The 72,089-nt window shown below is 39.8% G+C and overlaps 1 long non-coding RNA gene across 2 annotated transcripts; it reads right to left on the bottom strand.

Moving 5' to 3' along the window:
• Window positions 1-40,355: 40,355 nt before the first annotated feature.
• Window positions 40,356-46,193, bottom strand: LOC122231379. 2 transcript variants are annotated; one of them, XR_006208592.1, is made up of 2 exons: window positions 46,073-46,193; window positions 40,356-40,855 (listed from the first exon to the last, which is right to left on the bottom strand). It is a non-coding gene; the product is annotated as an uncharacterized LOC122231379 (long non-coding RNA). The 2 variants fall into 2 exon arrangements; XR_006208591.1 differs by having other exon boundaries at window positions 46,080-46,193.
• Between the last annotated feature and the right edge of the window lie 25,896 nt (window positions 46,194-72,089).

The following is a 72,089-nucleotide window of genomic DNA, read 5'->3' as shown; positions in this document are numbered from 1 at the left end:
TAAGGGAGGCTAGTTTATTTGTGTGGCTTTTCTGCAGGAGTGATAAAACCTTTCTGAAAAGCTCCACAGCAAACCTCTCCCATTTGTCATTGGACAGAATAGGCTTGCATGCTCACTTTCCCATCTTCGAGAATTTTATTTCATTTATTTATTTTTAATTAATTAATTTTTGAGAGAGAGAGAGAGCACAAGCGAGAGAGGACAGAGAGAGAGAGGGTGGGAGAGAATCCCAAGCAGGCTCCAGACTTTTAGCTCAGAGCCCAACGTGGAGCTCGATACCACAAACTGGGAGATCATGACCTGAGCTGAGATCAAGAGTCAGACACTTAACCGACTGGGCCGCCCAGGAGCCCATTTACATGCCCATTTTTAAACCAATCATGCCAGGGGAATGAGATTATAATGATTAACACAAACTAAACAGATGTCTCTGGGAGCTTGAGCTTCAGATCACTGTGAATAATTTGAGGGAGGAGTGGATACCTGAACAAAACTGGTATTCTGTTAGGAAAGCAGAAGGGGTAGACAGCCAACAGCATTTGCTGCAACTTGCTAACTCCTTGGAGCCTCAAATTTTCTATCTGTATTATGTGCCTATGTCACTTGCCTGGAGAATATTAAATGAAATAATGTATGTAAAGCACTCAGCACAATACCTGTTACAGAATAAACATTAAAGTGGAAACTACACTTGGCAATTGAGATATTCCATTTATTGGCTGCAAGATTGATTCAAAGCTCTTGTTGCATTGTGTGACTCTATATTCCTGAGAAGCGTTCTGGGCTTGTCCTGACTGGATAAGAAAACAGAATAATATTGAGATTCTAATAAAGTATTTTAATAACTCCTCTATGGAGGGTTGAAGCCAGATGGCAATGTCACTGAAGATGGCCTTTGGTCCATTTCTTGTATAGATAGCCCGAGTTTCCATTTATAAGTGCAGTAATGCTAAACACAATCAGCGTGTCATTGTGGTCATGCAGGCCTGTGTGTGTGTGTGTGCGCTCATGCACCTGTGTGTACATTGTACATTGTGCATGAATGTTTTCCACTTTTATTTTGCTTCCAAAGTACTTGGGTGAGTACCTTTAAAGTACTAGTAAAGTATGAGGAATATGGTAAGAAAGCGAGATTGAGCAAGGGGGATGTCGGCAGGGCACAATACTCTATAGGTCTAGGCAGAGCCATTCACAAAAGCTGCAATATAAATGGTGTCCCCAGGGCTGTGCAGCTATGTGGTGGCCCTACCTGTGAGCAACTTGTAGAACAGGATACAAACTTAGCACAGATAGCATGGGAGAGCAGAGTACATGGCTTATATGCATTTGATTACTTCTCTTATAGTTAATTACATCTTCATGAAATATGTGCAGTGTGGATTCTCTGCTGCTTGATAAAAGGCAGGATAATTCACTCTTTACCATTTTATCTGAAGCAATTTTATCAGTACATAATGGGGACTACAGTGCTCTGATATTAACTGTCTCTTGAAGGACTTGGGTATTCTTATAGTTAGAAGTTAATTCTTACTGTTTTATAAAAAATAAATAGGATGAACAGCTCTTTTCAAAACAGCTTTGCAGGTTGGAAGTACAGTGTGATGCCTTAGTCCATCAGTTCTGGCATAAGGTTGCCTCTGTTCAAATACCAGCTCTTTATCGTGCAGCCTTTGTGGCCTATGTATCACTTTGTTGCCTATGTTGCCCTCCACTGTAAAATGGAAATAATCATAGAATTGGTCTCATGGGGTTGTTGGGAAGATTTTATGTAGAGACCTTAGATCAGGGCCTGGAAGAGTTGGTGATCAAGTGTTGGTGAATACCAAGTGTTAGTAGTCTTGTACACTATGGGTGGGAAGGAAAAATGGTGCAGCCATTGTGGAAAGTGGTATGGAGCTTTCTCAAAAGATTAAAAGTAGGTGTACCATTTGATCCACAATCCCATATTTGGTATATATCCGAAAGAATTGAAATCAGGATCTTGACGTGATATTAGCACAGCCTAGAAACACTATTTACAGTAGCTAAGATATGGAAACAACCTAAATGTTCATTAACAGACAAATTGATAAAGAACATGTGGTATATGCATAAAATGGACTACTGTTCAGCCTAAAAAAGAAGGAAATTCTGTATTCAAGAACATGGGTGGACTTTGAGGACATGCTAAGTGACATAAGCCAGACACAGAAAGACAAGCACTATATGATTCTACCTATATGAGGTATATAAAATTATAAATTCATAAAGTCAAAGACTGGAATGGCAATTACCTGGGGCTGAGGGGAGAGGGAGATGGGGAGTTATTATTAATCAACTGGCACAAAGTTTCAGTTAAGTAAGATGAGTAAGCTCTAGAGATTTGCTGTACAACATTGTACCTATAGCCAACAATAATGTATTATTATACTTAAAGTTGTTAAAAGTTCTTAACACACACACATACACACACACAAATAGTAAAAGTTATCCCAAACCCAATATGTCAAATACACCAACAATGAAGCATTCAAGGGAAAGGAGATATATTCATTAAATACACTTATTAAAATTTTTTTTAATGTTTATTTTTGAGAGAGAGAGAGAGATATTGAGCATGAGTTGGGTAGGGGCAGAGAGAGATGGAGACACAGAATCTGAAGCAGGCTCCAGGCTCTGAGCTGTCAGCACAGCTCAGATGTGGGGCTCAAACTCATGAACTGTGAGATTATAACCTGAGACGAAGTTGGATGCTTAACTGACTGAACCACCTAGGCACCCCTAATATTTTTTAAATAAAAGAGTTAGCTGTGATCATCATTGTTACTATATGTCTTTTGTAGATTTTGGCTTTTTCCAGATGTTTGATGCAATTCATTTTTTCATACTGTTGACCTTTTACACTGAACTGCAATGCTTTTTTTTCAGTGGGATTTTCATATCTATTTTATTCTTTGTCCTTGCAGCAATGTGTCAGTAGGTAAACAGAAATAATTATCTTCACCTGTATGATAGTCATTATTTAACTACACAGCACTTTTCTAATGATATGTCTGCCTCCTCTACCAATAGAAAATTCCCATGAATGTATTCTATCAAATAGGAATGCGATTGAGTAACAAATACACAGGTAACAGTAGCTTAAGTCATAATGATGTATATTATTTATTTAATAAAAAGTTGTGAAGGAGTATTTAGTGGCTCGTTAATATTATTAAAGACCCTATATTTTTCCATCATCCTAAGTGATTTGATTCCATCTTCCTTGTGTTTGTATCCTCATGATCACAAGATGGCTGCCACAGTTCCAGGCACTGTATCCCTAACATCCCAAGCAGGTAGGAAGGGAGTATGTGGAAAAGAGGTCTCCTTTCATTAGTGAAGAAAATTCATTCCAGAAGTTCACTCCATGTTCCCTTATGCCTTACTTACCAGAAATGGGCGACATAGCCACTACTGGGCTCAAGAGAGGTTAGAAAAGAGAATATTTGACAAAGGGAATAATTGCCATGATTCATTTAGAAAACTTACAGTTTATCTTTTGGAGCAGGGCACATTGAAGCTTGAACAAAATAGGGTTTTCTTTTTCATTCTTTCTCTTAAATCTGGGAAGATTGTGGGGCAGAAGAGCCAATGGCTATAGGAAAGGAAACTAATAGTTTCAGCCACAGGCAAGGATTGTCCCTGATTTATTTTTTGAAAATGCCTGAGCTGACACAAAAAATCCATAAATATTAGAATAAATGAACCTCTCTGACAGATAAATGGAGGCCCTGAGAATAGGAAGTATATGATTTTCCCAAGACCACACAGCTAATTAGAAGCATAAGTGGAACTGTAACTCACTTGTACTAATTTTTGGCCTGAAGTTCCTTCTATCAGAAAAGCCACTTACTGGTTTTTGTCTTATTATTAATAGAAAAGGTAAGGCAACATGTTCTCTTTCTATTTTTTGGATATTTGATAGAATGCCTTAAGTTACACAACACATATGTTTCTCCTGAAACTTAAGTAAGGGAACGCACAGTTAAATGTCTTTTTCCCCATGAGTCCATCAACCATGTTCCACTTTGACCTACAGTTATGGAAGAAGATTACTGGCATGTAACAAACCGTACTTCATCGCCACAGTGACCTGTATTCTTCTACTTATTCAGGTCGTTAAACATCAAGTAAAAAGACCAGACATAGTGGCCCTTTTGAATATGATTCAGATATTCTATTCGTTTTGCAAGTGAGGAAACGGAGGCTCTGGAAGTTGTGACTTGCTCACGGTCATAAAGCAGCGAGATGGCAGAGTTGGGATTCCAACCTGGTAGTTAGGATCCAACGCTTGTGGGTTTCCCACTGCCTCACACTCTGGCCCCGCGCTCAGACCCTACAATAATCATATTTTAAAGAGCGCCCACTATGTACTAAGAAACCCTTCGTAGTTAGGTACATGTAAGTGTCTTCATAGTTTTTTGGCTCCTAAGTTGTTTGAGAATTAGCATTTTCATATTTTGCGTGTAAAAATGCTTTATGTCTCTTACAGACTGAAAAGTTTTATATAACTATCCGTTATCATTTTTCTTATGTCAAAATTCAGGTTGACTTTCTTGGAATTTCAATGTAGACCTTTAAAAAAACTTTGTACAGTATTTTGAACATTTTTGTATTAACATAAAGAAGTAAAACATACATTATGAGTTGTTTAAAGATCCCAGAAGCTATTATGCATCATAATGTGTACTGAGGTTAATTCTGAAGCATATCTATAGCTCATTTTATTTTATGCCAGGGCACCTTGTTTATGGTACAGCATATTTATGGGTTAGGATACCTGTAAATATTCTGGTCCTATGTAGTTGTTTTTTTATTTCCTGATAAAATTTTAAAGTGACATTTAATGTTTCAAGAAACATTGTATTTGAGGTACAAAGCTGTTTTATTATTCTGTTACAAGTTAGCTTTTTTCATAATCATTAGTATCTTACTGACCTGGCTTGTGTTAAAGGTTTACTTTTTCTGATTTTATGGTTTTCGGCTTGTAGAGGTTTGTGGCTAGAATATGAAAAGTACTGGGGTGCCTGGTGGCTCAGTCAGTCCAACTCTAGATTTTAGCTCAGGTCATAATCTCACAGTTTGTGGGACTGAGCCCTGTATCTGGCTCTCTGCTGACAGTGAGGAGCCTGCTTAGGATTCTCTCTCCCCTCTCTCTCTGCCCCTCACCCACTCACCTGCATCCTCTCTCTCTCTCTCTCTCTAAATAAATAAACGTTAACAAAAAGGAATAAGGAAAGTACTGTGTTAAATTTTTAAAACTTTAGGTGTAGTTCTTTAGCACATGTAATAATTAGTCCTATGATATTGCTGTTACAGTGGAGTACCTCTTGACATGTTTCAAGTGTCCTATTAGGAGACCATTCTCTGTAGGTCACTTGTATTTCTGAAAATTTTATAGCAAAGTCATTGTCTGCCTTCATCCTGGACTATCTTTTTCTGATTTTTTTAATGTTTATTTATTTTTGAGACAGAGAGAGAGAGAGAGAGACAGAATACAAGTGGGGTAGGGGCTGAGAGAGCGGGAGACACAGAATCTGAAGGAGGCTCCAGGCTCTGAGCTCAATGTGAAGCTGGAACCCATGAACCGTGAGATCATGACCTGAGTTGAAGTTGGACAGTTAACCAACTGAGCCACCCAGGAGCCCCTGGACTATCTTTAAAAACATTTTTTAAAAATGGTTATTTATTTTTGAGAGAGAGAGAGACAGAGACAGACAGAGAGAGAAGGAGACACAAAATCCAAAGCAGGCTCCAGGCTCTGAGTTGTCAGCACAGAACCTGATGCAGGGCTCGAACCATGAACCCCAACATCATAACCAGAGCTGATGTCAGGTGCTTAACTGACTGAGCCACCCAGATGCCCCTCTGGACTATCTTTTTAAGGATGCTTATACCTGTAGTCAGACTTGGAAGACAGATAATAAAGTCTCCAGCTGGAGAAGAGGGCAGCTTCCCTCATACCCGTGGAAGATAGAGATAGTGTCTAGAGCATATGCCAGCCAGTCTTATTGCCCATTACCAACAAATTAGGGTTCCCTCAGCACGTTGTCTGAATATAACTCTTTTTGTACTGCCTTCTGGGAGTTGGGATTTGGGGAACTGGCACAAATGCTGGTTTTCTGCCTACTGCTGTTACCATGATAAAGTCTTCTGTTTCTGACGCAAGAGTCTCATGTCTTCTGTTAGCATATATTTTTATATGTGACAAGCTACATTATTAGGTGATTAGTAGGGTAAAATCTCAGACTGTCTATAGCTTTTAACAGTTTCTCAACTAAACCATCTGGTCTCCCCAGCTAGATCAGCAATTAAAAAAAAAACACTCTAAATTTATTGTTTTTAGTTTTTTGGGGTTTTTCTCAGTTTTGAAGAATATTTAAACTTTAGAATATTTCAGACTAACATAAAAAGCCATCAATCAATGTTAAAATGTCATCATAATTACATCAGATTTAAAAAAATAAAATAATTGAAATATTATTTAAAAATGTTGAATTCTGGGGCACCTGGGTGGCTCAGTTGGTTAAACGTCTGACTTCAGCTCAAGGTCATGATGTTGTGGTTCATGGATTTGAGCCCTGCGTTGGGCTCTGTGCTGACAGCTCAGAGCCTGGAGCCTGCTTCAGATTCTGTGTCTCCCTCTCTCTCTGTGTCTTCCCCGCTCATACTCTGTCTCTCTCTTTCTCTCAAAAAATGAATAAATGTGAAAAAAAAAAGTTGAGTTCTACTTTGGGCTTTTCTTAGAACATTGCTTCTCTCTTCCTTCCTGGAGGCAATCACTGTCTTGATTTTGGTATGTGTCCTTACAATTTAATACTTTCACTACATATATATACAAAAAAAATTATGTAGTTCTAGGTTGTGTTTTTTAAAAAATACATAATTTGTTTTATATCGCGTGAGTTTTCAACTATTTTTTCTCACTCAATGTTACTTTTATATCTATTTTTGTTGATAACTAAGGATGTAGTTTATTAATTCTCTTTTGCTTCATAATAAGACTATAACATTTTATTAATCTAAACCCTACTGATTGGACATTTGGGTTGTTTCCAGTGTTTTGATGTTACAAACAATGCTGTGATGAACATCTTTATGTCTTGGCACAATGATGGCAAGTTACTGTAGGATAAGTAACAGAATGTGGCAGAATTGACACTGTGCCAGTCTGGGCTTAAGGCAAGGAGGCAAGCTCTACTTTTGCTCTTTGGAGGAAATCAGCCACTATGTAAGGCATCCAGCTACTCTGAGACTGCCATGCTGTGAGGAAGTCCAAGCTAGCCACGTGGTGAGGTCACGAGGAGAGGGAGGGAGGGAGGGAGAGAAAGAGAGAGAGAGAGAGAGAGAGAGAGAGAGAGAGAGAAAGTCCCTCCAGCCTCCCTGCTGTTCTACTGAAGTGCCAGACATATGAGTGAAGAAGTCACCTTGGAGATTCCAGCCATAGCAAATGTCACATGATACACAGGCAAGCTGTCCCCACTGGGGCCCTGCCAAAGCCGCAGAATCAAAAGCAAAGAAATGGTTATTGTTGTTTTGAGCCATTATGTTTAGATAATCAAAATAACCATGTTTTTCTCACAGGTATTTCTTTTTTTTGTATTAATTAGAAAGTATTCTTTATATGTTATGCTTTATATATTACAATTACTGATACTTTTGTGAGGACTCTCTCCTCATTGAGGTATAAACCCAAATGCTTTTATTTTTTCCGTTAACTGCTACCATTTATCCTATGTTGAAGCCTTCTTTTCCACCAGGAGGATAGCTCAGCATCTTCCTTACTTTTCAGCCACATTCTGTTTTTAGAACAGACTTGTAGCATTGTTTCAGATTTATCCCTGTGTTTTAAAACATAAATCTCTGATTTGATGCAAGAATCCTCTAGATCTCCCTTCTGAATAGGTGAGCCTTGCAGCACTAGGAGTTAGTGTGTGTGGGTGGCTGTGAGACATGTCTCATCTCACACACCATGGGACACCAGGCAGGCAGAAGAGATGAGTGGGAAGGATGCTGCCCTGCTCCACTGCTTCTAAGTGTTGAGGTTTAGTTTTTTTTTTTTCTAAATGGTGGTTGAACTTGATGTCTGTGGGCTCCACAGGGCAAGATCATGGCTCCAACAGATTAAGTAGATGATGGTTTCCCTCTCAAGCAGCTTTGGATCCCACTGGGGGGTTCCTTACACGATTGGCATCTTCCCCTGATCCTCAGTGGGCAGCTTTGCAGAACACATCTTTGAGTTGAGCACCTCTTTGCCTCTTGACATGACCATCACCAGTGAGACTAGAGCCCCAAATCTGAATCCTTTGGAAGCCTGAACTCAGCGTGGGGACTGGGGAGTCCTTGGCCCTCCTTCTTCTTGCCCTGCTGTGGTCCACCTTGCCATTGCTCCCAGTCCTCTCTTCTGCGACTCCATTAGTACAAGACAGATTATCAAGTTCAGTGGCAAAATAAACAGTGTACCAGGAAGCAATATGACCTTCTTGTAGGCATCATCAGACTTTAGTAATCACTGTCTTTGTGTTCCCTTGGTTTGGGGAAGATGAAGCCCCTCCTTCTCTTCCCTCAGAGAGAGGGGAGGGGTGGGGGAATAGCTTCTATTTACACACAGAGACAACTTACAATTTCCTTCCAACTATGTATAAATTAGAGGTTTATAGGTTATGGTAATGTCAGTTATCTTGCATCTGTACCTCTCAGCAAGCTCTGAAGAGAGTGACTAGTCCCAGTGGCTGGAGTTTTCTGATCTTGAATATGCGGTTCTTGGATCACCCAGGCCTTGGTTTCCCTAACTGTATTCTTTCATATAATTAATTCTTTGTTTGTTATATATGTTGCAAAGGTCTATTTCCAAATTGTTCCCTGGCTTTTAATTTTGTTTATTATGTCTTTGGTCTTGCAAAAGTTTTATCTTTGAGGTCAAGTGTATGGGTAAAGTAAAAATTCCTTTCCCAATCCACAGTCATGAAGACATTCTACTATATTTTTTCCCTAATAGTTGTAAAATTTTGTTTTTTACATTTAGGTCTCTCATCCATGTGGAGCTTACAAAATTTGCAGATGATGTGATAAAGGGATATAATTTATTTTATATGGAAATCCCATTGCTACAATGTAATTTATTGAATAGTCTATCCATTCCCCAGGAATCAGAAATACTAATTTTGTCTTCTATCACATTTCCACCTGTGTTTGTGGCATTCTTATTCTGTTTTCTTAGTATATTGGCCCTCTTTGAAGCAGAACTGTGCTGTTTTAAGTACTATAGTTTTATATATGTTAATCTCTAGTAAGACAAGTCTCCCATCCTTTCTCCCAGAATAATTTTGATTACTGTGGCCCTTTACTCATATATATGAATTTTAGAATTGACATATCAGTTCTGTAAAAAAACTTTGTTAGGATTTTGATCAGCAATGCATTGGATTTATAGATTAATTTTGGTATGAGCTAACTCTTTAATGTAAAAAAAGTGAATTAGGTGATTGCCCAGCAGTTTAAATGCAGAAATGTTTCAATTTAGTATATAACTAATATATCTTTCTTAATTTGCAATATTTGTATGTAAAACTTTGTTGTCTTGGTCAAAGCCTAATACAAAGCTTCTCTCAATAAATATTTGTGGAATTAAAGAATGACCATCTGTAGACATTCGTGCTAGACATTTTGTAACTTAGAATGTGTTCTGGAAACTCTATGTCATTAGGTATAAATTCTCCAAATTACAAATATGTTCTTCATGATTTAATGTGGATTCCAGTCACTCAACAAGAATGCATAATTTGTAATTATTAAAACTGCACCAAGTCAACATTTTACATTTTGAATGAGCCCATATTAGTGGTCACAGTATCATTTCTGTGTGTTGAGAATGGTAGAGTGAATTATATCTTTAGATTTAATTTTTTAAAACTACTTTATTGAAGTATGATTGACATACAAAATCTTTACATATTTAATGTATACACCTTGATGAGTTTGAAGATAAGTACACATCCTTGTAACAATCACCACGGTCTATGCCATAAACATGTTCCCCACCTCCAAATTTCCACTTGCCTTCCTTGCTTATAATAATGATTATTATTATGTCATGACAAATGGGGCACCTGGGTGGCTCAGTTAAGTGTCTGACTCTTGGTTTTGGCTCAGGTCATGATCTCATGGTTCATGAGATCAAGCCTCACATCTGGCTCTGTGCTGACAGCCTGGAGCAGGCTTGGGATTCTCTCTCTCTCTCCCTCTCTCTCTGCCCCTCCCCTGCTGGCACTCTGTCTTGCCTTCTCAAAATAAGTAAATAAACATTAAAAAAACAACATAAGGTCCTCCTTCCCAGTAAATTTTTAAGTATACAATATAGCACTGTAAACTGTAGGCACCGTGCTGCAGTGCAGATCCTTGGGACTTACTCATTCTGTATACCTGAAACTCTGTACACTTGGGTAATATCTCCCTTGCACAGCCCTGCATCCGCCCATGGCAGTCACCATTCCACTCTCTGCTTCTAAGGGTTGAACTCTTTTAGATTTCTGATGTTAGTACTATGATGTAATGTTTATTTGTCCTTCTATGTCTGGCTTACTTCACTTGGCATAATGTCCTCCAGGTTCATCCATGTTGTTGCAAATGGCAGAATTTTCTTTTTCTTTCTTTCTTTTTTTTTTGAAGCTCAATAATGTCCTATTGCATGTACATATGATATTATCTTTACTCCTTCAATGCCATCCAATGATGGGCATTTAGATTGTTTCCACTCTTGTTTATTGTGAATACTGCTGAACATGGGAGTGCAGATATCTCTGAGATCTTGCTTTCATTTCTTTTGGATATGTACCTAGAAGTGATATTGCTGGATCATATGCTATTTCTATTTTTAAGTTTTTGAAGAACTCCATACTCTTTTCTATAGTGGCTGCACCAATTGACATGCCCACCAACAGTGTGAAAATCCTCACTAACATTTGTTCTCTTGCACCACCTTGGTTAAATTTACTCCTAAGTATTTTATTCTATTGGTGGCATTGTTAAATGGGATTGTTTTCTTAATTTCTCCTTCTGATAGTTCATTGTTAGTGTATAGAAACACAACTGATTTTTGTATACTGATTTCTATCCTGCAATTTTGCAGAATGCAGGGCTGCTATAACAAAGTACCAAAAACTGAGTGGCTTAGAATGATAGACATTTATTGTCTATAAGAAACCTTCTATTTTTTTTGACAGGTAGTTGAGATGACTTTAATTCAGTCTGATGGGACCATGTGATAGAGAAATAAAACAAGGCATTGCTTTGTTGATCATGTTATTTGTGGATCTGACAAGGAGATCAGTCTTTAAAAATTCCTTAAGACATTTTCATTTAATTTAGGGATCAAATTAGAAATTGAAGAGGGTGTATTTAACCTCAATAGGTTCTGTATTCTGTTACCTGCTTTCATATGAATTTAGTAGTGATTAGACACAGGAGGTCATCAGATGCATGATTAGACACTCTGATTGTGTGACTTCTTGTTGAAGTCTGATGCTTGAAAATCCGGTCACTGTAAGCTTTGGATATGAGATTGTAGTACATATTTATCCTTTATGGTTCCCCATTACCTGAACCCCTTCTTCCCAAGTTTGGGGAATATCCTCTGTCCCCATTCTGAATCTTGGTAGGAGGCTGAGCTGCATCCTCCTACAGAAGCTGAAAGTGCCGGTTCTTACTTCCTTCTCTAGCCTTCACTGCAGCGTGGGACTCTTGAGGAACTCTGAGTGCTGCAGGAAGACTAGAAGCTGCACTGATCATGGTGGCAGCCAGTGTTTGGTGAGAGCTTATGATACAATGTGTTTGTTGGTGGAGCCGATGGTGTCTTCCCCAGACCAATGGTGAGGCATATTTTGTATGTTGCTCCTGGCTGCGTAGCTTCTACAGGGCTCCCATGTTGCAATGCACAATGTGCATAGTTGGCCTTGAACCTAGTTCTTCAGTCATTGTGGTGAGTCTGAGGTAAACACTATCCTTTAAATAAATTTGTTTCCCTGCTTAAATCAGGCAACAATGACTGTTTCAGTTTTCAGCTAAGAAGCTTGACATACACAGGGATGTTCAGCCTTTAACTGATCCACCTATAATGGAATTTTAGATGTATGGACGAAAATAAATTGCTCAGAGCTATGTATGTCGTGAAAACTAGTCCTGTACTTCAGTTTCTAAGCTGGCTTTGATTTATACTCTTTTTGTCATTTTCTAAGTCTCTTTTATTCATTCAATACATATTTCTTGAATGCCTGTGTATTAGTCTCCTATGGCTGCTGTAACAAATTACCACAAACTTGGTGGCTTAAAGCAACACAGGTTTATTCTCTACTTCTGAAAGCCACAAATTTAAAATCTGCTTCACTGGGCTAAAGTCAGGGTGTTGGCTGATTTCTTCCTTGTCTTTTCTAGCTTCTGAAAGCTGTATCTATCATTCCAACCTTTTGCTTTTGATGCCATATTACCTTCTCCTCTTCTGTAGTCAGATCTCTCTTTGCCTTCCCTCTTATATGGAAATTGTGATTATGTTTAGGGCCCACCCAGATAATCCAGGATAATCTTCCCAAGATTATAAGGATCCCAAGATCCTTAACCTAATCACATCTTCAAAGTGGCTTTTGCCAGTAAGGTAACATTTACAGGTCCCGGAGTTTAGGACCTAGATATCTTTTGGGGCTATTACTGAGCCTACTATACTCTGCTATGTACTATGCTTTGGGAATACAAGGGAAAAAAGATAAAGATTTGATTTTCACTTAGAGTGTAGATGGGATACACACATTTAAATACAAATTACAGAAATAATTCTGCAAGTTTATTTGGCAAGTGCTCAAAGGGGAAATGTAAGGGGGGATGGGGGAGTATAGCGGACTGATCTGGCAAAGTCTAGGGAGGTCATGGAAATTCTTGCTAAAAACTAGTAATAGCTAACACTATGTGCAGGCACTATATTCAGTGGGTCACATATATTCATTAATTTAATCCTCACCACTAACCTATGAGATAGGTATTTTACTATCTCTACATGAATAAACTGAGACACAGATACTGTTAGTAACCTGCTCAGGGGTCTGTGGCTACTAACTGGCAGAGTGAGAAGTATTTAAAGTGGTCCCTAAATGGAGTGGATTCTGGTTGTTTTGCCTGCCTACCATTATTGTGTAGGCTGTGTCCTGATTTTCTTTTTTTTTAAAAAAATTTTTTTTTAATGTTTATTTATTTTTGAGAGAGAGAGAGAGTGGGACAGAGGTGTGAGTGGGGGAGAGTCAGAAAGAGGGAGACACAGAATCAGAAGTAGGCTCCACGCTCTGAGCTATCCGCACAGAACCCGACATGGGGCTCGAATTCACGGACCGCGAGATCATGACCTGAGCTGAAGCCGGATGCCCAACCGACTGAGCCACCCAGGTGCCCCATGTGTCCTGATTTTCTTTGGAGGAATTTCTGCTCATTGTACTCTGTCCTCCTCTAGTTAGCGTTGGGCACATGCTTCAGATAAAACAAAACAAATAGCTGAGGACGATCCACTTTCCATAACAGTCTGCCCATCCCTTCCTGCCATCTTAACCTCTTAGGCTTCTTTGGTTTCTGTTCTTTTCTAACTGTGTGCACTACATCCTTTCTTCCCAATAAATTCACTTCCTGCCTTGGTTTCTGCTGGTTTCTGTTGCTTACAACCAAAGTGTTCTTAGAACAGAAGGAATCAGCCAGGTGAGGACAAGAGGAGGCAAGCAATTGCAAGGCAGAGAGAGGAGTGTCCCTGAGATGATAAGCTGCTTATAAAATTTCTGAGGAGCTGTGAGAAAGCCATGTGGCTGGAGGTAATGAGTGAGGTAGAGAGTGGTCAGAAATGAAGTTCAAAAGCTTGGCAGGAGCCAAATATATAAGCACATGCCATTTGAGGCTGTGGGGCTTTATCTGAAGAGTAGTACTTTATTGTTTTGTTTTCTTTCTGTGTGTGTGGGTTTTTTGTTTTTTGTTTTTTTTTAAAGCGAGACACTGATAGCTCACGTGCTTTGCCAGCTGGACTCAGTGGGGTACAAGTAGAAAGCAACTGTATTCTTTCTTACATTTCCTGTTAAACTTGCTCCGCTGAGTCATTTCCTCCTAGATTCTGGATAAGCTATGGCTAAGGAGCCACTCCTTTTCTGGTCCTGTCGTGAAATATCTAGTACAGTCTAATATCAGAACTCCACATTTTCATCCAATTATAAAGTTCCTCTTTCTCTTTGCCAAGGCCGAAGGCAGACTTTGAAGCTGCTTTTGGGGAAAGGTGTGGTTATGTGCTTCCCCACATTACTTTTCTCTACCTTCTTGCCACTGATTGTGCTACCTCTGGCTCCTCCTGTGTTGGAGGTAGAGGAGGGACAAGGCTGTCCTTTTCCTGAGAGATTTCTTTAATGCGGCTGTAGTTTCCTGTTGTCAACAGTGCTTCTCTTTCTGGGCCCTCACACCTACTTCTTTTTTTCTTTTTTACATTTTTTATGTTTATTTTTTGAGAGAGAGAGAGAGAGCGCAAGTGAGAGCTAGAGCACATGAGCAAGGGAGGGCAGAGAGAGAGAGGGAACATAGAATCAGAAGCAGGCTCCAAGCTGTCAGTCAGCACAGAGCCTGACGCAGGGCTCGAACTCACGGATCGCCAGATCATGACCTGAGCTGAAGTTGGACGCCTAACTGACTGAGCCACCCAGGTGCCCATCCCTCATCCCTACTTCTAAACCCTAACTTCTGCCAGTTCATATTCAGCCTCTTTCTGCTGGGCTCACCCTCTACCCCAAGTGGTCATTTTGGGTGAAACCCTTTTCATGGTGACTCGGGGCTGAGCAGCCTGCAGGAGGCAGGCTCACTGTGAGACTAAACAAGAGTGCAACTGTTTGCCAACAGCCTTACTTCATTCACTCACTCTGCCTTTAGGCTGGCCAGATTCTTGTTTTCAGACCTTTTCAGGCATGCGTTCACTGCCTTTGTGTTCTCCCAGATTCCAGGGGCCAGTGCCAAGCTCTTTAGATGTTTCTTCTGAAGCTACCCACACATGGAAATACCCCAGGATCCATCAGGCTTTCCTTATTAATCCTCGATTGGCTGAACAAGTGGGCTGAGATATGCAAGCCTCGCCCTAGACAATCTTCTTTGCAAACCCAAGCCTTTCTCTATAATGTGGGTGTAATTGGCAACTATTGTTCTGAACCCTGGGGCTTCAGTCCAACCTGAGACAATAGAAAACTGCCATTTTAATATTTTCTTGCAACGTGATATGATCAGATGCCCATTATTGGCATAATTTTAATGAATACGGTCTCCAGTCACATTACTTCCCCAGGGCCCATATAAAACACTGACCATTCTTATGTAAAAAATCAGAATATTTTGTAAATCTGACCAGATTTGGGTTCCTTTGCCCTAAACAGTATTAAATTAGTCAAACAATTTTGTACTCAGTATTCTACAGGAAGTGTGGGACCCTTTATCTTCTTTTGGTTTAAAAAAACCCCACTCAACCAGCTGTCAAACACTTGAGTGTGGACCAAAAACTTAAATATTCAGTAGAAATTTGGAGGTATTCTATAAAACGCTCAGCAAAGTGGAAAGCCCTCTGACCACTTTCAAAATAATCCAAGCAAACAGCAATTAGGGATATATTCTACTTTTTTCCATTCGTTCATAGCTCACCAGGACATAACGTGAGCTCCCATGCATATTGGGAAGGAAATGGACAGCACTTTGATTGTTCCTTACTTTGATATGTGACTGTCAGTGTTGCAAATAATGTGTCTGCAAAAGGGAATTGCCTCCTGGTGCACTTGAAGATAGAATTTTAAAAAATGTTTCTTCCTCCTTCCTTTTCTCTTTCCATTTACTCAGCATTACGTGACTCTGTTGTTAAGCACCTGAGGAGAAAAAGGAATTGTTTATGGTGACCCCAATGGGATAAGTCTGGCCAAGAGAAGGTAGACAACATAGCAAAGAAGTGTTTCCAACATTTATTTAGTGTATATTTGTTAAGCACCTATTGGGCACAGAGAAAATAAAACATGGTAACTGCCTGCTAGAAGCTTTTAATCTGGTTTGAGGATGTACATGCACCATAAGTGAAATTCAAGGTTTGTAATATCGAAGGCAGAGTCATCCCATACTGTGAGCCTGTAACAGGCAAAGCTACAGCCAAGAAAGGGGTAGAAGCTACAGAAAGAGAGGTCTGGGTTAAATGTAAGTTTCTAACAGAGTTGACCAAAGATGGGTTGAACCACCTTATGTGAAGGCAAGTTTCTTGTCATCCAAGGTATTGCAGCCGATCTGGATGAGCAAATTGATTTGTAGAGGCAGCATTTGTAGAGGGCATTATTGTGTCTGAGGAGTGGTTATTCTAGATGACCTTTAAAATACTCACAGGACTTTCTGGTGCCTTGATTCTGTGAGTCCCGAAGATAGCATGTATAGGCTCCTTAATGCTTAGGAAATAATTAATTGAGGGTGAGGCATGAAATAAGGAACAGATACGGGACAGAAGAAAGAAGGGAGGAGGGAGATCCAGTCAGAAGAAATACTGTGAGATCAATGTAAGATCTAGGGGCTTTTTCTTGTCCATATTTTGGAAGAGAAAACTACATTATCCTTAACCACATTAAAGCAAGGTTCCTCAGGAGTTTAAGAAAAAATATCTTAATGAATGTTTCTTTGCTGGTGGAAAATTTGGAAGAGTTGACCCATAAAGTCAAGCTTGAGGGATGAGGTAGGGAGTTTGCTTCACTTAAACAAAATTTTGCTGAGTGTGTACTGTGTTGCAGGTATCAGGCCTTGGGAGTGCAGAGATGAAAAGAGACACAGTTTCTTCTCTTGAATTGCTTATTGTTGAACAGAAGCTTTTAAAAAGCCCATCCTAAAGTGTTTCCTGATGAAGACCTATGTTTAATTTCCCCAAAGTTTTATGATTACTTTAATAATAGCTATATTTATTGAATACCTTCTAAGCTTATTTATTTAATTTTTGAGCGAGACAGAGCAAGCAGGGGAGGGACAGAGAGAAGCAGGAAGAGAGAGAATCACAAGCGGGCTCTGCCCTGTCAGCACAGAGCCTGGTGCGGGGCTTGAACTCACAAACCGTGAGATAATGACCTGAAATGAAACCAAGAGTCAGATGCTTAATCCACTGAGCCACCCAGGCACCCCTATTGAGTACCTTCTAAATGCTAGATGTGATGTTCGTCCCTTTCTAGTTCTAGACATTTTACCATCTCCTGTTTTCCAAACAGAAAATTGAAGCTCAGAGAGACCAAGTATATTGTCCAACTATTCGTAAATGGCTAATTGAAAATTCAGTCACTAAATGGAGTGTGTATCGTGTTCTAAGTTTTGTACTAGATGCGGGATGCACAGCATCTTATGAATCTGCACACCATTGGAGAAGATAGGTATTACTGCCACCCCAATTTTATGGTCAGGAAAACAAAGACTGGTAAAATGAAACAAATTGCAGAGTCCCATCGTTAGTGTTATGGATGGAAGGTTTGTATCCCTTTCAAATTTATATGTTGAAATCCTACCCCCTCATGTGCTGGTATTAATAATAGGTGGGGTCTTTGGGAGGTGATTAAAGGTGCCACCCTTGTGAATGGGATTAGTGACTTTATAAAAGATACCCCAGAGAGGTCCCTTGCCTTTCCTGCCATGTGAGGAGGCAGCGTGAAGACAGACCCCTCATGACCAGGACCTCAGCAGACATGGACTCTGCTGGTGCCTCCATCACAGACTTCCCAGCCCCCCAGAACCGTGAGAAATATATTTCAGGTGATTCTAAGGCACCGGGTCTATGGTATTGTTACAGCAGCCTGAAAGGACTGAAGTAGTGTGTCAGTACAGAGCAGAGCCTTGCTTGGTCCAGCCTGCTTGGTTCCAAAGCCAATAGTCTTTAACCACTATACTACCCCTTTTCTCCTCCCTGTGCTTTAGTGTTGACAGCTTCCCCCTGGCTCTGCATTCCTCCTCCTTTTACCAAAAAGCAGAGTGAATGTCAAAACCATTTTGAGCACTTTCTCAAAAGGCCAGGAGTGAACTTGACTGGAGGAGAAATTCCCATTAGAATTCTGAGGCTCAGCATACAGCAGTGGCACCAGGGAGGTAAAAATGCCATGCTAATTAGGCAATTACTGAAACTCATGATTAAAACATGAGGTTGCCTTTCTAAGAGAATCCCTGGAATAAGTGGTATTCTTCACTTTGCCTTGGAGCCTGGTCTAAGAAATTCGCCTTCTGCTGCTGGAGAAAAGATAGGGAAGCAAGGACTGTCTTATCCATTGTCTCTTGGGATCCTTACAACAACCCTTTGGAGATACCTGGGGGAGAATTTGGTTTGGGAGTTTAATGGCCAGTTAATCAGATTCCTCGTTCTTTTGAATACTGTATTGTGTGCAAAATATATATGATAGTCAGGGATTCCAATTTCAGGTGGATAGCTTGGATTGGATCTCCGGTCTTGGATCTATGCCCAAATGCCTTTCCTCATACTCCCCCGACTCCAGCTACAACTGGACCTTGGGGTATGCATTTAGGAAGGGTTGGGCTTACAACCAGCAGAGCAGAGAAGCATAATTGCTTCACTGCAGATGAATGCAGGGAACCTAAGAATTACGCCAGGAGGTGTTTGGTTGGCTGATACAATCACAGGGAGAGAGAGCATTATGGCTTCACCATAGTACCTCATCTTGTTCTTTTAATCCATTGCCCTCTCCTGATTTGACAGAGAATTTGAGCCCGGAGTAGTCAAAGTTTTCAAAGTCACCGTTTAATGACACACTGGGGGCTAGACTCTTGAGATCCTGTCTCCTAACGTGCCAGTGGAAGGGAGCTTAGAGCTCAGAGCGTCAGACCCTTCCTGGTACAAATGTGTCTAGCACCTCACCAGGGAGGCGTTGTGACTTGTCCGAGATCAAACCGCCAGAACTAGAAACTCAGGTCTTCTGTCTCCTTCTGGTGCATCACAGAATTCTCCTTCCCAACCCTGTGATGTTTGTGCTGTTGGCTTGTGAGCATGATCTTCTGGATTCGAGTCCTGCCCTTGAGCTTCTTTCCTTAACTAGGAGAGGAGGATCGCAGAGGTAATATCTGCCCCTCAATGTTCTTGTGAAAACCAAATGCCCGAGGGTCTGGGCAAACGCTTTGTGACTGTAACACACTTTACAGATATTGGAATATTCTTTCTGAGATTGTCACTCTCACTTCTGCCCTCTCAGATGGGCCCCTTTGGAGCCAGGTGGGACACAGTTGTCTCAAAAGGTAGCTTGGCTGCTGGAAAAACAATCCTGTAGTGTAGGGGTTCTCAATGCTGGCTGTGCATTAAAATCACCTGGAGAGTTTAAAAAAAAATACTGATGGCTACACACTATCCCCAGGCCAATTAAATTATAATCTTTGGAGGAGAGGCTACTCATCAATATATTTGTAAAGCTCCCCGGCTGTCCTGATATGTAGAATGGTTGACAGCCATAGCCTTAGTGACCTCACACTTTGGTTTTATAGCACGGACACTCTTGGAACTTAGATGGGCATTGCATTTCCAGGTGGATTGTATCTTTTAATATTAGAAACCTAAATCCAAGCCTCAGTGGGGCCTTGTGTGAGCCTCTTCACATTACTGATGACAACTCTTTACCTGTGCAAACGGGCTGCCCTCTTTTGATGCCTTTTCATTCTTACTACAGCCCTGTGAGGTCAATAATTATTGGCCTCATTTTGCAAAATGGAAAAACCTCATTCCCAGTCAACCCTGCATGGAAGCATATAGCTGTCTCTGCTGCTCTTTAAATTTTTTTTAATGTTTATTTATTTTTGAGAGAGAGACAGAGCCTGAGTGGGGGAGGAGCAGACAGAGAGGGAGACACAGAATCTGAAGCAGGCTCCAGGCTCGGAGCCGTCAGCACAGAACCCGACACGGGGCTCGAACTCACGAACCGTGAGATCCTGACCTGAGCCGAAGTCGGACGCTAAACTGACGGAGCCACCCAGGCGCCACTCTGCTGCTCTTTAGAAGAGAGGCTCACGCCAAGTGGGTCAGAAGCTGATCCTCATTCCCCATTCTGACAATGGCATCGTCCCATTTGAGAATTCCTGGAAAATATCCATTTTGATCAAGGAGGCTTGTTAACACCCAGCCCGACCTGTGGTCAACAGTTGTGTCTGTTGTGCACTATTCAACCCTAAAAAGTGCCAACTGCATTACAGTCTTGTGAACGGTGCTCCCGGCTCAAGGGCAATACCTTGACTGGGTGGCTGCTGGCACTGAATGTGCTGTCTCGATGGAAGGCTATCTCTCTGATAAGATCTACAAAATGCCCGGTTGACACTGCTCTTCCATTCTAGGTCAAATGCTACCACAACGTAAAATCGGCATGTGATCTATTTCTTTAACTTAACATTATCTTCCCCAGGCCTTTTCATTTAAAATGCACATACCCTTAGGAACAAAAAACTATTTTAGGCTCTTAAATGGAGCTTCTCTTTTGTTTAAGAATGGGTAATTCACATAGAATAGGGGTTTACAATTTCAAACAGTCTTCACATTGCCTTCTGTGATGTAGGTATTCTTTTTTTTTTTTTTTTTTAAGTGTTTTTATTCATTTTTGAGAGACTGAGAGGGACAGAGTGCTAGTGGGGGAGGGGCAGAGAAAGAGGGAGACACAGAATCTGAAGCAGGCTCCAGGCTCAAACCCAGGAACTGGGAGATCGTGACCTGAGCTGAAGTTGGCTCAGCTGCCTGAGCCATCCAGGTGCCCCTGTGATGTAGGTATTCTCATTCTCAATTTATGGAGGAGCAGACCAAGGTTCAAACGGTCACTGTCTTGACCCAAATTGAACTCATTTTTTTGTTTGTTCTTTGTTTCCAGAGCTAAGACTTTTCCCACTATCCCCTACTTGATGAGAATAAGGTTTGATTTTATTATCCTTGACTACATGCTTTTCAGAAATGTGTGCATCAAAACAAACATTTGTTAGAGACAATTCTGTCAGCATTCAGTAGTACCCTTTGGGGTAATTTTTCCAGTTCAGATGTGACTTCACTTGAGTAATTTATGCTCTATTTTCTAAATAAGAAACTTTACATGATAGACATGTTTGTTTGTTTTTTTTTAATTAGTATGGATGCTGAGGTAACGGTATATATTAAAATAGCTTAGGTGTCATTGAAAAACTCATACAGAGGAATATGGCTAGACTGTTTATTCAGTTACCTCCTCTTTGAAAATACAATCTCTGCTCAAAGAAAACAAATATTTTTATTCATTGAATATAGGCAGTAAAGTAAAGAGTACGGACTTTGGAGTCATAGAGGCCTGAATTCAGATAGGCTTTTTCTTACTGGTGTCTTTGTGATTTGAAGTAAGTTGTGGGGCATCTCTTAGCCTCAGTTTCCTCATCTATAAATGGGGTAATTAGATTTATCTCACATGATAATAAATCTAAAGCATATAGCATATAGAAATTCCTCAAAAATGCAGATGACTGAGTAGCTCAGTTGGTTCAATGTCTGACTTTGGCTCAAGTCAGTGAGTTCAAGCCCTGCATCTGGCTTGCTGCCATCAGCCTGTCAGCACAGAGCCAGCTTTGGATCCACTGTCTCCCTCTCTCTCTCTCTCTCTCTCTCAAAAAAAAAAAAAAATATATATATATATATGTGTGTGTGTGTGTGTATATATATATATGTGTGTGTGTGTGTGTATGTATGTGTATATATATATATATATATATAAAAATAAAAAACAGTTCCTCAAAAAATGTTAATTTACTTACATCTTTCTTGTATTAAGAATTAGCCATTAGGTAATATAGGCTCATTAGTGTGAGAGTTAGTTTCATTATTATAATTATATTGCAGAAAAGAGAAGCCTGGGTAGTTGGGCTTTAGCAATGTTCATTCATTTATTCATTCACTAATTCAGTTACACTGAGTGCTCTTTATAAAACCCACAATTTCTTACTGGCTTGTCTACCTGAAGCTTGTCAAAGGCTTCCCATGACCTACTAAATAAAGCCCAAATCCCTTAGGCTGGTGTTCCAGACCTTGCAACTCCCTGGTGTTATCTCCTCTTCCCTCTCCCCCGCTCTGTGCTTCCCTGAATGCGTCCTTCCTCGGATTCAGTGTGCTATTTCATGCTTCTGTGCTCCCTTTGTCAAGCTCCTTCCCATGACTTTTCATTGCCAGACTGTAAAATTCTCTCTGTCCTCCAGGCTCTCCTCTTCAGAGAAGCTTCTTCTGGTCTGTCTCCTTTCCCAAACAAGATTCATCACTGCCTCCTTTGTCGTGCCACAGTACTTAGCACATCCGTTGGCTGTAGCAAGTTCTACAACCTCTTCTAGACTGTAAGCTCCTAGAGGTTGGGGCCAGTGTCTTCGTCTTTGGTGTTTGGGGCCTGGCACAGTACCTGGCATAGAGCAGCTGTGCAAAGACTTGGACTGACAGTAACAAAGCAGTGTGCTTAGTGTTTTGCTAGAGGTGTGCATGAAGGACTCCTGGGAGTTCAGTGGAGAAAAGCTCCCAGCTCCTGAGCATACCAGCTCTGTGAGCTGGGGAAGTTCTTTAACTTCTAGGAGCCTCAGTTTCCTTATCTACATAGATGATAACATACTAAGTAGCACCTACTTAATAGAACTGTTGTGCAGATGAAATGTAAATCTTAAATGTTTTTGAGGCACTTAGAACAGGATCTGACATGAAGTAAGTATCCAGATAACTGTTGGCTGGTATACCTATTAGTTTTTATTGAAAAATAAAAATTATTATAAGAACTTAAAAATTTTTTTTTTTAGCGTACTGCAGCAAAAGCATTTTCATACGCATTAGCCTCTTTTGCACTACACAATAACCCTATGTTATTCATCTTCTTCCTATTTTACAAATGAGGCCATGGAGGTTAAGAGAAGTGAGGTGACTTAAACAGGGTCACTAGGTAGGTCATCAGATGTCGAGTTGGGTGCTCTTTCCATCCTACCATTCTTCCTTCTTGATTCATGTCTCTCTCAATGACCTACCACTGGATCCCTAACATTTCCATCCCCTGGGGAAAAGATTTCTTTCCTAAAGGCTCCTGCCAGTGTGTCCTCCAAGAGGAGATACGTGCCATGCATCATCACCTGTTAATACATCCCCGCTATGTTGTTGGATTAGCTGGCTGGTCCCTCACAGAGCAGAAGCTAGCTAGTAAAGTCCATCCTGGTTGTAATTGAGGAGATAAAAAGAGTAGGTCCAGGCACTTGGGGATCCCACCCAACAAAGGCAGGCTTGGGTGTAGTCTGCAGTGGGCGGGAGGAGAGAGGCTTCCCAGTCCTACTTGTAAAATTGGGAGAAGAATGGCTGCTTTACAGGGCTGTTGTAAGGATAGCATGAAGAAACAATAACAGGTATCATTTCTGAAGCGAATACCATCTACAGGTGTTACCTCAGTCCTCCCAACAACAACATGAGCTAGTTGCCAGTATTATCCCCATTTTACATAGCAGAAAACTGAGGTGCAGGGAAGTTGTTTTTCTGCCAGTTGCTAGGTGGCAGAATCAGAATTCGAGCTCTATCTCTGTGCACTAAGATAGCATATGGAAAATGCCTGGCCAGAGAAGGATTTACCACAACTTTTCCCTTTCAAGGCATGGAATCTACTTTGTTTTCATAATTTTATAACTCTTTGCCAAAAAAGGGCATCTGAAATCATATAAACTTTCAACCTGCCTCTGCCTGTGAGCCTAACTGTAGTGGGTGCTCAAAAGAAAAGAGCTGCCTTCTCTCCTAGACAGTGGGGTCTAGGGACTGGAAGGAGAAAGAAGAGGAAATAGGCAAAGTGAGACACGGACCTCAGGGGATGGGTGGTTGGCAGGGAGGGGGCCATGTTAACCCTGTTCCTGGCCGACCCCCTCCTTAACACAGGCTGTGACTCCCTCCAAGGGGCTCAGCTACAGCACGGATTGAGCTCCTCTTCTTTAAGCCTTGTGGCTGCTGGAAATCCTCGCAGAGTTTTGCTCACTTCCTGAAGCTTAATTTATAGCCAGCCAGTGAGTGGAGCTAAAGCTTCATGAGACCGGGGCTTGTCCAGTAGACCTGCTCAGAATTCCTGCCTGAGCCTTTCCTCGCGTGTGTCCAGCAAACAGTCCACTGAGGAGCTTATCTCAGCCTGGCGGAGCAGAGGGTCACGATGCCCACTCCTCCCTCACCCCGTTCTCCTTTCTTAGCCATGGCCTTTCGCATTCTCGGGGCTAAATCCGCGCAGCTTCTGCTGGGTGTATATTAAATTCCCTAGACTGGAGAGAAATGGAACTGAAGAGATCCTTTCTCTTATTCTTGGTGCAAAGAATGAGCACACTCTGGCACTTTAACTCCTTAAGCCAGGCAGACTGTTTAAACCAGGGGTTGCAAACTCAAATGCTGCCTGCAAGGGCCAGGCTGGAACGTTACTGAGAGAGGCGAGTTAGGTGAAGACAATGGGGGGCTGGTGGGGACTATGGCAAACTGCTTTCTTGTAGTTTCTCAGAAGGGGGCATCTTCTTTCCAGCTCCAGTCATTGCAGCCTGTTGGGAATGCAGGTGGAGGGTTGCCTGATCCTCTGATAACTCTGGAGAAAGTATAGAGCTGGATTTTGTGTGAACCTTTCTAATTTTTAGGACATTTTCTGGGACAAACAAAATATCTCTGTGGGCTTGTTTGGTGTATGGGATGCCATTTTTAGCACACTGATTTAAGCTGTGAGGAGAAGTCCCAGCTCTGGCTACTTTTTCTTCATGTCTCCCTGCCACTTGGCTCTATTTGGTTTCAGTGGAAGTGGCTGTTCACCAGGAGACTTTGTTGTTGGTTTAGAGAAGAGCCTCTTTGGGAAAATCTGAGCACAGCATTTGCTTGTTCTTTCATTTCATTTAGTGATTCACTTATTCAACAAATAGGGGGGCTATTTCAGACCCATACCATACTCTTGGGGTACAGGAGTGAACATGGTATAATCTCTCAAGGAACTCAGTCTCAGAGGAGAGGTGAGCAAGATTGGTGCTCTTAATGATTCAGCGGTCAGGGCTTCAATGGCTGCCTGAAAGACACATAGGCACATGGACAACAGAATTCTTAGCTCTGCCAGAGGGAATCAGGAAAGGATTTTCAGAAGATAAGGGAGGTGTGAAGGTGAGAACAGAAGGGGAGGCAGGCAGTGGACGCTGAATGAATGGGTAAAATAGGTAACGTGTTGATAGGGGGAAACAGGCTGAGCTTGGGCTTAGTGGTGTGGTAGCATATGGTGTGTTTGGGAAATGTCGGCTAATCTGTGTGGGGTGCTGGTCTGGAGTGGCTGTGGAAGATGCTGGGGGGTTGGTCTGAGGCCAGGTTAGGAATGGCCCTGTGAGCCATCCTTACTCTATCTGATAAACTATATGGAACTACTGAAGTTGTATAAACCAGGGGGTCTCATGGTCACATCTGTTTTAGAAAGATCATTGTGGGGGCCACCTGGGTGGCCTAGCTGGTTAAGCGTCTGACTCTTGGCTCCAGCTCAGGTCGTCATCTCATGGTTTGTGGGATAGAGCCCCATGTTGGGCTTTGTGCTGACAGTGAGGAGCCTGCTTGGGATTCTCTCTCCTTCTCTCTTTGCCCCTCCTCCCCCTAAAAATAAAAAAATAAACTTTGAAAAACAATTAAAGAAAAATCGTTGTGGTTCCAGTGAAGCAGGATTTGGAAAGGCAGGCTAGGAGGGTCATAGGGGATTGTGGAATAGGGTGGAGAATGGACAAGGAAGAAGGTCAACATGTTAGGATAGTAGTTCTCAACCCAGGCTATACCACCTATGGCTAAACCTATCCCAGGTTAGGTAAATCAGCATTTCTGGGTTTGTGGTCCCAGCCTTAGAATTAAAAGCTCTCTGAGTGGTTGGGCATTACTGAATGAGGAGACCATTGCCTGATGGGGGAAATGTCTCAGAGGGCTGAAGTTGCTGGGGAATCCTTGTGTCTTGGGGCTGGGGAGACTGTGGCCCTTATCCCATGCAACAGCTCTGTGTCACAGATGAGCACCTGAGGCCCCAGAGGAGTATTTGCTGCTATATCAGATAAGGAGACTCTAAAACAAAACAAAACAAAACAAAACAAAACAAAACAAAACAAGAAAAACAGACTATTACCTTGTGTTGGAAGGAGTCTGGGGTTTGGAGTTAAACGGCTTTGGTTTAAATCCAGCCTGAGTTACTCATTGGCTAGGATATGTTGGACAAGTCATTTGACCTCTCTCAATTGCATTTCCTCATCTTTAAAATGGAATTAATAAGGCCTGTCTTTGAAAGTTGTAGTAAGGAATAGTATTTGTAAAACACTTAGCGCCGTGCCTGGCACACAGTGGTAAATGATGAATAAATGCTACTATTGCTCTGACGATTATGGTTATAAGGGGCCAACTCCATGGTCAACTGTGGTTTCTGACTTGTTCTGCTAAGAAGACTCAAGGAATAGGATAGTCAGCTGCAAGGAGATGGTGAGGTTTTCAGAAAGGATTCTTATGAGGGCTTTATGATGAGCAGAGAGGAAATGGAAAGAACAGGTTAGATTTAACATCCCTTCCCTAATGATACCCTACACTTAATTTTTTTAAAAGCATGTGCTACTAGCTACTGACTTTTCATGCACAATTATTTCTGTTTTTCAAAAAATAATTTTTATTCTGAAATAGTTTGAGACCCACAAGAAGGTATAAAAATGGTACAGAGATTTTCTGTGTAATTGTCATCAAGCTTCACCCAGTGATGATAATATCTTATGTAACTATAGTTCTGCTATTTTTTTTTATAGAGCTAAACTCTTACTGCTGTTGTTTCTTTCTCCTCTCACTTAACATAATAGTCTGTACACTTTCCTTTAACATAAAATCATGGTAAGTATATATTCAGTGTTTTGATATTCCATATTCTAAACAATTTCCTTACTGTTGGACATCTGTTAGTATTCCAACCAATCGCATAGGTTGATTTGACTGTTTTGTTATTATAGTCTTGCTGGCGAGCATCTTTGTATGTAAGGCTATTTCCATATTCATGATTATTTCATTAGGACAGATTAGAGAAGGTGGAATTGCCGGGTTAGAGAATCTGCATGGGTGAAAGATTTTTGACACCTATTTTTGGCAGCTGCTGAAAGAGAGCTGCTTGAAATGAACTGGAGAGGGGGTGCTCCAGAAGTGGAGAGTAGGACTCCAGAAGTGACCTTGAACTGAAAAGGCTCTGAGAGCTCTGGCAAGTGACGGCAGCTGAAGTTTAGCAGGAGCCAGAGCAGCAGAACCCTACTGAGACTCAATCACACGGCACCCTGTCGACTCCTGGCTGAGAAGCCCTGGGCCTGGTGGAGGTGGGGAGGTGAGTGAGGGCTTTGCAGTTCCTGATATGGGTGCCATGCTCAGTGCCACTGCTAAGACTTGTCTCTAATCTACTGTGCCCAAGCTCTGGGCTCTTTTTTCCTTCCCCGTTTCAGGCCATTTCACTGAAATCTGAGTAAATGATTGATCACTTTAAAACAAGGAACAAATGGACTTGCTGGGCAATCAGACCTCCTTCTAGCCAGCGCGCATTTGTGCACCCAGTGGTGGGTGCAATGTCATCAGCATATGATGGTTGGAATTTTCTGTGCTGTGACAGGCAGAACAATCCCAGTGGTTTGTCCAGGCTGCAGTGAAAGGCTGAACAGGAGCACCCTGAGTAGGGATTGGATGTTTGGTCTCTTATCAAGGGCTAAGAGTTCCCATGCAGGTCACGGGGCCACAGGGAGCAAAGTGCTGAGGTAGAGGAGGGAGAGTATGAACTGAATTGGTAGCTAATTCCTCAGCATGGGCTAGAAACCAGTGCTTACTTGTTTTCCACACTGAAAATAATGACATTATTTTACTCATGAATAGAAATTAATTGCAAATTATTACTAGCACCACCACATTTGTTCAACACCTACTGTGTGCCAGGCATTGTGATAGGTGTTTTGCACACATGAACTCATTTAATTCTACATCAGAGTTCATCTCTGTTTTGGGGAAGAGACCCTGAGGGTCAGAGAGGATTACAGCTAGGAGGTGCCCAGGTTCGAATTCAGGTCTATCTGTGTTCTTGCCCTTGTTGCCCTAAGTCTGCTATTGCCTATGATAGGCTGATCATTACATGAGTGCTCTTAAAAAAAATCCAGTGTGTTTTCCATTAACAACTGCTTCTTAATGAAAATCTGTGTCCCTCTTCTTCTTGGGCACATTGCTAGACTACGTTTCCCAGCCTTCCTTGCAGGTAGGTGTGGCCATGTGATTGAGTTCTATTCAATGGAAGGCTAGCAGAAGTGATATGCCTCACTTCCAGACATTCTTCTCCTTGTAGCTAGTTGTAATAGAGATTTTCCTTGGGGTGATAGAACCCACATGCATGTAGTTTCTGTTAGAGTGGTTTCTGAATGACTGTGTTGAGCTGGACCTTGGTCCCCATTCCCTACTCATAACCCATTCACTTGCCCATACTGTTATATAAACAGCATATAAACTTCTTTTGTGTTTAGCCACCAGACATTTTTTGGATCTATTTTTAGAGATAGTAGGCCACCCAAATTACACAAAACACCATTAAAAATTTTTTTTTTTTAATTCTAGAGAACCCAGCATGGCTGTTCCAAGTAAGCATTGGGACTAGGTCAAAGGGATTTAGAGATGAAGCCTGTAAGCCTTGCATACATGGCAAGGGGTAGGTATCCTTTGGGTTTGCTTAATGAAAGTTCCAGGGCACTGCAAGCCTAATGAACTCAGAGTTACAGAGAAAGCAGATGAAAGTCCTGTATCTTTGTTCAGAGATCAGCCTAATTTTTTTTATCACATAAGAAAGTGTTCCTAGGGGTGCCTGGGTAGCTCAGTCAGTTAGGCGTCTGTCTCTTGGTTTTGGCTCGGATCATGATCTCTTGGTTTGTGAGTTTGAGCCCCGCGTTCGGCTCTGTGCTGATGGTGTGGAGCCTGTGTGGGATTCTCTCTCTCTCTCTCTCTCTCTCTCTCTCTCTCTGTCCCTCTCCCTCTCTCTTTCTCTCAAAATAAATAAACTTTAAAAAAACTGTAAAAAAATAAAAAAAAGAGAAAGCGTTCTTAGGAATAGTAACAGATTTCTATTCCCCCTTAGTGAATCATCAACTTTATTTGGTGTTAGTTGGCACTAAGATTATGTTAGTGATCCTGATAATCACAGGATTCTACTTAATTTAGGGCTGAAGATCTCAGAACTATCTTTGACCCATTGTCTCTTGAGATCTTTCTAGGGTATCGAAGTGGAGTCAGGAGAAAATTTGGTATCTCTGTGAATTCTACCGTTGCTCTAGAATCTGGTGGATTAGGAGGTTTACCTAGATATGGGAATGGTTTTAATGAACTGATGAGTTGGAGGCATAGGGTTGGGTTTGATGGAGACTTTCCTGGGAGGCAACTCAGGCTTCATCCAGGTGCCTGGCTGGAGTTATTTCTGTATGCCTTAGCAGAAAGGCTCACAGTTAGGGACTGCACTCAACATACACTAGGTAGAAGGAAGTGGCAGAAGGACTATTTCTTCTTCCCTTTGTTTTTACTTGTCCTTTGGTGTTCAAGACAGTGTTGATGGGTGTGGTGATGATGATGCAATGGATGATGGAATAAAGAGAGGACCAGAGGCCATGCAATGATAATTAGATGGGAAAACATTTGAAGTAGTTTGTTGAGGGTATAATGATAATTAAATAAGTAATTTTAATTTTTAATTCCATTATAATAACATATCTGGTTTTTCCAGGAATTTGTTCAAATGTCATTATCACTACTAATTCTAAGTTTTATTTCCTGATAGTGTCCCTCTTCCACATCCCCCACAAATAGGTGGTTATGTCCTCATGTATGTAAATAAATACATCTATTATAACACATATGAAATTAATTGATTATTCAGTTGATTTATTGACTCATGAAAAGTTTATTGAACACCTACTCTGTGTGTCAGGCACTGCAGAGGACATCGGGGATACAACAATGAATTTGATGCAGGTAACTCACAGGTGGGTGGGGGAGACCAGAAATGAATCAGCAATTGTAGAGCAGCTTGGGGACTAATGTATGCACAGGTGGACTGAGGGTTAATAGGACAAGAGTCCAAATCACACTGCAGGTGGTGCCTTAGGAAATCCTCCTGGCACTGAAGACTCCAGCACCAGTTGAAGTAAGTCAATAATGAGAACAGGGAGATGACTAGGCAGAGGGGTGCTGTTCAAGACAGGAAGAATAGCCAAGACAGGGAAGTGAGAAACTACTAAGCATTTGAAAAACTACTAAGTAATTTTGTTGGAGATAAGTATGAGGGAAATGTAAGCAATTCTTTGTAATTAGTAGGTTTTTATATCTGTCTTTTCCTGCCAGTTTTCTAGTTCAGGGATCATGCTTTGTATATCTTTATAACCCAGTATCTGGAACACCAAGAGCATCAGTAAGTTTTCGTTGAATGAGTGAGAGCTGGCTAATACTGAGTCACTGACATCTGCTGGTCTCAACTCTCAGAACTTCTGGTCTGTTGTTCAGCCTTACAGGCTCTCAAAACAGGATGGGCATGGATCCCCCTAGCTATGAAACAGCTGGAAGCTTCTTTGCAAATGACAAAAAAGGAGCACTAAATATTTAATGCTTAAAAAAATATTATTATAAAAGTAATTTAATATAAATAGCTTTCAGCAAATCCTTATCCATATTTCATGACTACAATGGGCGTCTGGGTTCAAATGTTTGTGAGCAATTAATTTTAATGGTTATGTACTCTCAATTTCCCTCTATTTTTCTCCCTAGCAGACCCCCAGGTCCATCAGGAAAGTGAAGAGTAGACGTCGAATGTCACTATGGACAGATAGAGAGACAGAGCTATGAGTTGAGGTCTCCAGATGACAAGTTAATAGGCATTTGGGAGTTGCTAAATGGTACATAAGCTGTGATGCTGTAAAACCCTGAAGTATAGTGTTAACTTGGTGACACAATGCCTTTATTCTTCTACTGAATAGTTCCACACAGTTAGGCATTCCTGCCTCTGTAATTCTGTAGTAACTTCATTGTATTCCCTGGTAGCAATAATTGTGGTGATGACTCTCACTTATCGAGTACATACTATGTACCAGAAACCACACATTCTATTACACTAACTATGGAAAATTGGCTTTTTATTCTCATTCTTCAGATAAAAAAAAAAAAAAAACTAGGGCCAAAAGAATGGAGTTTCTCAGGTTCATGTAGTATATTGTTGTTTTTCGTCTCTTGGGATTCTGAGTCCTACAATAGGGATCTCATGACATTCTCCCCTTCACCCCAATAGAGCACACCTGCCATCTCACAAAGATTTAAATGATAAATCTCTTATGAGATGGAAGAAATGGTTGTTTTCTCTAATACAAAGGTCCCCAAACTGCAAATATTCTCTTGGTACTTTGCAGGAGTTTGAAGTACAAAAGTGAGCCCTCTGTCTTCCTCTCCTGTAGCCTTCAGGTTTCATAGTAGAAAAATTGTAGAAGTGGAGACAAAGGGTGTTGATTAAGTTTCTTGATTTTTGATCTTTAACTCTGACCTAGGTTTACCCTCCTTATGCTGTCAAGGGTCACTTTTTGATAATATTGGAAGCTTGAATTTTGGCTGCATTGTGGAGCAAGGCTGTAGAATTGCATGATTTTCTAACACTTGCCTTGTATGTTGTGGGAAAATATTCTTTGGTATTCTGCATCTGCAACTACTTTGCCTTGAATAAATATATCATAGATTGATGCATAACGTATGCAAAGTTATGCAAATATAGTCAATCCTCCTAAATTAGTCACTAGGGTCACACGGACAATATGCCCTTTGCAGCTTTCCACTGAGTGCCCCTGGTCTCTTGATAGGAGAGGCCAATGGGGGTCAATGTGGCTCCTGTGGGAGGAAGGACTGAAGGCCAGAGCACAATTCAAATTTCCAAATTATGTGTCATAGCCCAGTGGGACACCATACTGTTCAATTCAATGGACATTGGCTGCTTACTTTGGGCCAAGCTCTGTGCTAGGTACTGGGGATTTTTGGCCAAGATTTGAAGGGTTCCATGGGGAAATGGCATATGGAGACTAAGGCAGGTAGGAGGGAGATGCAATACTTTTAAGAACTAAGAACTCTTAGCAGAGAAAGAATGGGGGGAGCACAAGGGAGGGCTGGAGTGAGCACAAAACTCTATACAGAGTGGGAACTGAGATTCAGAAAGGTTAAGTGACTCACCCTAAATCACACAGCTAATAAGGAGCAGGACTAGGATTGAAACCTTGGTTTCTGTAAAGGACAGAGTTCCAGTCGCTTAGTGATGAAGAGCATAGGCTATGAAATCATAACACCCTGACCTGTTTCTTAATAGCTGTGTGACCTTGGGCATGTTACGTAACTTTTTTTGAACCAGAGTTTTCTCAGCCTCTCTTGATATTGCTACTTCAGAAGGTGGTAATGAGGGTGAAATAAAGCAACACTGGCAAGGTATAGATCCCATTACTGGGCATCCCATGAGCACCACATAAATGGTAACTGTTAGAGGCCGTTGGAATGTATTCCTTTATCCACACCCAATGTAGGAGTGAAGATTGAGAAGCCAGAGTTCCCACGAGGTCCTAAATAAGGTAGTCTGTGGTAGATAATACAGTTGGTTAAGGTGCTTGATTGCCAATTCATTAGCATTACTTGGTGGGATTTAAAAGCATAATGATCTGGGCACCTGGGTGGCTCAGTCAGTTAAGCGTCCAACTCCTGATTTTAGCTCAGGTCATGATCTCACAGTTTGCGAGTTGGAGCCCTGCGTTGGCCTCTGCGCTGATGGTTTGGAGCCTGCTTGAGATTCTCTTTGCCCCCACCCCTGCTCATGGTCTCACTCTGTCTCTCTTAAAATAAATAAATAAAATTAAAAAAAATTCTTTAAAATCATAATGACCTTTGAACCCAGAGATTCTCATCTCTAATATTATTTTTTTTTTTCCAAGCTACTGGTGAGTCTAACTGTGTAGCTGGTTGAGAATCACTCTATGGGGCAATCCTAGGAGGCAGATGGTTTTGATGAGGAAGCACGGTCTACCTCCACCTGTGTCTCAGTGTGACTGGGTTCCCAGCCTGGGGGTCACCAGTGACTTATTGAGGTAATACTGATCACTTGAGAATTCTGGTAGTGGAGTCAGGGTGCTAACTAACCCAGCAGCCATGAACTCTGCCCTAAAGAGATGTGATCAAAATGGCATTGTTGAGGTCAGACCCCAGGTGATGCATGGCAGTGAGAGATGACAAATCCAGTAACAGGCCAGAGGAGAAGGCAAAGTAGTCATACCTATAGGACCCAAAGTGCATGTATATAAACCTGGCTTCCTAGAGCTGCCCCATCAGGGTAAATTTCTCCAGAACTTCAGTTCCCAGTCTTTACATCCCCACATGCTAGTGTGGCCTAGGCAGTAGGATACATGTTTTGTTACCTTAACAAGGAACACAGATTCACAAATGATTTATTAACACATTTAATAAAAATATATAGCAGAATAAGATGAAGTTCTTTCCACTTTCCTTCTTTGCCTTTGCAACCAGCCAAGGGAAGAGTGTGAGCCACCATCTAACTGCAGTGGTTCCCTTGCTGCTCTTTCGCATCTATTCTGGCTCCCCTTTCTCCACTCAGCAGCCAGAATGATTTTCTTCACATGCACATCAGATCATGTCATTTTCCTGCTTCAATCTGCTGGTGCCTTCCCATTGTACTAAAAAATAAACTGCAAATAGCTTTGTGAAGCCTCAAGACCCGTCGTTCGATGAACGCACCTGTCCACCAACATCTCTTTCTCTCCCCCTGCACCTCTACCCTTGAGCTCTAGAAAGTCCCGAGTTCCTTCCCACCTCAGAGACTTTGTGTTTTCTGTTCCCACAGCCTAGAATTCCTTTATTCTGGCTCTTTCCATAAAGGGATGCCTAATGTTACCTTATGGGAGAGGTGTCCACCTGAGCTGGAATAACCTCTTGCACCTACCGTTCCCACTGGTGGCCTCCATAGCAACGATCACCATTGTTAATGATTAAATCTTACTCTTTATTTGTATATCAATGTACAGCAGCCATCCTCACTAATATAACAGAACTGCCATAAGGCCGGGGCCTTGTCTAACTTATTTATCATCTTACTGCCAGCATTTAGCACAGTACCTGACATGTCGTAAACATTCAGTAAATATTTGTTGAAGGAAAGATAGAATAGTTCGATAGCTCTGTCACTCTTACACATTCTCAAACACTTCTAGAGAGGGAAGGAAAGGGTGGATGATAACTGGTTTGCTGTAAGTTGCACATCTACTGAGTAAGCCTGTGGGGATATATAGTTATTTAGTCAACAAATGAATATTGAGTATTTACTCTGGGCCTTGTTCTAGGCACTGGAGATGCAGTTAAAAGTAAGGCACCAAGTTCCCTGTTCTTAAGAAGCTTATAGCAAATATTAGCAAACAAAAAAAAAAAAAAACATGATTATTCCAGCAAGTAGTAAGTTCTATGGAGAATTTATTCCTAACAGGATGAGGTGGTCAAGAATGATGAGAGGGTGGTCAGAGAAGGCTTCACTGAGTAGGGGACATGTCTGGAACACCTCAAGGAAAATGCTTCCTGAAATGAAGTCATATATCTTACGTGTATGAAAGAAAAAAAACTTTCAAAGTCACTGCTCTAGGAGATACTACTCAAGTTTTAATTAGAATCCACTTAAGTCAGACGCTAGTTTGCTCCCTAATAGTGATTAGGACTGTCTTGGGTAATTAACAGCTCTTAGATTTGGAGGGGAAAATAACTTAATTATCTGCCTGACCTTGATTTTGTTAGTGCTGAGTCAAAGGAGTAAAAGGGGCCAGGATGTAGCTGGGTGGTAGGGACAGATGTAGACTAAACTCTGTCTGTCTACTAAGTAATCCACTGGACAAATGGACAATGGATTTTCTGAAGGGAGGTGGTTTCAGGGTCTGGGCTTCATGGTCTCTGGTTCTTTCACACTGGCTATCCTGGTCCAGACAGTTGTTCTCATGCTATTGCTCGTATGGCCTGGACTGAGAAGTCTACATCCCACCCACTGGCTTTGCATGGCCTCATCGGCACCCATGTTTCTAGAGATTAGAATAGAAGGCTCACCATAGCTAACACCCTTACCCTTTGTCTTCCTTGGCTAAGGGGGCTTGGTCACAATCTGAAGCTACGAAGTCTCTTTAGGAGAAGAGACAAACTTTTAACGCCCTCATTTCCTCTTTCTTATCCTTCAGTGTCTCCAAGTGGCAGAGAGTGATACTCTGGAAAGTTGTGGATAAAAGAGACTGGCTTTTTTTTTTTTTTTTCAAAGTAGTGTGTGTTCTTTAATTTTATTTTCTGGTTTCTCCTCATCTCCCTGCTCCCCCCTTCTCTCTCTCTCCCATTCAAGCCAGCTTTGGATTAGAGTTTCAGATCAACTTTCAATTCTCTTTTAGCAGATTTTTAATTATCCCAAAGCTGTGCTCTGAGGAGGCTGGTTCAGAGACTCCAGGCGGCTTTGGTCACATCTGCAGATCACGTAGGTATAATCTCTATGGCAACTGACCCGTGTTGGGTAGAAGCAAATAAAGCTCAGAACTAAAGGTTAATTGCTGTTTCATTTCTGCTTTTTTCCCCCTTGCAATTCCAGCATTGTGGATGGAGGTTCTAATTAGAATCAAATTATCAGCAGATTGAACATCTTCTTTATGAGTTTGGTGGCTGAAAAATTACTCTAGTTGGCTAGAAAAGGGAAAATGATAGATGGTTTCTATTGGCCTCAATGTCTTCTTTCTTACCTCTTGGTGGGAGTGGACAGACAGCTTAAATGGTCTAGCCAAATGGTCTAGCTCTTTTCAGCACCAAGGAGCATGTTCCTTATTGATTCTTACTATATATTGACGTTAATAATCTTACTGACAGTGCTGACCATTTACTGTGAATTTACTTGTGCCAGATACTCTGCTAAGCACATGTGTACATGATCTCATTTATTATTTTTTATTTAAATCTAAGTTCTTTAACATATAGTGTAATAATGATTTCAAGAATAGAATTTAGTGATTCATCACTTACGTACATCAACCAGTGCTCATCTCAACAAGTGCCCTCTTTAATGCCCATTACTCATTTAGCCCATCCCCCCAACCCACCTTCCCTCCAGCAACCCTCAGTTTGTTCTATGCGTTTAAGAGTCTCTTATGGTTTGCCTCCCTCTCTGTTTTTACCTTTTTGCTTCCCTTCCCTTATATTCAACTGTTTTGTTTCTTAAATTCCACACGAGTAAAATCATATATTTGTCTTTCTCTCACTTATTTCACTTAGCATAATACACTCTAGTTCCATCCACGTTGTTGCAAATGGCAAGATTTCATTCTTTTTGATTGCCAAGTAGTATTCCATTGTATGTATATACCACATCTTTATTCATCAGTCAATGGACATTTAGGCTCTTTCCATAATTTGGCTATTGCCGACAGCACTGCTATAAACATCGAGGTGCGTGTGCCCCTTGGATCAGCATTTTTGTATCCTTTGAATAAATATCTAGTAGTGTAATTGCTGATTTATAGGGTAGTTCTATTTTTAAATATTTGAGGAACCTCCATACTGTTTTCCAGAGTGGCTTCACCAATTTGCATTCCCACCAGCAGTACAAAAGGGTTCCCCTTTCTCTGCATCTTCGCCAACATCTGTTGTTGCCTGAGTTCATTTTAGCCATTTTGACAGGTGTGAGGTAGTATCTCATTGTGGTTTTGATTTGTATTTCTCTGATGATGAGTGATGTTGAGCATCTTTTCATGTGTCTGTTAACCATATGGACTTCTTCGGAAAAATGGCTTCTCATGTCTTCTGCTCATTTCTTCACTGGATTATTGTTTTTTGGATGTTAAGTTTGAGAAGTTGTTTATAGATTTTGGATAATAACCCTTTATCTGATTTGCAAATATCTTCTCCCATTCATTCTTCAACCATTCCATTGGTTGCCTTTTAGTTTTGCTGACTGTTTCCTTCACTGTACAGAGGATTTTTATCTTGATGAGGTCCCAATCACTCATTTTTGCTTTTGTTTCCCTTGCCTCTGGAGACATGTGAAGTAAGAACGTGCTTCAGCCGAGGTCAAAGAGGTTGTTACTTGTTTTTTCCTCTAGGATTTTGATGGCTTCCTGTCTTACATTTAGGTCTTTCAACCATTTTGAGTTTATTTTTGTGTATGGTGTAAGAAAGTGGTCCAGACTCATTCTTCTGCATGTTGCTGTCCAGTTTTCCCAACATACATGATCTCATTTAAACTGTAAAGTGATGCTGTAAGTTAGAGATTCCCAACCCCATTTTACAGATGAAAAAACTAGCCTCAGAGATTGTAACTAATGTGTCCATGTCATATAACTAGTAGGATGCAGAGCTGCATTTTGAACCCAACTTACCTGACTCTAAAGCTCTTAACCATTAGTCAGATCCCGAAATATGCTCTGAGAGGCTCAAACTTGGTTAGAGAGACTAGGAGACTCACAGCGGAGGTTAGCTGCCCCAAATCGAACATGCTCAGGAATTTGGCTAAACTCATTCTCTTCCCATTAGTGTTCCTGAGATAGTAATTATAGAATAATGGTATCTGTCATGGTACACATTAAATCTTACGTACAGTTTCCGTGGTTCCCTAGAATGAAAAAAAAATCAGTACAAGGTCTTTACTCACTCTCCCCACATGGTATTATTGTGTTCACTTCTTGCCTTTGCTCAAGTCTTCCTCCTCCCTGGAATTCCTCCTTTTCTGTAATCTACTATTTACGCTTCTCATCCTTCCAAGCCCACTTGAAAACACAGTGCCCTTTATGAAGTGTATTTTCTTTGATAACTGTGGCTTACATTTTTTTCTTCTGTTGTAAATTCCTATAACTATTAATTTTCTGAATTGTTGAAGTAGTGGTTAACAGTTTAGATTCCAACTCGGATTCCCTGGGTTTGAACCACAGCTCCACCATTTAACACTTCAGTGTTCCTGAGCCAGTTTTGCCATGTGTAACTGGGGGCCATAATAGAATCTATACCTTAGAGGGATCTCGTGAGCGTTAAATGAGTTTCTATGAAAAAAATACTTACAAGAATTTATTGTTTATATCAAGTACTATATATGTGGTTTGCTGTTATGTCCTGCTTTGTTCATTAATTGTTGTCTTTTATGTTATTCAGGACAGAAATTCAACTGAAACACATCTAAGTATGTGTAAACAAGGGACTTTATTGGTCTGTTAACTGGGAAATCCAATGATATGCCTAACATGGGCATCACTTGATCCAGGGACTCGGTGGTGACACTCAGCAATGCTTTTTCTCTGTGTTGGATTAATTCCCAGGCAGGTGCCCCCTCCAGCTTTAGATTTACAATCTTACACACCCATCTTGCAGCACCTCTTTCCTGTGAGCCCCAGCAAAAATTCTGAAATAGCTTTAATTGGCCCAATTCAGATCACGTGTCTACGGGTGAACCAAAGTTGGTATCCATGGAGATTCTCACTGTCCAGACCATGGAAACAGAGGGTAGAGTTAGCCCTGGTCAAATCATGTGGCTGGGAGGTCCCCCATAGAGAAATTAGGGCATAAGTCTACCTCAGTATCTGCCATTCCAGTTTTTATAGTACGCTATTTTTGGAGGGTAGCATCAGACCCCTATTTCATACTTAACATGGGGCAGAAGCTCAACAAACCATTTACTATTTGATGGACTTACATGTGTTGTCTGCCCTTAAGACTAGGAAGTGAGCTTCGTGGGTCATAGCCTGGAAACCCAGCTGCATTCAAACCTGCCTTGGAAAGCTGGGGAAGGGGAATGGGGAAGGGGAATGGGGGGAAGTCAGAGAAGAAGAAGGGGATGGATGGGATGGGGGAGCCTTCACCTGCATGTGTAATATTTGTAAGGTTTTTATTTCTTAGCAGAAGGATATGAAGCAAATATGGAAAGATGTTCATACTGGTTAAATCTGGGAAATGGGAACGTGGGTGCCATGGCAGTCTTTGCCTTTTCTGCATGTTTGATATATTTCATTTAAAAACAATAAAACAGAGCAAAAAATAGTAACTAAGTAGCCAGGCAGCATTTTCTCCTCTGAGTCTCCTGGATACCAAAGGAGAGCTCAGCAATCACAGAATCCCTGGAGGTTTTCTGACTAATGTCATTTATGAAAGTCAACCCTTCCTGCTCTTTCGTCTGATATAAGACATAAAGTTCAGAGTTACCTTTTTAAAGAAAAGTTTAACTGCCTCTGGATATGGTTGAGAGAAAGCTTTACCTGAAATCTGTTATGAGAAATAACAAAGTAAAAATTTATAATAATCATAGTAATAATGCCTACCCCTTATTGAGAGCTATTTGTCAGGCACTGTGCCAAGCACTTGATACATATTACCTCATTTAATTCTACCAACAACTCTCTGAGGTTGGGTGCTACCATCATTCCTACATTGTAGGTAGGACACAGAGGCTCAGATTGGTTAAGTCACTTGACCAAGGTGAAGTAAGTGAAATTTGTAGAATGAGTCTCAGGTCCAGATTTGTTTGATTCCAAAGCCTATCTTGCCCCCACCACCAAGTTCTCCCCCTCTGCTTACCAGGAGTAGATCTGGGCACCAAGAAAGTTTGGCAGCTGATATTTCCTGCCCCAAAGAGTAGTATTAAGGACATGGACCTAAAGTCTGAATGCCTGGCTGGACTGTGTTGCTTACTAGCTATGTGACCTTTGGGAAATCCTTCAAACTCTTTGAACCTCAGTTGTACCTGAGTGAAATTGAAGAGAAAGATAGCATGTATGTCATAGATTTTCCTGAGGATTACATGAGGATGTGCATGTGAAATGCTCGGTGCAGTGGTTGGCAAATAGCACATGCTTAGTAAATGTTAATAATTATTATTTTTCCCACTAAAAAAGGTCAAGCCTCACAAGTCCAAGCCATTTTTATGTCTTTCATCACACTAGTATCTAAAACTTAATTCTTTATAAAATATTCAACAAATCTAGATGGCTCTGCAAGAATTTTAAAGAAAAGGAGCAGCCACTTTTCCCATTCTTCTCCATCTTTAATATCTACTTCTAAGAGTCAACCGCTTTTGATTCTGTCATGGACTTCACCTCATTTTTTCTAAGTTAAATTTCTAATTTTGAGATAACTATAGAGTGACATGCAGTTGTAATATGGAATACAGAGCAGTCCCATGTACCCTCTAGCCAGCTTACATCAACAGTAACATCTTGAAGAACTTTAGTAGATACCACATCCAGGATCATGACACTGAAATAGCCAAGATACAGAACACTTTATTGCCACAAAGATCCTGTCTGCTGCCCTTTGGTAGCCAAAGTCACTTCTCCCCTGTTCCCACCGTCTCTTGCACCTCTGGCAACCATGAATCTGTTGTCCATTTCTATAATTTTGTAATTTCAAACAGTTTATATAAAAGGAATTATACAGTATGTTACTTTTGGAGATTGGTTGTTTTGAATCAGCATTATTCTCTGAAGATGGTTGTGTGGATCCTTTTATTGCTTCTTTAGCAGTATTTCATAGTTAGATGTACTACCTATTCTCAGCACTTCTTATCTTACCTCTCAGTTATGTATCCACATGTGGCCCCTGCATTTATTTTTAGAGCCAATACCATTTTTCCTTTATTCCTTCCTTTCTTCTCTGTCAGTGCCTGTTACTCATCTTCAGAATAATGTGGTCTTCTATGTTTGCCTCCTGTTTTTCAGTCCATTTATTTGTCATGGCCCCAACAATTGAAGTTACACTCTAAGAAAACAGAGAAGGAAATCTATAAATTTTCCTTCCACATAATTTCCCTCTGGTAGTGCTTTCATTGTTGGGCGCAGAAATTCTTTTGTACATTTGCACAGACATTTGAAGAATCATAAGTGATCCGAGTTAGCAAAAACACAAAGAAAAGTCTTGGTGGTGTGAAAACTTTGACTCAGCTATTGGAAGTTACCTCTGGGCAGGGCTGCAGTACAGAGAGAATCTTCCAGTAATTAGTATGTTTCTTTCCTTTGCCATTTGGGTTCTTATGGCCTGTTTCTTTGGAACCCCCTCCTACTTAGCCCCACACAGAATTTCTCAAGGCCACTGGTAGCAGTATGAATCAATAAAAGAGTCTGATATTCCCTACTGAAGACCCTAAACAATTTATGGGAAAGAACTGCTCTTTCCTATTTTTTAAAATTGAAGTATAGTTGACACACAATGTTACATCAGTTTTAGTTGTACAACATAGTGATTTGAAAAGTCTGTATGTTATGCTGTGCTCACCATCTGTCGCCCTACAATGTTATTAAAATGCCATTGACTCTATTCCCTGTGCTGTACCTTTCATCTCCATGACTTATTCATCCAAAACTGGAAGTCTGTACCACCCACTTCCCTTCACTGATTTTGCCCATCCTCCCCTCCCTCACCTCTGGAAACCACCAGTTTGTTCTCTATATTTATGGGGCTGTTTCTGCTCTTTTGTTTGTTTTATTTTTACATTCCACACATAAGCAAAATCATATGGCATTTGTCTTTCTCTGACTTACTTCTCTTAGCTTAATACCCTGTGGGTCCCTCCATGTTGCAAATGGCAAGATCTCATTCTTTTTTATGGCCGAGTAATATTCCATTGTGTGTGTGTGTGTGTGTGTGTGTGTGTGTGTGTGTGTGTATGTGTATGTGTGTGTGTCCATTTATCAACAGACACTTGGGTTGTCTGCATATCTTAGCTATTATAAATAATGCTGTGATAAACATTGTGGTACATATATCTCTTTGAATTAGTGTTTTCATTTTCTTTGGGTAAATATCCAATACTGGAATTGCTGGATCATATGCTATTTCTATTTTTAATTTTTTGAGGAACCTCCATACTGTTTTCCACAGTGGCTGCACCAATTTACATTCCTATTAGCAGAGCTGAAGGGTTCCTTTTTCTTCACATCCTCGCCAACATCAACATAGTGTCTTTCACATAGTAAGAAAGAGCTCAATAAATACTTTTTTTTTGTTTGATGTATTGTTGATTCATGAAAGTTTGAATGAAAATGATTAATTTTTGGGGGGCGCTTGGATGGCTCAGTTGGTTAAACATCCACTCTTGATTTCGGTTCAGGTCATGATCTCATGGTTTATGAGATCAAGCCCTGTGTTGGGCTTTGCACTGACAGCACATAGCCTGCTTTTCTCTCTCTTTCTCTACTCCTCATCCCACTCGCATGTATGCATACTTTCTCTCTCTCTCTCAAAATAAATAAATAAACTTAAAACAAAACAAAACAAAAACATGATTCAGATTTTTGAGTTCAGCTGTTTCTGGAGCTTTGAGAAACTATTTTTCATATTTTCTCCTTTCTATTTTTTTTTTTTTAAACTGACATTTTGCCAAAGGGCTTGGTTTGTGCCATCCTTTCCCTTCCTAAAGAAGAGTGGACTGGGAATCAGAAAGCCTATTTTGAGTTTTGTGTCCATCATTTACTAACAGAAAAGTTTTGAACAAGTCAATTGATCTATGTAAAACGGTATTAGTGATTATCAGGCTGGTAAGCAACCCAGAGGCTAGTCTTCTCAGCATTTTTCTGACACAAAGTAAAATATTGTCATTGGCTATTGTGAGGGGATACGGAGAATAAAATAAGAGAGAACTCTTTCTGAGTGTATATATAGAGTTGGATATTCCAGAAACATGGACACTGATATTATTCTTCATTTCATGGGTTTTAGGGCCCCCATGAACAGATCTTTGATATCTTTTACATTAATTATCCTCCAAAAGTTGCCATATATTTTCTTCTTTTATAAGGAAGAATCCCTTCATGTATTTGTTGCAATTAAAAATTCTTTTGGTTTTCCTGAAGAGCTCTGGGGATATCCCTTTTTCTTGGAGATTTCATTGGAGTGAATTAATCTACATTCAAGCAAATTTAGAGATTCAATTACATAATAACCTTTAAAAGGATAATTATGTTCTTTAAAAAAAATTTTTTTTAATGTTTATTTATTTTTGAGAGAGACAGAAACAGAATGCGAGTGGGTTAGGGGCAGAGAGAGAGGGAGACACAGAATCCAAAGCAGGCTCCAGGCTCTGAGCTATCAGCACAGAGCCTGACACGAGGCTCAAACTCACAAGCTATGAGATCATGACCTGAGCCGAAGTTGGATGCTCAACCGACTGAGCCACCCAGGCGCCCCAAGGATAATTATGTTCTTAATGCCTTTATTTTTGTTTTTGAGGGAAGGAGTACAAATTTATTAATATGTTTACATGCACAGGAGTCCACAGGAAAGAAGTGAAACTCAAAGAGGTGGTTAGACTTAGGAGCTTATACACCATTTTCACAAAGCAAAGAGGGTTTGAGCTTCAAGGAAGTATAAGTTATGGGGGAGTAATAAAGAAACACATGACAGAACTCATGAGAGATAAAGGTTATTTTAGTAAGGTTTATGCAGACTCATTTTGGTGCTGACTCTGTCTCTTGCAAGACAGGTTGCTTTCCTCATCCTGGTACAGGAGGATGGGGTGATCTTATTTTCCCTTTACAAAGAAAAGGAAATGCATGCCCTACATGTAGCAGAAAAGAGGAGGGCAGAGAACTCTTCTTAATGCTTTTACATTTGTTGTCAGAGCTGATTTCTAAACATTCCTTTTTTTCTTATTTTTCATTTTTTTAATTTTATTTTTATTTTTTAAAATTTACATCCAAATTAGTTAGCATATAGTGAAACAATGATTTCAGGAGTAGATTCTTTATTGCCCCTTACCCATTTAGCCCATCCCCCTCCCACAACCCCTCCAGCAACCCTCAGTTCTCCATATTTATGAGTCTCTTCTGTTTTTTCCCCTCCCTGTATATTATTTTTGTTTCCCTTCCCTTATGTTCATCTGTTTTGTCTCTTAAAGTCCTCATGTGAGTGAAGTCATATGATTTTTGTCTTTCTCTGACTGACTAATTTCACTTAGTATAATACCCTCCAGTTCCATCCATGTAGTTGCAAATGGCAAGATTTCATTCTTTTTGATTGCCGAGTAATACTCCATTGTATATATGTACCCCACTTTCTTTATCCATTCATCCATCGATGGACATTTGGGCTCTTGCCATACTTTGGATATTGTTGATAGTGCTACTGTAAACATGGGGGTGTATTTTTCATTTTTTTAAGTTTGTTTATTTTGAGAAAGAGAGAGAGCAGACAGAGAGAGAGAGAGAGAGAGAACGAGCAGGGGAGAAGCAGTGGGGGGGATAGAGAGAATCACAAGCAGACTACACGCTGCCAGCATAGAGCCCAGTGTGGGGCTTGAACCCACAAATCATGAGATCATGACCTGAGCCAAAACTAAGAGTTGGATGCTTAACCTACTGAGCCACCCGGGTGCCCCTCTAAACATTCCTTTTCAGTTTAGCCTCTGACTCTACACCTGAGGATTCCTTTCCCCCTTTGTGATGGATGGCTGTCATTATATATAAGGCATAATTGATACCCCCAGGAAGGCTTTGGGACACCAAGAGGCCTACCACATTGGCCATTAATATAGATTCTTCAAGATGATGGACTGAGTAAGAACAAACATAAGGAATGGTGATGAAAATCAGTTGTTGATGAAATGTCAAACCTAGAGGGAGGTTCACTAGGCAACGATCACTTCTTGAAAATCAAATTGTAGGGGAAAGGGATTAACGTTTCTGCAAAACCTATCATGTGCTCAACACTGGGAAAAGTGCTTTAAATATATTCTTTCATTTATTCTTCACATTAGCACCATTTTATAAATGAAGAGTTGAAGCTCAGAAATACTGATTACGTAGCCTGTATAAGATTGCACTTGTGAGGGGCAGATTTGAATACAGATCTCTGAATCCAAAGCTGATGACCTTCCAGCAGGACTTGCTGCCTTGCAATAGAGGAAACAGGTTCACTAGGATATGGAGTTGGATGAAGATGCTGATTCTAGAGGGAAGTTCTGGAAAGATGGCCACATGAACCTAACTCTCTTTTTTGTTCAGTATCAGTCAAGTCCAATAAAGCTTCTGAGTCAACTAGTTGGGGTCTGCGTGTTGCTAAGTGGAAATGAGGCCACAGGCTCCATGGGAGTCCCATTAGAGTGAACTGGTACAGGGTTTTCTGCTCTGTTGGGCTAGGCACATGTCTAGCTGCTGGTGACAGCCCTGAGGCAGGGATTATGAAATGGGGACACTGAGGAGAGCTTGGCCCAAAGACATGTGTGGGCTTTAGGAAGACATTTGATGTGGCAGGTCTCCATGAGACCTGAGATGCCAAAAATGTGGGCTTAGTAATCCCTGTCCTTGAGAAACAGGGAGGCTTCTACAGAAGACCATTTTGACTTCCTCCCCTTGGGGACTGCTACCTGCTAGTGTATTCTAACAATAACACCTGAGTCCCAGTTATCAAGGAAAAAAATGACACATGTTCAAACCAGAGATTGCAAGATCCAGCAGAGTACACAGAACACAGCCACAAATAAAGCTGCTGAAGGAGACATGACAATTTGGATGGAAAAATAAGTGCACTTAAAAAGATTCAAGTGCAGCTTGAAAGGACTTTTTGAAGCAAAAATCACTTTCTTTATCCACAGATGAGTTAAAGCAAAATGACTACTATTAAGACAGAAATAGCTGGCCTGGAAGAGCAAATGGAAGAAATTTCTCTCCAAGTACTGAACAAAAACGTTAAGAAAAGGAAAATAGAGAAAAATATGAAAGGTATAGAGGATAGAGCCAGGAAACCTAACATGAGAATAATAGATGCTCTAGATTAGTAGAAAAAGGCAACTCACAAAGCAAACAAATAATAAATATTTTTCAGAGATCAGGAAGGCCTAAATCTACAGACTGACAGGACTTACAGAGTTGCAAAAGCATTACTCAGAATTTAGGTGTGTATGTGTGTCTCTGTGTGTGTGTCTTAGTCCATTCAAGCTGCTATAACAGAATACCACAGACTGGTATAACAACAGTAATTTACTTCTCACATGCTGGAGGCTGGGAGTCCCAAGGTCAAAGCACTGGCAGATTGGATGTCTGGTGAATGCCTGTTTCTTGGTTCATAGATAGCTGCCTTCTCACTGTGCCTTCACATGGTAGAAAGGGAGAATTCTGGTCTCTTTAACCTCTTATGACAGCATTTATCCCATTCATGGGGGTTCCATCCTTATGACCTAATCACCTCCCAGAGGCTTCCCCTCCTAACATCATCACATCTCTAGCTCTATGTATATGTGTATGTTATAATATGTTTATAAAGCAGGGGACTGCAAGGTTTAAGATAGTGTTTTCCTCATGTGAGTGAGGCAATGGACAGGATGGAGAAAGAGTACACAGTAGATCTCTTAAGTTATTTTGAGTTTTTCACTTGAGATGAAAGTGATTCCATAAAAATGTTAGGATTGTTTGTTCTAGCTCTGTGAAGAATGCTGGTGTTATTTTGATAGGGATTGCACTGAATATGTAGATTACTTCGGGTATATCGACATTTTAACAATATTTGTTCTTCCAGTCCATTAGCATGGAATATTTTTCCATTTTTTTGTGTCTTCCTCAATTTTTTTCATAAGTTTCCTATAGTTTGCATTGTATATATTTTTCACCTCTTTGGTTAGGTTTATTCCTAGGTATTTTATAGACACCAAATAGCCAAAGCAATCTTGAAAAAGAAAGCCAAAGCTGGAAGTATCACAATCTAGGACTTCAAGTTGTATTACAAATCTGTAATCATCAAAACATTATGCTACTGGAACAAAAACAGACACATAGATCAATGGAAAAGAATAGAGAACCCAGAAATGGACCCATAAACGTATGGCCAACTAATTGTTGACAAAGCAGGAAAGAATATCCAATGGAATAAAGACAGCCTCTTCAGCAAATGGGGTTGGGAAAACTAGACAACAACATGCAGACAAATGAACCTGGACCACTTTCATATGCCATACACAAAAATAAACTCAAAATGGATGAAAGACCTAAACGTAAGACAGGAAGCCATCAAAATTCTAGAGGAGAAAGGAATCAAAAACCTCTTTGATCTCGACCACAGCAGCTTCTTACTCAACACATCTCCAGAGGCAAGGGAAAAAAAAAGCAAAAATGAATTATTGGGACCTAATCAAAATAAAAATCTTCTGCACAGCAAAGGAAACAATCAGGAAAACTAAAAGGCAATTGATGGAATGGGAGACGGTATTTGCAAATGACATATCCGATAAAGGGTTAGTATCCAAAATCTATAAAGGGCTTATCAAACTCAACACCTAAAAAATAAAGAATCCAGTGAAGAAATGGGCAAAAGACATGAATAGACACTTCTCCAAAGAAGACATCCAGATGGCTAACAGACACATGAAAAAATGCTCAACATCACTCATCATCAGGTAAATACAAATCAAAACCACAATGAGCTACCACCTGACTCCTGTCAGAATGGCTAACAGTAACAACTCAGGCAGCAACAGATGTTGGCGAGGATGTGGAGAAAGAGGATCTCTTTTGCACTGCTGGTGGGAATGCAAAGTGGTGCAGCCACTCTTGAAAACAGTATGGAGGTTCCTCAAAAAAGTAAAAATAGAACTACCGTATGACTCAGCAATTGCGCTAGGTATTTATCCAAGGGATATAGATGTGGTGTTTTGAAGAGGCACATGCACCCCAGTGTTCATAGCAGCCCTGTCAACAATAGCCAAAGTATGGAAAGAGCCCAAATGTCCATTGACGGATGAATGGATAAAGAAGATATGGTATATATGTATATATGTACAATGGAGTATTACTCGGCAATCACAAAGAATGAAATCTTGCCATTTGCAACTACGTGGACAGAACTAGAGGGTATTATGCTAAGCGAAATTAGTCAGTCTGAGAAAGACAAATATCATATGACTTTACTCATATGAGGAATTTAAGATACAAAACAGATGAACATAAGGGAAGGGAAGCAAAGATAATATATAAGTGGGGTGGGGGGTACAAAACCTAAGAGACTCTTAAATGCAGAGAACAAACTGAGGGTTGCTGGAGGGTTTATGGGAGGGGTGATGGGCTAAATGGGTAAGGGGCATTAAGGAATCTACTCCTGAAATCATTGTTGCAGTATATGCTAACCTACTTGGGTGTAAATTAAAAAATAAATAAGTTAGTTAATTAAAAAAAATAAAAACAAAAGCCCAAGAATAACAGAGAACATGTAAAAAAAAAAGCAAACCAAAGAAAATAAGGACTAATGGGCAAAGATTATAATTAATCCATTTATATATATAAAAGATATGAGAAAGAAGAAGATTGGTGCCTGGGTGACTCAGTCAGTTAAGTGTCTGACACTTGGTTTTGGCTCAGGTCATGATGTCACAGTTCGTGGGTTCAAGCCCTGTGTTGGGCTCTCTGCTGGCAATGCGGAGCCTGCTTGTTATTCTCTCTCTCCATTCTCTGTTTCCCTTCCCCCTGCTAGTGCTTGCTGGTGCTATCTTCAAAAGAAATACACTTTTTGAAAAAAGGAGAGAAGAAGGAAGGAAGGAAGGAAGGAAGAAAGAAAGGAAGGAAGGAAGGAAAGAAGAAAGAAAAGAAGTGGGCAAAAAGAACCAGGGAAATAAAATCAGTAGTTGTGATCTTATCAGAAAAGATGGAATTGCAGATTAAAAACACTAAACAGAGTGAAGGGAGCATTATTTATTGAAAAAAGCTGTGATTTATTAAAAAATAGAAAAGTTATGTATTTTTTTAAGTAAATCCAACCAGAGCCATTAACTATATAGAGAAGAAGTGCTAAGAAAAGTCAAGAAAATTTGCTGAACATGCAATGATAGTGGGAGACTTCAGTAGTTCCTTTTTAGAATTATATAGGTATGTTAGATAAAAGCTGCTTAAGAACAAAAAAATTATTGGGGCATCTGGGTGGCTCAGTTGTGTAAGCATCCGACTCTTGATTACAGTTCAGGTCATGATCTCATGGTTTGTGAGATCAAGCCCTTCATTGGGCTGTGCACTAATAGTGCGGAATCTGCTTAGGACTCTTTCTCTCCCTCTCTCTCTGCCCCTCCCCTACTCACATGCTCTCTCTCTCTCTCAAAATAAATAAATAAAAACAAAAATACACAAAAAATTATACATGCACATAATTATGTATATATATATATTTGTAGTGTATTTACAAAAACCAATTAAATTTGCATACAAAGGAAACATTTACAAGTAAAAAACAGATTTTACAGGCCTCTTTCTTTAATCTTGATTCAATAGATTGAAAAAGAATAAAAAATGACCAAAAAAAGTCTTGATTGCTTAGAATATTAAGAAGCATAGTCTTATAAACCAAGAAACAGACTCATAACTACAGAGAACACACTGATGGTTACCAGAGAGGAGGTGGGGGGGGGGTTGTTAAATAAGAGATGGGGATTAAGGAGTGCACGTGTGGTGAGCACTGGGTAATGTATGGAATTGTTGAATCACTATATTGTACACATGAAGTTAATATAAGACTGTATGTTAACTATACTGGAATTAAAATAAAAATTAAAAACAGAAGCCTAGTCTTAGATAACCACTAGATCAAAAAATAAATCAAAAGAGAAATTACAGCTCACTTAGAAGGCAATACTTAGGAGATAGATTGCTTGATATCCAATTCAAAGGGGATACTGTATAAGTTTGTTAGGGCTACCATAACAAAATACCACAAACTAAGTGGCTTTAATAACAGACGTTTGTTTTCTCACAGTTCTGGAGGCCAATATCACTTTGTTGGAAGGGCCATGCTTTCTCCTCAGTCTCTAGGGGAGGATCCTTCCTTGCTTATTCCAGCTTTTGGTAACCCCAGGCATTCCATAGCCTAACTTCAGTTTTTGCCTACATCTTTTCAAGGTTCATTTCTGTCTGTCTATGTCTCTTCACTTCTTCCTATAAGGATACCAGTCATATTGGATTAGGACCCACTCAAATTCAGCATGACCTCATAATTTGATTAAATTTGCACAGACCCTACTTCCAAATAAGATCACATTCGCTGGTACTGGAGGTTAGGACTTAAGCATATTGTTGCGGGACACTATTCAACCCATAGCAGAGCCAAGTGACCTCTGCACTTAGAAGAAACATTTTAGCCTCAACTACTTTCATGAGTAAAGAGAAAGCAATGGTTACTCACCTTTACCTGGAGAAAGAGGTCCATGAAATGAACCAAAGGACTTGGGAAAAGGGACTACTTAAAGATAAAAATCAAGAATAAAGAAATATATGAAACTAATGTAACACTGTATGTTAACTATGCTAGAATTAAAATGAAAAACTTAAAAAAGAATTAAATTATTAAATTAAGGAGATCCCTGAGCTCGCTGTCTACATACTGTGAACACTCAGTGAGTAATTGTAAGCTCTGGATGTTGTTAGGGGCTCATAATGATCTGTGGATCTAAGTAACTGAAAATAATAGATTTGAAAGAATCAGGACTTAGAAAACTTTTTTCTTAATGTAGGAAAATTGTATGCTGAAAAATAGAACTCAGTTTAGAATCTAGGAAGTTTAGAATTCACGTTGTGCCTTGTAGGGTTCTACTTTACATTGAAAAATGGATATGCCCCTAAAAGGATATATTTTTGGCTAGTCTACAAATGAAACTGGAGGTCGAATGACAATTTTTCTTTTTTTCTTAAAGTTTGTTTGTTTATTTTAATGTTTATTTTATTTTTGAGAGAGAGACAGAACATGAGCAGGGGAGCGGCAGAGAGAGAGGGAGACACAGAATCCGAAGTGCTCCAGGCTCTGAGCTGTCAGCACAGAGCCGGACACGGGGCTTGAACTCATGAATCAGGAGATCATGACCTGAGCTGAAGTCAGACACCCAACCGACTGAGACACCCAGGCGCCTCAAAGTTCATTTATTTTTGAAAGAAAGAGAGATCATGAGCAGGGGAGGGGCAGAGAGAGAGGAGACAGAGAATCTCAAGCAGGCTCCACGCTGTCAGCACAGAGCTGGATGCGGGGCTCAGACTCACGAATGGTGAGATCATGACCTGAGCCAAAGTCAAGAGTAAGACGCTTAACCAACTGAGTCACCCAGGCACCCTAATTAAGATTTTTCAATGAAACTGGTGAGGTGACACTTTACAAGACCTGGTGGGGATCAATGTATGAATTTTTTTTTTCTTCTGAAAGTTTTATTGGGAAATTTGATGCTACACTTAACCAAGTGTAGCATACCAAATAAATTAAAATCAGGCAGAAAACAAAAGGCTTGAAAACAAAAGAAGAATAAATATAAAACAAAAAAGATAAAGGATAAGTTTAAAAAAACTGGTTGTTAGAATAGAACCAGATAAATTCCTATTATGTTTGATTAAGGAGAATAGAGCAAGAAAAAAAATAGAAATTAATAGAACAAAATAGTCACAGATAAGGAAGAGGTTAAAATGACAATATAATATTTTAAATTATAATATTAGAAATTATGAGCATGTATATTAAGTGTTTATATGGGAACATTTTGAAAATCTAAAGGAGAAGATGGTAAACTAAGTCCCATGGGTGAAATCTGGCCCACTGCATGTTTTTGTATGACTGTCAAACTATTAATACTTTTTACATTTTTAAGCAGTTGGAAAAAAATAATGTTTTCTAATACATGGAAACTACATAAAATTAAAAAATCAGTGTCCATACCTAAAGTTAAAAAAAAATTTTTTTTTTTAACATTTATTTATTTTTGAGACAGAGAGAGACAGAGCATGAACAGGGGAGGGGCAGAGAGAGAGGGAGGCACAGAATCTGAAACAGGATCCAGGCTCCGAGCTATCAGCACAGAGCCTGATGCGGGGCTTGAACTCACGGACCGTGAGATTATGACCTGAGCCGAAGTCGGACACTTAACTGACCCAGCCACCCAGGCACCCCCCCCCCCCATACCTAAAGTTTTATTGAAACACAGCCACATCCATTTATTTACACATTATTTATGGCTGCTTTTGCACTACAATAGTAGAGTTGGATAGCAATAGACTGTGGCCCACAAGCATAAAATATCTGTTCCTTTGTAGAAAACATTTGTCAACTGGGACCAATAGGAAGTAGATAATTTTCTAGCAAAACAAAAATTATTCTGGAAAAAGTAGATAATTCAAACAGACCAATTGCCATAGACAAAAATAACAATAAAAGATTTTAACAACTGCTTCTGAAAAGTCACCAAAAGGGTAGATTTAATTGACAAGTTTTTTTTTAAAGTTTTGAAGACCAGTTTGTTTTTTAATGTTATGTAAACTATTCCAGGCTATTAAAAAAAAAACAAAACCAAAAACCACACAATGTTTTTTAATTCATCCTATGATTACAGTAGAATTTCAATACCAAAACCCTGATATAAATAGTATGAAAAAGAAAACTGTATGCCAATCTTCCTTAAAAATATAAATGCAGAATTTTAAAATGAAATTATAGCTACATGTCTATGACAATGCATTCTATTACCAAAGATAGTATTCTTCCAGGAATTCAAAGGTGATTCAGTAGCAGAAAACTTACTAATGAATGATGGGAGAAAAATTATATTCTTTCATCATAGATCTGAAAAGAATTTGATAAGCATCTGTTAAAATTTTTCTATTAAAATTGGTAATAGATATTGCTATCCATCATTGTTATTATTCAGTGTTATCTTGGAATGTTGAATAATTCAGTGCAATTAGTGAATCCAATAAGAAAATATTAAATAACTTACAAACTATTGGAAAATGAAGAGATAGTGCTATGACATTTTCTGACTATATGAATATATACCTCGATAACCCAAGAGACTCTTACAAATCTATTAGAGTTAGTAAGAGAATTCGGTTAGTAGTTGGGTGAATATACAAATGTCAGTAACTATTTTCTGTATTATCAGTAACCACTGATGAAAGAAAGAAAAATCTCCATTTATAAGGGTGAAAAATATATAAGATGCTTATAGACCCAACAAATAATAAAAATTTTATAAGAAATTTGGGTGGTTACATATACACTCTGGAGGCAGAGATCTTCTTAAGGTTATTGACTACATATGAATAGCTGTAATAAATGGCATAAACAAAGTTAATAGAGAAATGAGAGTTTAATAACTAATTGTAATGCTAATGAAAGACAAAGGAATCGTATATCTAGAGCTCTTAAATATTGGCAAGAGTGGAACAAAAGATCCAAAAGAAAAAGGGGGAAAAAGAGTGTCAATGCATGCATGCACATAGAAGTTCAAGTACCCAACAAAAACATGAAAAGATCAAATCCAAATGCAAATTAATTAGGAAAATGCAAATTGAAATAGCAGTGAGATATCACTTCCCAGTGTTCAAACAAGAAAAGAATTCAAAAGACAGATAACATTTATAGCTGGCTAGGATGCAAGAAATGGGCACTTCCATACATTGTGCTAGAAATGTAAATTGTTATGGCCTTTTTGAAGAGCCATGTAACAACATCATTAAATCAAAAATACATAGAGTCTTTGAACCTGATATTCCATCCTAGGAAATGTATTCTATACAAATAAAATCACCACCACACAAGCACATACATACAAGGTTATTTATTACAGCAACACTTGAGGCAGTGAAAAATTGGGAACCTAGCAAATTCTCATTATTCAGGATTATATAAATTATTGTATTATTGTAGGCTCATATCATGGGACTATTACATAGCTTTTGAGACACATGAATGAGAACTGTACTATATCTCTTGTTGTGGAAGAATTTCCACGAAGTGTGAGTAAAACAAGTATGTGTGGGAAAGTGTGTGTATTTGCATTCGATTATAGGACTATGGGGAAAGATATACTAGGTGATTGACATGCATTATTTGAGTGACATTAGGGAAGAAGGGAGGTAGGAATAAAAAAAGGAAAAGGAGAAATAAAATCTGGCACTAAAAATACCTACAGCGTATGTGAATTTATCTTGTTTATGCATTTTTGAACACATATGTACATGCTAAAAAAATGAATTTGAACAGTAAATGCCCTCTCTTTTCTCTGCTGTGCTATACCTGTCTACAAGTTACAGACTCCTTGGTTTTATGTGATAGTTGTTCTAGCTCAGTGGAAGATTCCAGGGAAAAGTTCTGATGGCTGTGTCAGAGCACAAAGGTCAGCTTTAGCCCAATCTAGAGCCAGGGATCAAAGGTTCAATTGTAGAACCCTGAGATTTTTTAGCATATTATTCAGGATTTACTTCTGTCCTTTTGCTTGTGTTTTTGGATGTGTCTTGTTTTCTAATACCTTTGTTCTTACAAGGTCCTTCTTTCCAAATGCATAGGACAACCAGAAAGGAGTCACAGACTTGGGTTCAAGTTCTGACTAGGGAACTTTTATTGTGCTGTGACTTGATAAAGCCAATGGTCCTCAAACTTGACCCTGCATTGGAATCACTTGGACGGCTCTTTAAAACAGATTCTGGGCCTGAACTCCAAAGTTTCTGATTCTGCTGGTCTGTAGTGAGAACTGATAATTTGCATTTCTAATCATTTCTGGGTGATGCTGCTGTTGGTCCAGGGACCACACTTTGGAAAACACTGAATTAAGCTATTTACTCTCTTGCAACTTACTTCTTTCCCCCCATAGACGAAATGAAAATGATAATAGACTTGGGGTCTGCTGGGGTTTGAAGGATCTTATGAATTCAACCCTCGCCATTTGTAGATGAGGAAACTAAGAATCTGTAAAGTGAGAAAATGAATACTTGTTGGCAAAGCCAAGATGAAAACCCAGGGCCTTTGAGTTCTGGTGCAGTATCCGTAGCATCCTGCTATGTAGCGCTGTGTTGTAGTCTTACTGGCACACACAGTATGTGAGATAATGCTGGTAAAAGGGTCTCAGTTGAACCCTTACAAAGCAAAGTGTTATTATTACCATGTATTGACTTATAACAGTTGGGGCCAGTGGGCTGGGGGGCATCTTTGAAGGGGTCTAATATGCTGTGTTCTTCCTTCATGGCTATGTTCTAAACCAGTTGACAAGTAACATGGATGGAGGTGGAAATATTATTTCATTATTGGCAAAGATTGCTTGAAGGATGAAGCATTTATTGATGAGGGATTTCCAAATGCTAAATCCAAGAATTAGAACAGGAAATAAAGTTTCGCTCCCTAATATTTTTAACATCAGGTGCTGTGCTTGCATATTCATTTAACCATTTCCACAGGCCTATGAAATAGATCATATTATTATCATCATTTTACAGCTGAGGAAAGTGAGTCTTAGAAGGACTAAGTGATTTGTCCAAGGTCGAGTTTGGACCAGATTCAAGAGATAGTAACATTTACATTATGCTGATGTTTCTTTTTGTGAACACTTACCATGTGCCTGGCGTGTTTTATCAGTTAAATAGAACCTCTGTGGGTTGTATGCAGTCAAGGTTTGTTCCTGGGATTAGGTTTTGCATGCTTGCAGAGCTGGAGAAATCTGTAGGAGGCTATTGTGGTAGTCCTGAAGTCACTGTTCATTAGCCCAGTGGGCAGTTGGAAAGAAGTGGGGGACAGGGAAGAAAAACTGGAACTGTGTCTGTCTTTCACCTCCACCCCTTGGCAATGTGGGTAACTTCCAGAAGGGGCTGGCATGTATTCTGGCCTGGGACTCAAACAAGCTGAAGAGTGAGCCCAACCTACCACCCTCAGCAAGGGTGCCAACAGACAGGTGACCACATGGGTGGGCAGCAATGGTGCTTGGCACCCCACACAGGCCTTTAGGGTCAATTGCTGCTGCTTCCCTTCTGCTTTTCAGATCTCACCCATGCTTCTTTGTGACCCACCCTCACCCAGGACCAGGAAGGGAAGGGAAGTCTGAGGAACATAGCTCCAGCTTGGCTAAACTGACTCTACACAACCACCACTCACTGTGAAAATTGTTTTACATATGTTATTTTTTTTCATCTTCAAAGCAACATTTAAAGGCAGGAACCTCCATGTACAGATGGGAAAACCAAGGTTTAAGAGGTTACATGGGTTGTCTCAGGTATAAACTTGCTTGAGGTGCATCCCCAGTAAGGAGTTTCAAGCCCAGATCTGTGTGGCTTTAAACCTGTACTCTTACCCTGCATGACACCATATACTGGTTTTTCTCTAAGCACCCCTCTCTGCTGCTCTTATGGAAGCTGATGTCACTGGCATAAAGTAAGAGGCTTCACACAGGATGCTCCAGGCATACTAACCCCCCCCCTCCCCCCCAATGCTTTTCTCACCTCTCATTCCCTAGACTAGAGCTTCCTTGTCAGGGAGCTGGGATTGGATTGCAGGCCGGCTTGGGATGGGTTTGGGGGCAGCAGGAGCCCCTGTGAAGGTCATCTCAGCTCTTAACAGCCTTATCCCCTTATCCCCAGCTTGTGCTATGACTTCATTGGGGAGCACTACCGTGGTCTCCTAGGACATGACTCACCTCACAGAGCTGGACTTTGTGGGCCTCTGGGAAGTGAGCCTATGACCGGAATGGGGAGAGCTGATGTGCAGCCTGTTAGCCTGAGAGAGACTGTGGGGGAGAAAGCCTTCATGTGACACTGTCAGGTTCCCAGGTGGCAGCCAGGTGTCTTGGTGTTGATTTTTGTTTTATAAACACTTTCCCTGCCTGTCAGTTCTCCAAATGGAGCCAAACTCATCTCCATGGTAGCTGAGGCGTAAGAGCTCCAGTTTATATGTCAGAGCTGAAGAGAAAGTACCACTCCAAACAGCCATAAAAGGGAGAAAAGAAAGAACTTTGCTCTTATCACAGCTTCTCGACAATATTGGGGGTGGGTGGAAATTGCATAACAGGATGTTGAATGGAAAATATCCTGCTCAGTCTGGAGCTTCAGCTGAGGCCCTGAAGCCGAGGACACTGGTTGATAAATGCTCATACCCTCTACAAAGACAGTTGTCAACTGCACCTTTGTAAGACTTGCTAAGACAAGACCACCAGCTCCTATCACTCTTACCAAATGCATTTCGGAAAAGCTTAGAAATTTATCAAAACAAAACAAAAATTCTCTTAGGTTGGATTCTCCCAGCAGCTGACCCTGAATCAAAGATTCATACGTAAGTAATTTATCAAGGAAACGAACCCTGGAGAAAGGGAGTAGGGGTTGGAGAGGGGGTGGTACGTGGAAGAGGAATACCCAAACTGGAATGCTACTTTAGCTGAGGTCCGTGGGTCGGGGCTGATCTCTGTGAAACTCTAGAAAGTAAATTATATCTCAGTACTTGTTCTCTCTTGAGGCAAAGGAGCTGGGTTTCTGTACTCCCACACAGGGCATGATCTTAGCTGTTTGTGCCCATGGGTGATTTTCTGAAGGTCACAGGTGCCAGATTTAGCAACAAAGGATTACAGAAACTGGGCGTGAGCTGATAAAAGAGATCCCAAGGGACTTAGGAGGAGCAGCAGCAGCAGCAGCAGCAGCAGCGACTTCTTCAGAAAGAAATTCATGGAGTAAAAGGAACTTTCTCTTTGCCCATTAGCACTTCAAGCTAAAAGAAGGGGCAGGATTAGGGCTATCTGCATGTAGAGAGCCTGGCTTCACTTGCATCTCTGCTCTAGTCTTGTAGTATGCTTACTGAACTGAAGGAGTTCCTGGGCCCACCTGATGCTGCTACTGGGCCAGAGTGGAGTGTGGGGAGAATTCTGGGGACATCTTGATTTGTGCCTGCTACACTTTGGTGGGAAACAAGGCTGGAGAAGCCAGAAAGCCAGCAGCAGCCCACAAGGGAATTGCAAGGAGCCCGGTCAGAAGTAGAGTGCCTCCCATAGCAGAGGCTATACGGTGTGATGGTTAAGGCTATATACTCTGAAACTAGACTGGCCAAGCTTGAATCTTGGCTCTGCCATTCATTAGCTGTGTAGTTTTGGGTGTTTCTTAACTTCTTGTGTTTCATTTTCTCCATTAGTAAAGTGGAGATAATACTGTTACCTTCTTCATACAGTTGTGAGTATTAAGAATAGATCTGGCATAGGTCAACCAGGAAATAAAAGAAGCAGTAAAAAAAATACAATGAAACAAATGAAAATGTAAACACAAAACCTTTGGGATGCAGAAAAAGTGGTTCTGAGAAGAAAGTTTATAAGCAATAGGGGCCTGCATCAAGAAGCAAGAAAAATCTGAAACAAACAACCTAACTTTACACCTACAGGAGACAAAAGAACAACAACAAACCCCAAAACCAGGAGAAGGAAGGAAATACTATAGATTAGTGCAGAAAAAATAGGTAAAGTCACCAATGAGAGCGGAGAAATAATAACCAGTACCACAGAAATACAAATAATCGTAAGGGAATATTATGAAAAACTAAGTGCCAACAAATTAGACAACCTAGAAGATATGGATAAATCCCTAGAAACTTATAAACTAATCTAAACTGAAACAGGAAGAAATAGAAAACTTAAACAGACCAATAGCCAGCAAAGAAATTGAATCGGTAATAAAAAATCTCCCAAAAAACAGAAGTCCAGGATCAGATGGCTTCATAGGTGAATTCTACCAAACATGTAAAGAAGAGTCAATACCTATTCTTCTCATCTATTCCAAAAACTAGAAAAGGAAGGAAAACTTCTCATTCTATGAGGCCAGCATTACCCTGATACCAAAACCAGGTAAAGACTCCCCTAAAAAACAGAACTATAGGCCAATATCGCTGATGAACATACATACAAAAATTCTCAACAAAATAACTAGCAAACCAAATACAACAATATGTTAAAAAAGTCACTTCACCATGATCAAGTGGGATTTCTTCCTGGGTTGCAAGTGTGGTTTAATATTCACAAATCAATCAATGTGATACATCATATCAATAAAAGAAAGAATAAGAACCATCTGATCATTTCAATAGACAAAAAGTATTTGACAAGGTACAACATCCATTCGTGATAAAACCCTCAAAGTAGGCTTAGAGGGAACATACCTCAACATAATAAAGGCCATATATGAAAAACCCACAGTTAACATTATCCTTAATGGGAAAAAACCAAGAGATCTTCAAGGTCAGGAACAAGACAAGGATGTCCGATCTCACCACTTTTATTTAACATAGTACAGGAAGTCCTAGAAACAGCAATCAGACAACAAAAAGAAATAAAAGAAATCCAGACCAGGAAGGAAGAAGTCCAACTCTCACTATTTGCTGATGGCATGATGCTGTATATAGAAAACATGAAAGACTCCACCAAAAAATTGCTAGAGCTGATAAACAAATTCAGTAAAATTGAAGGATACAAAATCAATGTACAGAAATCTGTTACATTTCTGTACACCAATAATGAAGCAGCAGAAAGGGAAATTAAGAAAACAATCCCATTTGTACTTGCACCAAAAATAAAATACTTAGGAATAAACTTAACCACAGAGGTGAAAGACCTGTATTCTGAAAACTATAAAACACTGATGAAAGAAATTGAAGATGACACAAAGAAATGGAAAGACATTGCATGCTCATGGATTTGAAGAAAAATATCACAAAAAATGTCTATATTACCCAAAGCAGTCTACATATTTAATGCAATCCCTATCACAATGCCAACAGCATTTTTCACAGAACTAGAAAAACAATCCTAAAATTTGTATGGAACCACAAAGACCCTGAATGGCTGAAGCAGTCTTGAAAAAGAAATGCAAAGCTAGAAGCATCATGATTCTGGACCTCAAGTTATGTTACAAAGCTGTAGTAATCAGAATAGAATGGGACTGGCACAAAAATAGACACATAGATCAGTGGAACAGAATAGAAAGCCCAGAAATAAACCCACAATATATGGTCAATTAATCTTCAACAAAGTAGGAAAGAATATCCAATGGGAATAATAGCCTCTTCTACAAATGGTGTTGGTAAAACTGGACAGCAACATGCAAAAGAATGAAACCAGACCATTTTCTTACACCACATACAAAAAATAAACTCAAAATGGATTAAATATATAAATGTGATACCTGAAACCATAAAAATCCTAGAAGAGAACACAGGCAATCATTTCTTGGATGTCAACTATAGCAACTTCTTTCTAGCTCTGTCTCATGAGGCAAGGGAAACAAAAGCAAAAATAAACTATTGGGATTACATTAAAAAAAAGCACTTCTGCACAGCAAAGGAAACAATCAACAGAACTAAAAGGCAACCAATGGAATGGGAGACGATATTTGCAAATATCATACCAGATAAAGGGTTAGTATCCAAAATCTATAAAGAACTTATCAAACTCAACACCTAAAAAAACCAAACAATCCAGTGAAGAAATGGGCAAAAGACATGAATAGACACTTCTCCAAAGAAGACATCCAGATGGCCAACTGGCATGTGAAAAAATGCTCAACATCACTTATCATCAGGGAAATACAAACCAAAACCACAATGAGATACTATCTTGCACCTGTCAGAATGGCTAAAATCAACAACACGAGAAACAACAGGTGTTGGTGAGGCTGTGGAGGAAATGGAACTTTTGTGCACTGTTGGTGGGAATGCAAACTGGTGCAGACACTGTGGAAAACTGTATGGAGGTTACTCAAAAAGTTAAAAATAGAACTAGCTTATTATGATACAGTAATCACACTACTGGGTATTTACCCAAAGTATATAAGAATACTATTTCAAAAGGATACATGTACCCCTATATTTATTGTAGCATTATTTACAATAGCAAAGATATGGAAGCAATCACGGAAGAATGGAAAAGAAGATGTGGTATATATAGTCAATAGAATATTATTCAGCCATAAAAAGAATAAAATCTTGCTATTTGCAACAATATGGATGAGTCTAGAGATGATAATACTGAGAAAAATAAGTCAGTCAGAGAAAGGCAAATATCATGTGACTTTACTCATTTGTGGCATCTGAGAAACAAAACAAACAAGCAAAGGGAAAAAATAAGAGAGGGAGACAAATCAAGAAACAGACTGTTAATGATAGAGAACAAACTGATGGTTACCAGAGGGAAGGAGGTCGGGGGATTGGTTAAATAGATGATGGAGATTAAGGAGTGCACTTCTCATGATGAGTACAGGGTGATGTACAGAAGTGTTGAATTACTATAGTGTACACTGTTATGTTAACTAATTAGAATTAAAGTAAAAACTTAAAAAAGGAACAGATCTTGCATACTGTAACCTACCATTATATATACTATATGTATATTTATTACATTATTATAATATATAATACATGACATACATATTACATATAATCCATATTTTATACATACAATATAACCCATGACATATATCAGGTGTATTAGATATTACTAAACAATTGCTCATAGTCATTCTATAATGGCAGATCTGGGATTCAGACCAGGTATCTGATTCCAGACTTTGTAGTCTCAGCCATTATGTCTGACCGAGTTTGTGTACACATTGTACTTCTAGAGGACAGCATGAGCTTTGAGGCCAGCCAGCCTGGATAAATCCCAACTCTGCTATTATTATTAACCACAAGACCTTGGTAAATTATTGAATCTTTCCACAATAAAACAGTATCTCCTTCACTGCATTGTTAGGATAGGTGAAAAGACTCAGGTAAAGTACATAGCAGAGTGCCTGGCACAGAGTAAGTGCTCAGTGAACGGTGGTCATGTCATTTCCTCAGGCCTGCGTCTAGCTCCACTTCTTGCCTGCGTATTCATTCCTGAGTTTGGCTTTCTGTGCATGTTGAAAGAGGTGCAGGCTTGGAGTGGGCGGAAGAGGGAAAAAAGAGAGAGAGAGAGAGAGCCAGCAAAGCCAGTCTAAGGAGGGCATCTCTCTGTGAGAGGGTTTAGGATAAAGAAAAGAGAGGAAAGGAATTGGCAGTGGTGGACATGTCCCTGACTATGCATTAGTACATCGGGACTTTAAATATTAGTCATTTGACTTTCCTTTTGTGTTTTATTTATTTTCTACACAGCGTCATCAAGCCCTGAGTTACGTTTTAAAATTGAATGAATCATCCCATTATCCTTGAGAACAGCATCAGGGACAGAAAGTATTATCCTTATTTCACCAGTGAGGAACTGATAAACAGAGAGGCTAAGTGATTGGTGCAAGGTTACAAAGCTAGAAATAGTATTTGTAGTCAGTGTACAGGCTTTTATGTATTACTGCACACTTAAGTTATAGGATGTCAGGAGATGAACAATAAAGGTAGCTTTATGAACATGGAAGAAATGGAAAAAGAGACTGTTGGTTGATCAGCTACCATGTGCTAGGTACTATGCAAAGTATTTTATATCAGTGTTTTGTCAAATTCTTATAACCACCATATGAGCAAACATAAGAATCATTTGGTACTATCATCCCAATGTATGAATGAGCAAACTGAGACCTATATTGGGGTTTGAGTTAGTCTTTCTGATAACAGATTTGTGTTACTCTCATTATGGCACGCTGCTCCTGGATATTTGTTCTTGTTTCTATTTCATAGGTATCCCGAAGGCCAGTGGAGCTTCCTTTTGAGCAGCTCTCTCTTTCTCTCTCATTTTTAGTATTTCTAGTTTTTTTTTTTTTTTATTGGTTTCAGGAGTAGAATTTAGTGATTCATCACTTACATAAAACACCCACTGCCCATCCCATCAAGTGCCCTTCTTAATGCCCATTACTCATTTAGCTCATCCCTCCCACCTACCTCCCCTCCAGAAACCATCAGTTCCCTGTATTTAAGAGTCTTTTATTGTTTGCCTTCCTCTGTTTTTATCTTATTTTTTCTTCCCTTCCCCTATGTTCTTCTGTTTTCTTAAATTCCACATATGAGTGAAATTAGATATTTGCCTTTCTCTGACTAACTTATTTCACATAGCATAGTACACTCTAGTTCCATCCACATTTTTGCAAATGACAAGATTTCATTCTTTTTGATCATTAATTAGTATTCCATTGTGTGTGTGTGTACATAAATACACACATATATACACACACATACACCACATCTTCTTTATCCATTCATCAGTCAATGGACATTTGGACTCTTTCCATAATTTGGCTATTGTTGATAGCACTGCTATAAACATTGGGGTGCATGTGTCCCTTTGAATCACCATTTTTGTATCCTTTGGATAAATACCTAGTAGTGGAAGTACAGAGTCATAGGATAGTTGTATTTTTAATTTTTTGAGGAACCTCCATACTGTTTTCCAGAGTGGCTGCACCAGTTTGCATTCCCACCAACAGTGCAAGAGGGTTCCCCTTTCTCTGCATCCTTGCCAACATCTGTTGTTGCCTGAGTTGTTAATTTTAGCCATTTTGACAGATGTGAGGTGATATCTCATTGTGGTTTTGATTTGTATTTCCCTGATGATAAGTGATGTTGAGCATCTTTTCATGTGTCTGTCGCCCATCTGGATGTCTTCTTTGGAGAAATGTCTGTTCATGACTTCTGCCCATTTTTTAATTGGATTATTTGTTTTTTGGGTGTTGAGTTGTATAAGTTCTTTATATATTTTGGATACTAACCCTTTATCGGATATGTCATTTGCAAATATCTTCTCCCATTCCGTTGGTTGCCTTTTAGTTTTGTTGATTGTTTCCTTTGCTGAGCAGAAGCTTTTTATTTTGATGTAGTCCCACTAGTTCAATTTTGCTTTTGTTTTCCTTGCCTCCAGAGACATGTCTGGTAAGAAGACTGCTGAGGCCAAGGTCATAAAGATGCCTGCCTGCTTTCTCTTATAGGAATTTGATGGTTTCCTATCTTATTTTTAGGTCTCTCATCCAGTTTGAATTTATTTTTGTGTATGGCATAGTAAGTGGTCTGGTTCCATTCTTCTACATGTCACTGTCCAGTTTTTCACACACTGTTTGCTGACGAGTCTGGCCTTTTTCCATTGGATATTCTTTCCTGCTTTGTTGAAGATTAGCTGGCCATAAATTTGTGGGTCCATTCTGGTTTCTCTATTCTGTTCCATTGATCTACGTGCTTGCTTTTGTGCCAATACCATACTGTCTTGGATGATTACTGCTTAGTAATACAGCTTGAAGTCCAAATTGTGATGCCTCCAGCTTTGGTTTTCTTTTTCAACGTTACTTTGGCTATTCTGGTCCTTTTCTGGTTCCATACAAACTTTAGAATTGTTTGTTCTAGCTCTGGGAAGAATGCTGGTGTTATTTTGATAGGGATTGCATTGAATATGTAGATTGCTTTGGGTAGTATCCACAGTTTAACAATATGTGTTCTTCCAATCCATGAGCATGGAATGTTTTTCCATTTCTTTGTGTCTTCAATTTCTTTCATAAGCTTTCTATAGTTTTCAGTGTATAGATCTTTTACCTCTTTTTTAGGTTCACTCCTAGGTATCTCATGGTTGTTGGTGCAATTGTAAATGGGATCAATTCCTTGATTTCTCTTTCTGCTGCTTCATTATTGGTGTCTAGAAATGTAACCAATTTTTGTACGTTGATTTTATATCCTGCAACTTTGCTTAATTCATGTATCAGTTTTGGCAGTTTTTTTGGTGGAGTCTTTGAGTTTTTCCACATAGAGTATCATGTTGTTTGCCAATGTCTTTGCCAAATTTTATGCCTTTGATTTATTTTTGTTGTCTGATTGCTATGGCTAGGACTTCTAGTAGTATGTTGAACAAAAGTGGTTAGAGTGGATATCCATGTAGTGTTCATGACCTTAGGAGAATTGCTGTCAGTTTTTCCCCATTGAGAATGATATCCCCTTTATGATGTTGAGGGTTCTATCTCTACTTTTTTTTTTGAGGGTTTTTATCAAGAAAGGTTGCTGTATTTTGTCAAGTGCTTTCTCTGCATCTGTTGAAAGGATCATGTGGTGCTGATCCTTTATTTTATTAATATGATTTATCATTTTGATTGATTTGTGGTTATTGAACCAGCCCTGCAGCCCAGGAAAAAATAAATCCCACTTGATCGTGGTGAATAATTCTTTTAATGTATTGTTGGATCTGGTTTGCTTGTATCTTGTTGAGAATTTTTGCGATCATGTTCATCAGGGAAATTGGTCTGTAGTTCTCCTATTTGTGGGGTCTTTGTCTGGTTTTGGAATCAAGGCAATGCTGGCCTTGTAGAATGAGCTTGGAAGTTTTCCTTCCACTTCTATGTATTAGGAACAGTTTCAAAAGAATAGGTGTTAACTCTTCTTTAAATGGTTGGTAGAGTTCCCCAGGAAAGCCATCTGGCCCTGGACTCTTGTTTGTTGGGAGATTTTTGATTACTGGTTCAATTTCTTTATTGGTTATGGGTATGTTCAAAGTTTTTGTTTCCTGTTGTTTCAGTTTTGGTAGTTTATGTGTTTGTAGGAATTTATCCATTTCTTCCAAATGCCCAACGTGTTGGCATATAATTGCTCATAATATTATATTATTATTGTTTGTATTTCTGTGGTGTTGTGATCTCTTCTCATTCATTCATGATTTTATTTATTTGGGGCCTTTCCTTTTTCTTTTTGATCACTCTGGCTAGGGGTTTATCAATTTTGTTAATTCTTTCAAAGAATCAGCTCCTGGTCTCACTGATCTGTTCTACTTTTTTTTTTTTTTTTTTTTTTTAGCATTGATTTCTGCTCTAACCTTTATTATTTCCTAATTCTGCTGGTTTTGGGCTTTATCTGCTGTTCTTTTTCCAGTTCTTTTAGGTGTACAGTTAGGTTGTGTATTTGAGATATTTCTTCCTTCTTTAGGAAGGTCTGGAATGCTGTGTACTTCCTTCTTATGACTGCCTTCGCTGCATCTCAGAGGTTTTGCACTGTCGTGTTTTCATTTTCATTGGTTTCCATGTAGTTTTTTAATTTCCTCTTTGATTTTGTGATTAACCCATTCATTCTTTAGTAGATGTTCTATAACATCCAAGTATTGTCGTCTTTCCAAATTTTTTCTTGTGGGTGATTTCAAGTTTCATAGCTTTGTGGTCTGAAAATACACATGGTATGATCTTAATCTTTTTATACTTGTTGAGGGCTGATTTGTGACCCAGTATGTGATCTGTTGTGGAGAATGTTCCATGTGCACTTGAGAAGAATGTTTATTCTTTTGGGCAGTCCTCTTCTTTAAAGCCAGTAGTTACCCCCTCCAACCTCCCAAATCTATTCTATGGTAATAGGATGCTTCATTTCCTTTTGAATGATACTGCTTCCTGTCCTTCCCCTCCCCCTGTCCTTAAACCTGAGAACTGGAGGGGATTTTGATGGTATTCTCTGGGAATGACAAACTGTGCAACCACAGAACTCCTCAAATAGTGGTTATTGGCTACACAATGAAATTCATGTCTGTACGAATTTATCGACTCTGATCAGGCCAGTAGCTTGTTAGATTCATTTCTTTTTTTTAATGTATACTTATTTTGAGAGAGAGAGAGAGAGAGAGAGAGAGAGAAGCGAGCAGGGGAGGAGTAGAGAGAGAGGGAGGGAGAGAATTCCAAGCAGGCTTTGTGTTGTCAGTGCAGAGCCCCGTATGGGGCTTGATCCCATGCTCCATGAGATCATGACTTGAGCTGAAATCTAGAATCAGTTGCTTAACTGACTGAGCCACCCAGGCGCCCCTGGATTCATTTCTTTATCTCTGGAAAATGACAAGCCCAATAGCTGTGTTATAGCCCATAGTTGGAAGCAACAAGCATAATAAATAACTACCATGTAGCAAACACAGTAGTTCATAGCTCATTGAATTTTCAGAAAAACCTATCAGATTGCTATGTTTATTTTCTTTAAAAAAATTAAAAAAAATTTTTAATGTTTATTTATCCTGAGAGAGAGCAGAGAGACAGAGCACAAGTGGGGGAGGGTCAGAGAGAGACAGAGAGAGACAGAGAGAGACAGAATCCGAAGCAGGCTCCAGGCTCTGAGCTGTTAGCACAGAGGCTGATGCAGGACTCCCAACTCACAAACTGTGGATCATGTCCTGAGCTGAAGTCAGACACTTAACTGAATGAACCACCCAGGAGCCCTCCCCCCCCCAAATGTTTTAATGTTTATTTGTGTGTGTGTGTGTGTGTGTGTGTGTGTGTGTGTGTGTGAGAGAGAGAGAGAGAGAGAGAGAGAGAGAGAGAGAGAGAGAGAGAATGTGCACACATGCTTGAGCAGGGGAAGAGAGAGGGGGTAGGATAGAGGATCTGAAGTGGGCTCTGTACTGATAGCAGTAATCCCTATGTGGGGCTCGAACTCATGAACCATGAGATCATGACCTGAGCTGAGTCAGATGCTCAACTGACTGAGCCACCCAGGTGCTCTGCTGTGTTTAATATTTTATTTATTTTTTAGAAAATACTGAGATGAAGAAACATAGAAATTCAATTAGTTGTCCAGACCCACACACCTGATAAGAGGAAAAGCTAGGATTTGAATATAGGCGTTATCTATTTCAAAGCCTCTCCCTTTAATAATTTATCTTCTTGTATGAATTTAGCATTTGCTGGGTAACGAACCATTCCAATATTTAGAGGCTTAAAACAGTAAGTGGTTTATTTGGCTTATGATTTTTGCATAAGCTGGCAGGTTTTTCTGGTATTAGCCATATCAACAGATCGCTAGTGCACCCCCTCATGTGTCTGTGGTCAGGTAATCAGTCATTGGAAACTGAATTATCTAGAATGGCCTCAGTTACATGTCTGCGCTTGATTGACCATTGGCCAAAGCACCCTGGTTCTCCCCTACCTGTCCTGTTATCCTTCAGCAGCTGTTCTGGGCTTTTTCCCATGGTAGTCCAGGGTTCTGAGCACAGCAGGAGAACAAGTCCAATGCACTATCACTTTTCAGGTGTTTGCTTGTCCCCTTCTTCCTTCCCTGTTAGCCAGTGTCCTGTTGGCTCAAGCAAGTCACATAGCCAGTTCAGATTCAGGGATGCCGAATTAGTCTCCAGCTCTTGGTGGTATTGGAGGTACTGATAGGCAATTTATTACTTTCTCCTAGGGCACTCAGTCTGGTTAGGTAGAGAGATATGCAAACAAATAAGTGACAGGTCATTTTGAGAACTGCTTATAAATATGGAGGCTACCTATTTCACTGGCTTCTAAAATGCTCTGGGCAGCACAGAGTTTGGGCGTTCCCTTAAGTGTATAAGAATTCCTTGAGAAAAGAGCCAGCACAAGTCCTGAACTGCCTGAGCACTGGGCTGGTTCAGTCAGCAGAGGTGTCACAGCCACAGTGACGTAACCCTTGAAGCCCTTTAAGTCCTTCATCTTTTTCTGAGTAGACTTTGTATCACCCCTGTAACATTGCCCCACACCCTTCTGCTGAGGAACCTGGCACAGCTGGAAGCTCAGCTGAGCATCTGTTTCTGGAAACTCAAAATTATCTTTATGGCCAGAAAGTGCCAAGCATGGCTCAATGTGATTTCTATTTACTTTGGGTATTTGACAATCCCAAATTCCGCTCAGCTGTCTTCTGTCACATTTGGAATAATATCTCTTATAAAGTCATGGTCTTTAAAAGATAGTTTATTCCAGCTTGTTATGCAGTGTCTTTGATGTTTCTGTAAGTGAGAAAGGGTGGGCGGACACACAATGGGAGCTGCTTGAGGCTTCAGGCTATGACAGAGCCCTGACTGGTGGGCTCCAGTTCCACTTGTCACAGTTCCACTTGTTCCACTTGTCACTGCTTCCCTTCCACTATAAATGGAGGCAGAATCATGTGGTTAAGTATGTGAACTCTGACTAAGACTGGATCCAAATCCTGGCTCAACTACTTAGTGATGAGATTAAATTGCCTAAGCATTTTGATTTTTAATTTCTCAACTGGTACAGTGAAGATAATGAAAGTAACAATTCATAACGTTGTTGTTAAGATCATATGAGTTAATGTGTATAAGTGCTTACACGCATGTCATCCACACTCTAAGGCTAAGTAAATGTCGCTGTAATTATTAATAACAACAAAAACTCTTATTACTAGTGGTACTATTACTCAGCAATGGTTCTAAAACGTAACAGCTTCCCTGCATTATCTTATATTGCCATATACCTGGAGATTCTGATTATGGGATGCCCAGAAATCCATAAATTTAATTAATTAATTAATTAATTAATTAATTAATTAATGATTTATTGTCAAATTGGTTTCCATACAACACCCAGTGCTCATCCCAACAGGTGCCTTCTTCAATGCCCATCATCCACTTTCCCCACCCCCACCCCCCATCAACCCTCAGTTCTCAATATTTAAGAGTCTCTTATGGTTTGCCTCCTCCCTCACTAACTTTTTTTTCCCCCTTCCCCTCCCCCATGGTCTTCTGTTAAGTTTCTCAGGATCCACATATGAGTGAAAACATATGATATCTGTCTTTCTCTGCCCGACTTATTTCACTTAGCGTAACACTCTCCAGTTCCATCCATGTGGCCGCAAAAGGCCAGATTTCATTCTTTCTCATTGCCAAGTAGTATTCCATTGTATATATAAACCACATCTTCTTTATCCATTCATCAGTTAATGGACATTTAGGCTCTTTCCATAATTTGGCTATTGTTAAAAGTACTGCTATAAACAAGTGCCCCTATGCATCAGAACTCCTGTATCCCTTGGGTAAATTCCTAACAGTGCTATTGCTGGGTCATAGGGTAGATCTATTTTTAATTTTTTGAGGAACCTCCACACTGTTTTTCAGAGTGGCTGCACCAGTTTGCATTCCCACCAACAGTGCAAGATGGTTCCTGTTTCTCCACATCCTTGCCAGCATCTCTAGTCTCCTGATTGTTTATTTTAGGCACTCTGACCGGTGTGAGGTGATATCTCAGTGTGGTTTTGATTTGTATTTCCCTGATGAGGAGTAACGTTGAGCATCTTTTTATGTGCCTGTTGGCCATCTGGATGTCTTCTTTAGAGAAGTGTCTGTTCATGTTTTCTGCCCATTTCTTCACTGGATTATTTGTTTTTCGGGTGTGGAGTTTGGTGAGTTCTTTATAGATTTTGGATACTAGCCCTTTATCTGATATGTCATTTGCAAATATCTTTTCCCATTCCATTGGTTGCCTTTTAGTTTTCCTGATTGTTTCCTTTGCAGTGCAGAAGATTTTTATTTTGATGAGGTCCCCATAGTTCATTTTTGCTTTTAATTCCCTTGCCTTCGGAGATGTGTCAAGTAAGAAATTGCTGCGGCTGAGGTCAGAGAGGTTTGTTCCTGCTTTCTCCTCTAGGGTTTTGATGGTTTCCTGTCTCACATTCAGGTCCTTCATCCATCCTGAGTTTATTTTTGTGAATGGTGCAAGAAAGTGCTCTAGTTTCATTCTTCTGCATGTTGCTGTCCAGTTCTCCCAGCACCATTTGTTAAAGAGACTGTCTTTTTTCCATTGGATATTCTCTCCTGCTTTGTCAAAGATTAGTTGGCCATACTTTTGTGGGTCTACTTCTGAGGTTTCTATTCTATTCTATTCCATTGGTCTCTGTGTCTGTTTTTGTGCCAATACCATGCTGTCTTGATGATTACAGCTTTGTAGTAGAGGCTAAAGTCTGGGATTGTGATGCCTCCTGCTTTGGTCTTCTTCAATATTACTTTGGCTATTTGGGGTCTTTTGTGGTTCCATGCAAATTCTAGGATTGCTTGTTCTAGCTTCGAGAAGAATGCTGGTGCAATTTTGATGGGTATTGCATTGAATGTGTAGATTGCTTTGGGTAGTATTGACATTTTAACAATATTTATTCTTCTAATCCATGAGCACAGAATGTTTTTCCATTTCTTTGTATCTTCTTAAATTTTCTTCATGAGCTTTTTATAGTTTTCAGCATACAGATCTTGTACATCTTTGGTTAGGTTTATTCCTAGGTATTTTATGCTTCTTGGTGCAATTGTGAATGAGATCAGTTTCTTTATTTGTCTTTCTGTTGCTTCATTATTAGTGTATAAGAATGCAGCTGATTTCTGTACATTAATTTTGTATTCTGTGACTTTGCTGAATTCATATATCAGTTCTAGCAGACTTTTGGTGGAGTCCATCGGGTTTTCCATGTATAGTATCATGCCATCTGCACAAAGTGAAAGCCTGACTTCATCTTTGCCAATTTTGATGCCTTTGATTTCCTTTTGTTGTCTGATTGCTGATGCTAGAACTTCCAACACTATGTTAAACAACAGCGGTGAGAGTGGACATCCCTGTCTTGTTCTTGATCTCAGGGAGAAAGCTCTCATTTTTTCCCCATTGAGGATGATATTAGCTGTGGGCTTTTCATAAATGGCTTTTATGATATTTAAGTATGTTCCTTCTATCCCGACTTTCTTGAGGGTTTTTATTAAGAAAGGATGCTGAATTTTGTCAAAGGCTTTTTCTGCATCGAGTGACAGGATCATATGGTTCTTATCTTTTCTTTTGTTAATGTGATGTATCACGTTGATTGATTTGTGAATGTTGAACCAGCCCTGTAGCCCAGGAATGAATCCCACTTGATCATGATGAATAATTCTTTTTATATGCTGTTGAATTCGATTTGCTAGTATCTTGTTGAGAATTTTTGCATCCATATTCATCAAGGATATTGGCCTGTCGTTCTCTTTTTTGTTGGGTCTCTGTCTGGTTTAGGAATCAAAGTAATACTGGCTTCATAGAATGTGTCTGGAAGTTTTCCTTCCCTTTCTGTTTTTTGGAACAGCTTGAAAAGGATTGGTATTATCTCTGCTTTAAATGTCTGGTAGAATTCCCCAGGAAAGCCATCTGGTCCTGGACTCTTATTTGTTGGGAGATTTTTGATAAGTGATTCAATTTCTTCACAGGTTATGGGGCTGTTCAAATTTTCTATTTCTTCCTGTTTGAGTTTTGGGAGTGTGTGGGTGCTGAGGAATTTGTCCAGTTCTTCCAGGTTGTCCAATTTGTTGGCATATGATTTTTCATAGTATTCCCTGATAATTGCTTGTATTTCTGAGGGATTGGTTGTAATAATTCCATTTTCATTCATGATTTTATCTATTTGGGTCCTCTCCCTTTTCTTTTTGAGAAGCCTGGCTAGAGGTTTATCAATTTTGTTTATTTTTTCAAAAAACCAACTCTTGGTTTCATTGATCTTCTCTACTGTTTTTTAGATTCTATATTGTTTATTTCTGCTCTGATCTTCATGATTTCTCTTCTTCTGCTGGGTTTGGGGTGTCTTTGCTTTTCTGCTTCTATTTCCTTTA

This window comes from Panthera tigris, chromosome D1 (assembly GCF_018350195.1).
Source record: "Panthera tigris isolate Pti1 chromosome D1, P.tigris_Pti1_mat1.1, whole genome shotgun sequence".
Classification (NCBI taxonomy): domain Eukaryota; kingdom Metazoa; phylum Chordata; class Mammalia; order Carnivora; family Felidae; genus Panthera; species Panthera tigris.
This window is presented reverse-complemented; position numbering and strand designations above follow the sequence as displayed.